Source organism: Molossus molossus, unplaced genomic scaffold (assembly GCF_014108415.1).
Source record: "Molossus molossus isolate mMolMol1 unplaced genomic scaffold, mMolMol1.p scaffold_m16_p_23, whole genome shotgun sequence".
Lineage (NCBI taxonomy): Eukaryota > Metazoa > Chordata > Mammalia > Chiroptera > Molossidae > Molossus > Molossus molossus.
This window is the reverse complement of record NW_023425359.1, coordinates 15128768-15186151: the sequence shown is the minus strand read 5'-3', so window position 1 is coordinate 15186151 and position 57384 is coordinate 15128768. Positions and strand designations below refer to the sequence as shown.

The 57384-nt window shown below is 48.1% G+C and overlaps 1 long non-coding RNA gene across 2 annotated transcripts; it reads left to right on the top strand.

Annotated features, from left to right (window-relative positions):
* Positions 1 to 13180: 13180 nt before the first annotated feature.
* On the top strand, positions 13181 to 57176 carry LOC118640654. 2 transcript variants are annotated; one of them, XR_004961431.1, is made up of 6 exons: positions 13181 to 13424; positions 20941 to 21156; positions 23294 to 23374; positions 45342 to 45514; positions 46327 to 46402; positions 57072 to 57176. It is a non-coding gene; the product is annotated as an uncharacterized LOC118640654 (long non-coding RNA). The 2 variants fall into 2 exon arrangements; XR_004961430.1 differs by lacking the exon at positions 57072 to 57176 and adding an exon at positions 55301 to 55401.
* The last annotated feature ends 208 nt before the right edge of the window (positions 57177 to 57384 follow it).

Below are 57384 nucleotides of genomic sequence, written 5' to 3'. Positions count from 1 at the left end.
CTTTGCTGACAGGAAGCCGGCAGCCAGTGAAGTCAAACGCGTGCATGAAACTCTCTGAATTGGAAACCACGGGGTGTTTTTTAAGCTTCTGTTTCTAAAACAAGAAGGGAAATCATGGGATGGAGAGCCACTTCCCTGTGTCCTCTGAGGCAGAGGGACCCGGTTGGTAGAGGGGGATTGTGAGCCAGGGCTCTTGTTTCTTATGAAATGAAAAAATTGTACCGGAGTTTACAAAAACAGGAAGCTGGCAATGGACGTTATTGGAATTATGTAAATTCAACAGTCAGTCAGGAATGCAGGTGGCAGTCTGCCTGTGGGAAAGACTGGAGCAAGTCAGAAGGGGAGCAGCCAGGTGGTCCAGTGCTGGTGCACAGGGAGGAAGCTGCTCGGCAGGGGTGACATGGGTGGGGGTGGAACCCTCCTGCCCTGGCACTATCCCTGCCCTGGCACTATCGGTCTAAGGCAGTGCTGGGGGGGGGGGGGGGCAGCACGGGCAGCAGGGAGGGAGCACTTTCTCTGGGTTCATAAGAACATGAGATGCTTACATGTCATCCCATGGGATTTACATTTTCTAATGGGTGTAAGGGATGGAGCCATGTGAGCTCTGGAGGCCCCTTACTGTCCACGGGCTCTAGAAGGCTCTAGCACCCCGGCAACCGCCCCGGGGCTGGGAGCCTGTGCTGTGACAGGCTCCCACCAGGGAGGGGAGCTGGGAGCATCATGATTCACATCAGTGATTCACAAAGTTTTGGGGGTGGAGACACTGTTCCATAACTTGTTGTTTTGGGTATATTCTTTCCCCCACCCTTTAGAAGTATTATTAGCTCAAAAAATGTAAGAAAATTAAAATGACCTTTTAGATGAAAAATGCATCCTGTGTTTTGAGACTCCTGTGACAACTGGGCAGCCTCCTGGGGTACTGTAGTGTTGGGTTTGGACTCTCCGAGTTCTTAAGGGCCCAGGCAAGGCCTCTGGCACAGATATGAAGAGAGGTTGCCCTAATACGTGTCTGCTTGTCTACCCCTCCCTGCTCCTAGCAATGTGGACCTCTGGGATAGTTGATAACATGTCCTTTTCCCATACTCATTATTAATCACACTTTTTGCTTCTAATCTCTCTTCCCTCCCATCTGTCATTTACCCTGCCATCAGAATTAATTCCCTAAAACAGATTCAATCACATCACCTCCCCTTTTCAACAGTTTTCGGTGCTCTACTGCTTACATAAAGTGCAACACCCTGGTATGGGGCAAGGAAAGCCTCTCATGACTTAATCTCTTGATTCTTTCTAGCTTCGGTATCTTTTATAACTTTCCACGTACCCACAGTTTCTGCTATCCACGATTTCAGGTCATTTCTTTTTTTTTTTTTTTTATCCTCACCCGAGGATATTTTTTCTTTTTTGTACAGATAGAGTGGGAGGGAGAGAGAGGAAGGGAGAGAGAGAGAAACATCGACGTGAAGGGACACATCGAGTGGCTGCCACCCGCACGACCAACCAGGGCCGGGGACAAACTGCAACCGAAGTACGTGCCCTTAGCGGGAACCGAACCCGGGTCTCTCGGGACCGCAGGCCGACGCTCTAACCGCTGAGCCAAACTGGCCAGGGCTCAGGTCATTTCTTGAACATCAAGAAACTGAAGAGCTTAGCTAAAACTAGCTTCTGTAAAACAGGGATTTATTTGTTCCTGAGTCAAGGAAAAGTTCACTATCAGCATGAGCTTCAGGCAGGGCTTGATCCAGCAGCTCAACAATTTCCCTAAGGACCGAATTTCTATCTGATGATCCCAAGATGGTCGCCAGCAACTCTTGGGCTTAGAGCTTCTTTGTTCATGTCTCCAAAGAAAGAGAGAAAATCTTGTTCCAGGATTCCTAACCCCTCTTCAGTCTGATTAGACTTGTTTATGTCATAGGCCGACCCCTGCAAGAGTCCCTGTGGCTGTGGGATGTATTGACTGGCTGCCTGATGCCAGATTCCCCCTTGCATCAAGAGTTTCACCAGAATCGAGTGGATGCCTAAATGGACATTGGGGCTGTTGGGAAGGAGGAAGGATGGCTGGGACCTAAGGAAGCAGCCAACACTTGTTCAGTCCCCCTCTAGCACCTTCACCTTTTCTTGGCTTCCCTCCTGCTGCTTCCTGGAATGTACCACCTGCTTCCACTGATCACAGTCCTACTCATGCATCAGAGCTTTGTTCAGGTGCCACCTCTACTGCTATGTCTCCTCTGGTCTCCTGGGGAGATGCCTCCTTCTTCTCTCCCCCTATTCCCCAGAGCACACCATACTTCCATCTCATGTAACTGCACTTATTAATTCTGCTTTGCATTAGTCTAGGAAAAATGTGCTGTATTTTCCTTTACTCTCACATTCACAATACTTCTGACAAAGACGTGTGTGTGTGTTTTCCCCACACAGACCAATTCTCTGATACCAGCTGGGTGTCCTACAATTTAATTCAGTTCTGCCACTGTCTACCCCGATTAGCATCAGATGCCACAAATTAGGGCTCAGTCCCACCAGACTGTTCCACTCAGATGCCAATTGCAAGTCCCAGGTTATCACTTGTATGTATGTGTGTATGTATTTGTTTGTTAATCTTCACCTGAGGATATTTTTTTTCCATTGATTTTTTTGAGAGAGAGAGAGAAACATTGATGTGAGAGAGACGTCTATTGGTTGCCTACCTCACATGCTTCCGATGAGGCTGGGGATCAAACCTGCAACCTAGGTGCGTGCCCTTGACCGGGCAGTGAACCTGTGACCCTTTGGTGCGCTGGCTGAAGCTCTAACCATTAAACACCCTGGCTAGGCCTGTCACTTGTACTTTTGACTGACTGGCTATAAATTGGGATTCCCATGACCCTCCTTGGGTTCAGTAATTCGCTAGAATGGCTCACAGAATTCACGGAAATACTTTCAGTTACTGGTTTATCATAGGACAGAACGGAGGGTGCAGATGAGCAGCCAGGTGCAGAGGCTCAGGGAGCAAGGTCCAGAGGAGTCCTGAGCGCAGGAGCCCCTGTCCCTGTGGAAGGGCACGCACCACCCCTCGGCCCACGATGTGTTCACCACCTGGACGCTCTTCGAAGCCCGTCCTTTGGGGACGCTGATGGTGGTGTCGTCCTGCAGGCACCATCCGTCGTTAAATTCCAGCCCCTCTCCCCTCTCCAGAGAACGGGGGTTGGGACCGAGAGTTCCGAGCTTCCAATCAGGGCTTAAGGTCTTTCTGGTGACTGGCTCCCATCCAGGAGCCCAAGAGCCGCCCAGCAGGACAAAAGGCACACCTACCACCCCGGAAATTCCAAGCGAGTCAGGAGCTTTGTGACAGCCGCTCCTGTCAGTCAGGAAATCACAGGGCTCCTGAGAGGTCTGTATCAGGTCTGGGGTCAAAGACCAGGCTGCAGTAGGAACTGGGGGCAAAGATCTCTCTCTATTTGTTACTCTTTCACAGTGTTACATCCATTAAAAAAAATCTGGCTCCTCCATGCAACAGAAAGACCCTTACAGTAGGGGGTTCATCCTTTGTCCACTGTAGGGGCTCAGGAACGCTGAAGAACTGGCTGGTCCTGGGCGGTACCTAGGTGGTGGGGAGAGCTGGCTGGGGCCAGGCGCTGGTCCTGGGCGGTACCTAGGTGGTGGGGAGAGCTGGCTGGGGCCAGGCGCTGGAAGAACGGTCCTCAGGCATCTTCACGGAGCCTCAGCCTCTGGGCAGCAGCACTGAGATGGATGCCGCTGTGGCCCCGCTTACAGGCGAGGCTGGGGGAGAGCGGTGCAGTCAGCACACAGGACAGACTCCAGCCCAGACTGTTTTCTCTCCCGAGTTCGTGTCCTTAAGCATTGTCATGTTTTATACCGAAATTCGTCTGCCAAGAGATCCTCTCCTGGAAGAGGAGTCCCTGCCCTGTGAGAGGTGACTGGCTGGACGGCAGGGCAGAGGGCAGAGGAGCTTGAGAAGCGGGGAGCAGGGGGCGGTGTGGAGGAGTGTCGGGAAGGGTACAGTGTGCGGAGGAAGCAGAGGGGCTTTGACAGGAACCCACTTGTGGGCAGAGTCCGGAGTGCTGCTGAGTCTGACACCCAGACGCTGAGGCTGTGGGCTCCATGGGCTCCTCGGAAACGGAGGCCGTCCAACCCTTTGACTGGTGAGATGGCAGAGGCCCGAGCACACATCTGCTAAGGCAACACGCGTGGAACGAGACTGCGGCCAGAACTTACCTGGGAGAGAGCAGCTGGAGACACCGCGGGGTCAGCAAGGAGGAAGGACCCCAAGGTCTCCCGAGAGGCCGAGCAATGCTTTGGGAGTGGAAAGCCTTTTCTGCAGGCCTGCTCCCCCATTTCTTCATGGTGTTGCCCCCTTCGCCTGCTGTCGGAGACTCCTGGTGTGGGGCAGCAAGGGCAGAGCCTTCGGGTCCCTGTAGCTGGGCTGGCCAGCCGCAGGGAGGTGAGGAGGGGGGCTGCTGTTCTTCCCCAAAGAATCGGGGGTGCGGCGACGTGAGCCCCGTGAACGGGCCAGCAGTTGCTGAGCACCCTGCTAAGCCGTCATAAACAATCCGCTGGAAAAGACTGTCCCCTTTTCACAGTCTTTACCTCTGGGTGTTTTCAGAAGCAATTTAAATACTGGCAAACATAAAGGAAAGCTTTTTATCCCTTCCCTAACCGCTGAAAGGAAGGGGTGGATTTAAAAACCATGTGGATGGCGAGGAACAGAGCCAGCGAGACAGAGAAGGTGGAGGGAAGGGTGGGATGGAGGCTGAAAGTCTGTGAGTGACGGATTGAGCTCGGGCCAGGCTGAAGGGGTGGGAACTGCGGAGGGCGAGAGGAGAGGGGGGAAGGACTGTCCTCGGAAGGCAGGTGAGGGGGGGACATGCATCTGTTCTAAGGCACGCGGCTGTCCCGAGACCGTGCAGATTTGGGACCTGGAGACTCCGGCAAGGATGAAGTCCCCACCCTTTTGGGAGGAGGGTAGGAAAGAGGACGGTCTTTATTTTGTTTCCAAAGCTAGTGCTCGATCTAGTCCATGATGTACTCAGTTTTGTACACAACTTAATTTTGTATAAATGCAGTTGCTACTCGTTCAACAGGCCCGAGACACGCCTACTGGTTCGAAAGCCAGCCCTGGCTGCACTTTCTCCCGTGCTGGTCTTTGGCCCTTCGTTTCCTTCTGTCTTTTCTTCCCATGTTTCTTTCTTCATTCCCTTTGTCTCTGCCTCCCTCCTCCCTTCCATCTTCTTTTTCCTAGAGTCTCAGGCTCTAGGACAAAGCCCATGGTCCTCACAGTGTCACTGCCCGGAACCCCAGAGGGTCCCTGGTGCTGAGGTTCACAGCCTGGGCCTCCTGGTCCCCAAAGGGGCCTAGGCTGCGGCTTCCAGAAGGCCTGTGTGGGGAGGTTGTCCAGCCGAGGGCCCCAGCCTGGCACCCCGGTGCCCACCCACTGCCTGGGGCGTGTCCACCCTCCTAATCTTCTCCTTGCACAACCCTGACTGGCACATATGAGCGCCTGGTATTTAACAAGGGGAGTTGCAGTGGGTCCTCCCACGGGGAGAAGCGAGCAGGAGACTCCCTGTTGCAAACACAGCTGCTGCCGAGGAGATAGACAGGAAAGCCGACCCAGCCCTCTGGCACAGGCCTCGGCAGGAATGCCAGCTTCTGTGAAATAACAGGCCCAGCCCAGCAGGCACAAACACGCGGCCCTGGCCGCAGCCACAGCCACCAGCTCGGGGGGCGGGGCCAGGCAGCCCCCAGAAGCCCCCGCAGTCCTGGAAAGGCACACAGGCGCTCCCTCCTTTAAGGGGAGCCTCATTTTACACCCAGGATCGCAGGAAGGAGGAAGGTCCTGTGCGGCCTGTCCTGGTGGAGGGTGGGAAGAGGGGGACTTGAGGAGTTGGGGTGGGGGTGGGGTGTCTCGAAACCTGGTTTGGTTATTAGTGGAGATGAACTTAGGTTCCTTGGTCTCTTTGAGACAGTTTCTTCATCTGAAAAAGGGGATGATACTTGGTCTGCCTACTAACTAGGTTGTTTTGAGGGCTGGATGGTTGAGTGCTGCCTCCAGAGTTAGAGCTGGGTTCAGGCCCTGCCGTTGCCACATGTCTGCAGACTTTGGCTTCTGTTTCCTCATCTAGGAGGGGCAACACTAGAGCAGGCCTCAGAGGGTCATTTGAGGCTGGAACGAGCTCAGTTCAGTGCCTGGTTTATTACATGTTGCTCAATAAATGTTCCCTCCCATCATCATCGAGCGAGAAACTTATGTGTAAGCATTTTGTAAACTGTGGGGTGTTCTTTAATAATGTGGTATGTTCTTCTTCTTTGCTTTTTCATCTTCACCCTAGGATATGTTTTTATTGATTTTAGGGAGAGAGGAGGGGGGGAGAGAAACATCAAACATCGATGTGAGAGAGAAACATTGATTGCCTCCCTCCCATATGCTTCGTGACCGGGGATTGAACCTGCAGCCTTCGGTATATAGGACAACGCTCCAACCAGCTGAGCCACCTCGCCAGGGTGAGGACATTATTCATACGCAGGCTGAAAGTCTGGTTAAAAATCAAGGACGGTTGCTGTTTCCTCACTCTGCTTCCTCCCCCCTCCCCTCTGACAGCCCAGGCCCACGTTCCCTTTAGATCTCAGTCCTCCAGGAAGGCTGCATCCGAGTCCGCCCCGTCTTCCTCCGAGCTCTCCCAAGACAGAGTTGTAACTAGTCCTTGCATGCCAGTGTTTACAGATTCAGATCGCTTGGGTTCACAGCCCACAGACGAGCTCCGTGGCCTTGGGGAAGTAACTGAACCTTGCTCAGCCTTAGCTTCCTCATCTGGGAAGTGGGCATGACTTCTTCATCAGGTTGTTCAGGGGATCAGATGAGAGCCCATTCCGGGTCAGCATGATGCGTTAGCGCATTGTGAGTTCTTTGTAGGGTTCATGGTGACTTTCACCGCTGAGTGTCGGACGTGAACATTGCGCCTCCCTGTTTGAGTGTAAGGTCCTTTGAAGGAGGCCATGTCTTCTGTTTTCTCACCATATTATGAATTGTGGTGTATACACATGGGGTACTCAATAAATGCCTTAAATATAGTTTTCCCCATTGTGGTTGACTCACCTGTAAGTTTGCAGAATGATGCCACTTTGCAGTGATGGCACATTGTTTTTCTGTACTTTTACAGGGAAGAGAGACATCTACTATGGATATGGCATAGTGCTGGGCACTTTGACATGTTATCTGATTTAACTTTCTCAACAGCATCAAATCCCCAGGGCAGGTAGAAGTATCCCCATTTTGCCAATGAGCAAACCAGCGTTCAGAGAGATTGAGTAACTTGACCTAGATGACACAGCTGCTGGGGTTGGGAATCGAACTCAGGTCTGTCTGACTCTAAGGTCATTTCATTTTATTTATATTGTTGGTTCCCTTCAGTCACACTGTCTTTGCAGAGCAGATTCCAAACTTGAATTGTGTTTGCTGGTTTTACGGGCACCATACAGATTCTTAGTGTTCAACAAAATCAGTAAACTGTCAGTTGATTATAGAAAACCTGGAGGTGCGGAGTCCTTTGGACAGGCCAAAGCTTTAACTGAAATGAGTACTTTGGTCCCTGTGACCCATTGCACTGAAAGTTTTGTCATTTCTTTTGAAATGATTGACTTAAATCTTGTTTGCCACTTTGAAAGTGCCCTCTCTGTCCTGCCCCCGGTTGGAAGGATTTTTGTGCCCAAGGTCCCTGGGCATACTTTTAAATCCTCACCCAAGGATATTTTTCCATTTATTTTCAGACAGAGTGGGAGGGAGAGATAGAGATAGAGGGAGAGAAACATCAATGTGAGAGAGACGCATCGACTGGTTGCCTCCCACACGACCCCGATCAGGGCCGCTGACTGAACCGCAACCCAGGTACGTGCCCTTGACCGGAGTCCAACCCTCAACTCTTTGGTCTGCGGGCCGATGCTCTAACCGCTGAGCCCAACCAGCCAGGACTATTTTTCTTATTTTAAAGAGATACAAAATTCATAGAATTTTGACCTCTAATGATCTTTTGGGCATGAATTTTTAGGGACTAGCCAATCTCTTGGGAACAAAATTTCTTTGTGACAGGGGCAGCTAGGTGTTAAACACAACCAAAAACCTAGCAGTGAAGCGCTATTGGTGTGAGTCACCAGGACAGAGCCATATTCTCACTTATTGCACACACATGGGCTCCCTCCACGCACAGCTGCTCCTCTTTGTCCAAGAGCAGCAGGATGTGAAACCCTTCGGGCAGAGGTCTGAAGCTAGCACATCCCCCCTCCAGGCATGGCTTCTGCTCTGTGACACCCTCCTCCTGGCCCCAGTGGCCGAGGGTCTGCGGCAGCCGTGGACACTGCTGCGGGGTGCACTGAGTGTCAGTCCACATTGCTCCTTGGGCGTTTGCACCGGGGAAGGATGAATTGCCTTGGCCCTTCTTCTAGGCCTTTCCTGAAGTTAGACCTGCTTTAGCCTTTCTAGGGTAATGCCAGAACGGAAGGGGACCCAGCAAGCCACCGTGTCTAGCAGCCACCCTTGGGGAATGTTCTTACATGAAACCCTTTTCTACATTGGAATTCTACACGTATTAAGTAATCAGACTGTGCCTAGCATTGGACTGGGGAGAAAATGATCACATTTTAATTCTCAACAAATACTTTTATTCCTAAAACAAGATATGCACCAATTCTCAAAACATATCAAGTGTCGTTCACCATCCCAGACAAAAGAACTCAAGTAGAGAATTGGGGCGATCCAGAAAAGAGGCATGTAAGAGGCCAGGTATTACCATTAAGACACAGAATTTGGGTCCAGACAGATTGGGTGATCCTGGGCAGGTTAAGTATAGTGCTTCACTTTTCTCATTTGTAAATAAGGATAATAATAGTATATGTCTTCTGGGTTTGTTATGAGCATTAAAGTCAATGAATTAATAATTCAAAAGTGATTAAAATAGTGGCTGGAGTATAATAAATTCTATGTAAGTGTTTGTCAAATATACATATGTGTTTGATCTTTCTCTCCTTTTTCTCTCTATGATGTTAGATACTACAGCCTGAGTTGTCAACTAGGGCCCATAATTAAATCAAAAGGCTTTGAGTAGAACACATTTTAAACACCCAAATTTCCTCTCCTTCCCCGTCCCTGTTTTGTTATCAAGGGTGTCCATAAGACAGGAGTACCTGGCATCTGGTTTCCCAGCTGGATTTTTACTGAACTGCAGAAATCTCATAGGCTTATTAGTACAAGAGACCAGTTTATGTTTATACCTTACGAGTTGAGACTTCTCATTAAACTGATTATATTCAGTCACATTTAGGGACAGTTGCCATGCACGGTCCCTGCTCAGGGATGCTGTTTTCATTTTATATACAGTAAGTCCTTAACGTTATGCATAGGTTCTGCAGCTTTAAGTGAAATGATGTATAACGAAACCAATTTCACTCTTGGGTAATTGATATAAACACGAGTTAAGTTCCTATGACATCTTATCAACGTTATAATCAAATGACGTTGAACAAAACGACGTTATTTGAGGACCTGCTATACATGTTGGATGCCTGTGCGAGAGTTAGGCATTCCTGGACAACTCTTCATTGTTTTATAGGCTTTTCTCTCTGCAAGCAAAGCCCATTTGCCTGAGTATCAGGAGAGAGCCATCTGCCACACCCGAGTAACAAACAAGAGGCATTTCCATTTAGGTCCCAATTTTCCATTATATGTAAGGACTGTGAGAATCCAGGCCTGAAATGTGTTTGGCAATGGAGAGTTTTATAAACTAGAAGCTAGATTATTTGAGATAAAACATATTCTTCTCCCATTCCCCCAAACACAAGCTTTTCCTTCCTTTCCAGTTCTCCAGATATGTTCCTTTTTGGGCGATGGTCATTAAAGCCAGATGTGGGCCTGTTCAAACTTACAACATGGCACAGGCTCAGACTTGGGAAAGTTGTAAATGCTTTTGGCATTTGAAGGAGCAGGCTTTCCCAGCAAAAGCAAATATTTGAACAAACCAGTTGGCTCTTACACGGTATTTGTGTCTGTCTCAATTGGAACTCCTGAGATGTGATTTTCAATGGAATGGGTAGTGACTTACCTTGCACGCTGTAGAATGGGGCCATGGACAATTAGTGACATTCTCTGTAGGACATCTTTATGATAAAATATTGCTATAGCTTTCTGATTGCTCTCACTTCCAATTCCTTCCTGCTCTAACCCATTAAACACATCTTTGCTAGTTTAGTTTTTGTAGGCATATCTCTGATCAGATTACTCTCCTCTCATACAACTTCAGTGACTCCCCACTACTTACAGTATCAAATACACAAATAACTGTATACTCTTAATGTAACTTCCTTTAAAAAAGGGCCTAAGTCTACCATCCCGCTTCTCCTCCTAATTGTATATATGTATTCCCCTGTACACGAGCCAGTGAGACCTTATGGACCTTATTTATTAATCACTTACTATATGTGAGGTACAGTATTAGACCCTGGAAGTTTGAAGATAAAGATTTTTACCGTGGTCCATGGGATGATGCTCAATCCATGGAGCCACACTGGCTGGGCCATGTCAATAGCTTTTTAAAAATATATCTAAAATTGATCCTAGGGGCTAATAACGCAAATGGCCTAAGTCATCTATATGAGTCCATGGTAAAAGTCAAGTAATATTTGTATTGAAAAGATCTGATCCCAGAGGAAGGATTTTTGATAAATTAAGGGAAATGTCAGAAAGATTTAGAAATGAAATTTGAACTAGAACACTGGAATATGGCAGAGAGGATCATAGTGTGATAAAGTGAATTATTGAGTTGAGTTTACCCTGGATGGTTGGAAAAAATCTCTTTTTAAAGTACTTAAGCCCTGGCCGGTTTGGCTCAGCGATTAGAGCATCGGCCTGCGGACCATTGAGTCTCGGGTTCAGTTCCTGCTAAGGGCACGTAACTCGGTTGCAGTTCATCCCCGCCGCGGTTGGGGTTGTGCGGGTGGCAGCCAATCAATGTTTCTCTCTCCCTCTTCCTCCTTCTTTCCCTCCTGCTCTATCTGAAGATAAATGCAAAAATATCCTCAGGTGAGGATAAAAAAGAAAAAATAAAGTACTTAAGCAACCTGGCCGGTGTGGCTCAGTGGTTGAGTGTGGACCCATGTACCAAGAGGTCGCCAGATCAATTCCCGGTCAGGGCATATGCCCAGGTTGTGGGCCCGATCCCCAATGGGGGGCATGCAGGAAGCAGCCAGTCGATGTTCTCTCTCTCCCTCTCCCTTCCTCTCTCTCTATCATCAATAAAGAAAAAAAAAAAATAAAGTACTTAAGCAGAAGAAATGATCAAGTTATTTGTAAGTTAAGAGTAGAAACAGGGCCTTGGGTGGTTTGGCTCAGCGGTAGAACGTCGGCCCGTGAACCAATGAGTTGTGGGTTCGATTCTGGCCAAGGGCACGTACCTTGGTTGCATTTCATCCCCGGCCCTGGTCAGGGTCGTGCGGAAGGCAACCAGTCTATGTGTCCCTCTCATGGCGATGTTTCTCTGTCTCTCCCTTTCTCTCCCTCCCACTCTGTCTGAAGATAAATAGAAAAATATCCTCAGATGAGGATTAAAAAAAAAAAAGAGTAGAGCCCTGGCCGGTTTGGCTCAGCGGTTAGAGCGTCGGCCTACGGTCCTGAGAGACCCGGGTTCGGTTCCCGCTAAGGGCACGTACCTCGGTTGCAGTGTCCCTGGCCCTGGTCGGTCGTGCAGGTGGCAGCCACTCGATGTGTTCCTTTCACATCGATGTTTCTCTCTCTCTCTCTGTTCCTCTCTCTCCCTCCCACTCTACCTGAACAAAAAATGGAAAAATGTCCTCGGGTGAGGATAAAAAAAAAATAATAATAATAATAATAAAAAAAGAGTAGAAACAGGTTCTTTGTATCAGTTGGAGGGGTGAACTTAAATAATTTGAAAAATAAACCAGTAGAGATAACACTTAAATAAATAGGGTTAAATTGTGATTTGAAATGGGTAATTCGTTCAGCCAAGATTAGGAGTTTAGAATTAATTTTTGTATATAAATAGTACCAATAAGTTTTCTCACCTATAGAATTGCCTACTTAGATCTGTGCACCCTTCCTCGAATAAAAGCAAGTAGCAGGCAGTATTAGGGAGGCATTACCTACTTTCTAGTACTAATGTTCATTTAACATCTTCCTCTCCATAACCAATGAAATATTTTAAGTATTATACAGTAATGTGCATTGAGTTGATAGTATATTTAAAAAAAATTTTTTTTAAATTGATTTTAGAGAGAGAGGAAGAGAGAGGGAGAGAGCGATAGAAACATTGAGGAGAGAGAACATCTATTGGCTGCCTCTTGCACACCCCTCACTGGGAATTTGGCCCAAAACATGGGCATGTGTTCTGCCAGGAATCGAACCCGGGACCTCTTGGTGCATGGGTCGACACTCAACCACTTAGCCACACAGGCCAGGCTATAGTATATTTTTACTCTTGTTATTCTTAAGTCTCTTCATGTGACTATGTTTAATTTCTCCTCAGATTTTAGAATCTGAGAAGCATTTTTCTGTCTTTTCCCACAGTAAACTGGCACATAGATCAGATATAAGCTCTTCTAGACTTAAAAACAAAAGCTTGGGCCCTGGTTGGCTTTACTCAGTGGTTAGAGCATTGGCCGGCAGACCAGATTGTCCCGGGTTCGATTCCCGCTAGGGGCACGTACCTCGGTTGCAGTTTGTCCCCAGCCTCAGTTGGGGTCATGTGGTGGCAACCACTCGATGTGTCTCTCTCACATCAATGTTTCTCTCTCTCTTCCCCCCTCTCTCCCTCCCGCTCTATCTGAAGATAAATGCAAAAATGTCCTCGGGTGAGGATAAAAAATAAAATAAGATGTTAAAAAAAAATGCTTGGAAAACCCTTGAAATACAGGTTTGCTTTGCAATCAGTAAGAATATTCCAGACTACAAATTCCTTAGTCTAGTTAGGTTTTTAAGACCATCGTCCATTAGCTGGTCCATACTCCAATTTATCTCCTTCATCTCCTAATCAAGAGCAAGATCATCTCTTCTCTAGTTTGCACCTATAACATTCCCGCTCAAGTGAGTAACACTGATGTCATGAGATCCCTAGCAGATAGATTTAGCCAATTTAGATGGATTTTGCCTGTCACTGTGATGCCATACTTCCTGTATTTCCTAGGAGAACAAAGAGATCCTGTAAAGTGGAGCTGCAGTTATCTGCAAGTCACGGTGGCAAGTACTCAGAAGAAGATTGCTATCAAGGTGATCAGTTTGTACTAAACAGAGAACAGTCATTGCTGTGGAGCCATAAAGAATGTACTAATCTGTAGGATTTAGTTTGAGCATAGTTACATCCTTGCATTCATCAGAGTTCATCCAACACGATTGATACTTGGAATAACGGGGAGATGACAGATGCAAAGGCAAGGTAAGCATACTTCCAAAGCCAAGATATTTTAGAGTTTTAAATCCAAGACAACACTCTGAGCTCTTCTTTTTCATATTTTGTTGTTAATCTTCACCTGAGGATATTTTCCCATGAATTTTTAGATAAGTAGAAGGGAGGGATGGGGTCGGGGGGCGGGGGAGGGAGAGAGAGAGAGAGAGACCCAATGAAAGAGACACATGGATTGGTTGCCTTCCCCAGGACCCCAACCTGGAGGTGATGGGGTGGGGATTGGGACTGGGATGGGGTGGGGATCGAACCTGCATCCCAGGTATGTTTCCTTGACCCACAGTCAAACTCACGACCCTCAGGACCAAAGCTCTAACTGCTGAGTCAGACTGGCCAGGGCTCCTTTTTGTTTTTAATGGAGAGGATATTTCTCCAGGCAAGAAAGATAACAGATCCACTAATCAGTGAATGAGTTAGATTTTAAAAATAGCTTTTTATTGAGATATAATTCATATACCATACTTTACCCATTTAAAGTATACAATTCAAGATTTTTATCATAGCCACAGGGTTGTGCAATCATCATTACAATCTACCTTTAGAACATTTTCAAAAGAAACCTTGTACCCATTAGCTATTACTCCCTAACCCCAATCTCCCTGAGTCCTACTCAACCGCTAATCTAGTTTCTATATACATTTACCTATTCTGGATATTTCATGTAAATGGGATCAGACAATATTTGTCCTTCTGTGACTGGCTTGTTTAGCACAAATTTTCATGGTTTATGCATGTTGTGGCATGTTTCAGTGCTTCATTAATTTTTATTGCTGCACAGTGGTCCATTCTGTGGAGAGAGTTTAGATTTTGCCTAGAGTCTTCGCCTCTGCATTTTGCCCTCTGACCATCTACATGTTCCCTAAGAGTTTGCAGCTTTGATGCCAATAGAACTCATTCGGCCCCGTAGATTCCAAGGTTTTCCCCATTCAGTGGGCACTGAGGACTTTAAAAGGCCATGGGCTGATGGGGTTCTCCCACACAAAAGCCATTCATCAAAACTGGCTGTGCGTAGCCCAGCTCCAGACATCAGGGATTCTCAAAATCAGATTGCTGTGGGATTTCTGGTTCTATACTGAGTAACTGCACAGGATTGGTCTAGTTACCTCACATGGTCAAAGGCTACTGGAGTAACCAGGACCGGCTGACAGTGGTTTCCTTCTTTAACTAGGCTTTAAGGCGTCCTGTGATTTGAGGAATTATGTATGAAATGTTAATTACTTAAATTGGAAAAATGAGGAGAAATATTAATAATACCATTTACTGAATGCTTGAGGTGTTCCAGGCACTTGATATAGATTCTTTTAAAAAAAATTATTAAATTTATTGGGGTAACATTAGTTAATACAATTATATAGGTTTCAAGTGTACAATTCTATGATACATCATCTGTATAGTGCCCTGTGTGTTCACCACCCAAAGTCAAGTCCCCTCTTGTCACCATATATTAGTCACTCTGCCCCCTCCTTTACCTTCGCTCTCCCCCCAGCATCCACCATACTGTTGTCTTGTCTATGAAGTTTTGTTTGTCTTGTTTTTATTGTTTGTTGCTTTCACTTTTATATCCCACTCATGAGTGAAATCATATGGTTCTTGACTTCTTCTGTGCTGGCATGTTTATAACCCCGTAACTGACGATTGGTAAATTACTGTGCTGCTCCATAATTGATGATTGGGAAAGTCACTGTATGCCCCCTGGCTGAACCTCTTTAGTCAAAATAACCTCAGTAAATTGGAACACTCCCTGAACCAAGAAATTGTTGGAAGCCGGCTGTGTGTCTGACAGAGTCCACAGAGCCTGGAGGTCTTGAGTCAGAGACTCGACCTCCCCCACAATCTCAAGGAATTAGGCTTGTGTTGTGTTTGTGCAGCTCAGGGCTAAGTGTGACCCAATGTACCTTGAAATACCTGAAATACCTGGGTGTGCCTGTTATCCGAAAGGCAAACTAATTCTGTACAGCATTGTTGTAGCCCTGGGCATTATGTCAAGAAGATCCTCTTGCTGTGAGGTGTAAAAGGCACATAATAAAGCATATGGGCTGGTTCCGAAGACTCTGTCACGGGGTGTTCGGGATCAGACGCCGGCCGGCTAATAAAGGATCTTATTTGGACTTGAATTCTCTAGAGGTCTTTCTTTGACTCTGTCGCCCCACAACATTTGGAGGCCCCAGGGCTGGGCTCCGAGAATTGGGGATCAGTCACCGGCTGGCTTTGCTCTCTATTTGGCTCTAATTTGGCTCTGGTGGCCTCTCAGTCCTCTCCCGCCACAACACTTCCATCTGTCTTATTTCACTTAGCACGAGAGAAAAAAAAAAAAGATTTTTATCGTAAAGTAACTTCCGACAGTAGAACAAGGCATTTGAGCAAAAACTAGAGGTAAAATGTATCAGATACTCAAAGAGCAGGGAGACCATACTGTCTACTCCTGGGCAAACCTGGTGTAAATAATTTGATCACTGCTGGTTTCTGGGCTGTGAGTGTTCCCCGCACCTCCCCTGCCAGCCCTGGCTCCGTGTGTCCCCTGAGAGCCAGCGCTCCACGACATACAGCCCCTCTCTCTGACTCACGCTCCCGGCCACTGCCAGGCTCTTGTCATCTCCCCTCAAACTCCTGTCACCATCTCTCTGTCCCCCCACAGCTGCCAGAGAGGTCTTCCTACAAACCCCTGTGACCGTGTTATTCCCCAGGGGAGAGCTCCATGACTCCCTCTTGGCCACAAGATGGACCCAAAGCTCAGGCTCTTGGCACGACTGTGCCGCCCACACGCAGGAGCCTCCGAGTGCTGGAGTCATTGCAGTGCCTCAGCCTGGCCTCCAGGCCCGAGGAGCATCCTGAGGCCTCGTTGCATCCTCAGAGCTTCGGTGCCTGTGTCTTCTGGTGGCAAACCCAGAGAAGCCCAGGCCACCTCACCTGGGAAAGGGGACCTGTGGAGGTGGCGCTGTCTCCTCCTGGATGCTTTTCTGCACTTGGCCGCAGGAAGCACGGAGAAGCCAATGCAGCCACTAGCCTCCGGGCCTCAGGCCTTGCTTTTCCAAGTGCACTTCTCACGGCCCCCGCAGTTCGGAACTCTGTAGGCTTTGCTGCTTGCCCACCTTTCTCCTTCGGCCTCGTTTAAACTTGACAGCTGAACTCTGGACCCCTTCCTCGTGGCCGACTCGGATGTCTACGGATGTTCCATGAGGCATCGCCCCTCGAGGGACTAGCTTTGGAAAGGGCGAAGAGGTGAGGGAGGCTGGAGGGCTCAGTGGGAGCCGAGTGGCCACATGGGCCATGCAGAGGAGGCTTCACCCTCCGCTGGTGCGGAGGCGGGGGGTTTTCAGTGGGGGCCAGGCAGGGTCCGATCTGGTTTTAGAAGGTCACCATCAGCAGCCGGGAGCCAGAGGACAGTCAGAGGCTAGGACTCGAGGTGCGAGATGACAAGGCTTCCCTGTCCCCCAGGGCTCGTCTGCTGAGAGAAGGGGAAAGGGGAGAAGGAAAAGGAGAGCTGTTTCATCCCACCATAGGCCCAGCGCTTAAAAATGCCTGGTTGGATGTGTACAGTGAAAGCCAGAGGATGTGGTTTGGGTTGTCCCTGAAAAAGCTCGCTATTTATGTGTGGAAGGATATTTTCAGATGAGGCTTAACTTGCGGAAGGGGAGGCTGACCTCTCTGTCGGGGCTGCTCCTTAAAGGCATGGTGCATTATAATAGTTCAGGGACGGAATGGGGTGGCTGATGCTGCGGGGTTAGTCTTTATCCAGTTGTGGTTGGGCCACAGGGCTGCTTGTCAAGTCTCTAAATCCCTAGTCCCTGTTCAGTCTGTAACTCATGGTGTGATGTTAGACCAGACACTTAGTTTTCCCCAGACTCTGCTTAATCTGTAAAATACTCCTCCGTCTTTTAGAAGGTGACAGGAGGTGCAATTAATTTGTGTTGGTGAAGTGCTCAGAGGTCCCCAGACAAAAGCCGCTGGGTAAATAGCTGGATTTTCTTCATGCGGATTGAGCCTGTGGTTTTGCAGTGGCGCTCATGTGTGGTTGCTGAGAGGGTAGAGTGGTTTCATGATTTCAGATGCAGACTCTTGGAAGATTCTTATTTTCTTCCAGGTTCTTTCCTTCTTCTTTCAAAATATTCTTAGGAAAATTTTTTTAAAATTATGGAGCTGTACCGATATAAATAACCATGTACCCACCAATTGGAATAAACAAATATTGAAATTTTTTGCAATGAACAATTTTTATTAGTGTGTAAACTATTTTTATCTAACAACACACCTTGAGTTATATGTGGGTTTTAAAACTTGTTTGTTTTTAAAATAAAAAGAATAAAACATTTGTATATCCCCCACCCCATCCATTTGCATTCCTCTAGCCCCAGAGGTGACACGGTCGTGGACAAGCACCCTCCCTGTCCGTGTGTGCCCGCGTGGGTGGCGATAGTTTCTCCCCATATGTACCAGGACCAAGCCATAGGAGGATGTGAGTGCACAGAACATGGGGTTTGGAGTCCGGAGGACCTGGGTTTGAGACCCGCCTCGACCGCTTCTGGCCTGTGTCCTGGCTTCTTTGAGCCTCAGTTTCCCCACATGTAACCTGGCAACGATTTGCTTATAATGTCATTGTTCACACTGGAGACAATGACAAGGTGGCTGGCTCAATAAATGGTAACTAATATTATTTAACTGTTTGCGTTTTTAATCTCTCTTCTCTTTGCCCTTTGAGGGCAGGGGTCCTGCCCTTAGCCCGTATTAGTACCCGTTGTATGATTTGCAGTGCGTCCTCACTCAGTGTGGAAACTTATTGTTTCTTCAAGAAATGATTGTCCTGCCCTGGCCAGTTTGGCTCAGCAGTTGGAACATCGGCCTGTGGACCAGAGAGTCCCGGTTCGGTTCCCGCGAAGGGCACATACCAAAAAAAAAAAAAAAAAAGAAAGAAATGATTGTCCTGTGATGCCTGCATTCCCACCCTGCTCCCAGCCTCAGCTCAGATCCACGCAAGGGCTGGCACAGAAATAATTATGTTCCCAGTACACCAGGTAACTCTGGGGCAGGTCTAGCTGAGAACACTGCCCAGGTCCTGTGTCACCTCTGCAGGGCGCACAGTAACTCTGGGGTGGTGGGCGGGGATGCTGAGCCACCTCACTGCACTTGATTTTCTTAGCAATCATGGATTTTATGGTGTTGATATTTCAGGTGCATTTTTGAAACATTGTGTCCTCTCCACTGTTAAATGCTCATTTTTAGGGACCCTTCCTGCCCACCATAGTGGGAACATAGGAAACACAGGAGACAGGGAACACAGAACACAGGGGACACGAGATATAGGACACAGAAAACACAGGACACGGGGAACATAGGAAACACAACACAGGGAACACAGGACAGAGGACACTGGGATCACAGAACACAGACACAGGCAGGAAAGGGACAGCAGGGGGCACCAAATCCGCATAGTTCTGCCTGCAGATGGAGCCTGGGTGAGGGACAGGCCCTCAAACTCACTCTGTTATTAGTCTGTTTGCTCATCACTCTCTTTCCTGGGGTTTGCTCATTTCTTTCCATAGTAGTTAGATTCCACAGCGGCAGAGCAGAGCACTGTTCTTTGTGGAAACGACAAACGAACCGGTGCCCCCCCTGCTCCCCGCATCCTATACTCTTCTGAAAAAAGAAACAAAAAACTGCCCAGGGAGTGTAGGAATTCCCAGGAGGGGCCTGTGGGGGTCTCGGGCTCAGAGGTCAGGGGCTGGCCTCCAAGTAGCAGAAGCTGTCACCGCAGAGAGCCACCCTACCTGTCACCCTTTGATTTGCATTCTTTCGTCTTAAATCAGGAATCAGAGACCAGGTGCTATGGACTGGATGCTTGTGTCCCCCAAATGTATATGCTGAGCCATAACCCGAAATGTGATGGTATTTGGAGGTGGGGGCCTTTGGGAGGTGATTGGTTCAGGAGGGGGAGCCCTCACCAGACCCTGAGTCTGCTGGAACCTTGATCTTGGACCCTCCAGCCTCCAGACTGGGAGAGAGAAGGGTTTGTTGTTTAAGCCCGGTCTGTGGTGTTTTTGTTCAGAAGCCTGAATGGACTAAGACACGAGGCAAAACCGGAACTGAAACATACTTGTCTAAGTCCTATTTGCTGTAAGGGCTTTATGATATTTTAGTTTAGATCTGTTTGAAATAAGAGTAATCATAGTTTCAGGGCAACCCACTTAGGTCCCCTCCCCTCTACCGGGAGTCTGTCTATTTTACAAATAAATTTTGCTTTCGTTAAAAAAAAAAAAAAAGAATAATCATAGTTTCAGACCTGGGCACTACATAAAGGTCATCTAACTTACATCATTTACTTCCCACCTCTCCAATTTTGACATACGAATCTACACTCCAGCTAAATTATTTGCTTAATATTTTAACATCCACTCATATAGAACTCAAATTGATTTTAAAAGAAAACTATCATCAACAGAAAATTAGTCTTCTTCAAGTACATATTAAGATAAAGAATTGGCATTGAAATAAAAGCACTTAGCACACCTCCTTTATTTTGCGTGTGGCACTGATACGGATCGCCCTGAATCTCTGAGTCGTGGAGTTGAGTTTAGTGGGGTCTGTTTCCTCTCTGGCACGTGGCCACAGCCAGGAAGAAGCAGTCTGGTCCAACGGGTAGGTCTTACGCTTTGGGTCTTTGACAGAGTTAGAAAGATACAATGCCCAGCCTCCCTTTTTTGATTTTTTCCTCTTGTTGCTGAGCAAAGAAGTTCTTGGGAAGTGCAGGGAGTTCTCCATGGGGATCTTGGCCAGCTTTGGGTTGCATTGTTTCGGGCTGTGGCTTTCACTGTTAGCAGTGAAAAGTGTTGAGCGTGCACCCCCCACAGAAGCGCTCATTCATTTGTAATTTTACACACTCATTACAGTACCGCTATATTCTGCTTGTTATAAAGTATGCGCAACCACTCAGAAAAGACATGGTAAAGATAATGGATATACACGCTATTTTAAAATGTCTTGTTAATTGCGACAGTTGCATTACTGTTGTCAGCTAATATCTCAGGCACCATTTACGCAACCGTTAATGTAAAGCGACACTTCAAATAGTCTCCTTGGTGATTTAAAAACTTTTTGGCTGACTCGGGAGATCTGATTATACTGTCATTGTTTCCCCTTGTAATGTGGCTGACTGAGAACTTGTCGGGTCTGTCCTTCTCTTGTTGTTCACTGTCTTGCATTGTTACTTCAAGCCTTGTCTTTTTTTTTTTTTAATTTAAGCCTCTTGCTCATTTTTGGGATGGTTAGTTTAGTTAAAAACTAGATCTAACCTTGGCCAGTGTTGCTCAGTGGTTAGAGTTCCAGCCCTCTGACCAAGGGGTCATGGATTCAATTCCTGGTCAAGGGCACATACGTGGGTTGCAGGTTCAATCCCTGGCCCAGGTCAGGGTCATGTGGGAGGCAGCCAACTGATGTGTCTTTCTTACATGGATGTTTCTCTTTCTCTTCCTCCCTCCCTCCTTTCCACTCTATCTAGGAATCACTGGAGAAATGTCACTGGGTGAGGACTAACAACAACAACAAAACTAGATCCACTCTACAGTTCCACTGACAACTCGTCTACAGTGGGTGACATGGTGCTGAGAGAGAGCCCAGAAGTGAAGTTGCCACTGTCACCCAGTGTCCCCTCTTCCCCAAGGATCCCTCAAGACCCTCGATGACTTGTGAGCACTGATGAGTGGACCAAGTGAAGGTATGGAAGTCATTGCTTAGAGCAGCGGTTCTCAACCTGTGGGTCGCGATCCCTTTGGGGGTCGACTGACCCTTTTATAGGGGTCACCTAAGATCATTGGAAAACACATATTTCCGATGGTCTTAGGAACTGAGACATGGCTCCTCTATCGTCTCCAGGCGGTCCGTCCACTTGCAGACACGCCCACACACAACATGAGGAACTGTACTGAAGGGTCGCGTTAGGAAGATTGAGAACCACTGGCTTAGAGGGAATATTCCTAAAGCCTAATTATTTGGCATTTAATCATATGAAATTAATACATAGAAAATTTAATATTTCCTTCCTTCACCCTCTGGATCATCTTTTGCAACTGACAAACTCTAGGGGGTCACAAATGTAGAGACATTATCTATGTATGTTGGCTTGGCACATGAAGCCCTCCCCAGTTCAGCCTCAGTTTGCCTTTCTGACTTCATATTCAGCTAGGAAGCCTATCGCTTGGCCACATGTGAGAACTCCGAGGGCAGCCGCGACATCCTCTCCATCCTCGTATTTTCAGAGGCTCAATGCCACAGACGGCAGATTCTTAGATCTCAAAGCCAAGCTCAAAGAGTCATGGGCTTTCTGCCTTTTGCGCTGGGCCTGTGCGGACCCTCTGCACACCCCAGACAGTGGGCCTGGTCCTCCCTCTCTCTACAGGCTTCTCTAGGCCCCTGGTCCCACACGGGTCTGCGTGGCAGGAGCTGATGGGCTCTTTGGTGCCTGCCATGGACAGAACAGCGCTGAGCAGATGGGGCAGACTAGACTCTGTGGCACATTGTCTTCCCCTCTGCCCTCCTGGCATCATCCCTCATAGATGATCTGTTCCCAGTCAGCTCCACGATGACACCCTCTCTCTTTCTGAGGCCTTCTTGGGCCTCCTCTGGGCTTTTTAGGAGACTAGGTATAAAGCCAGGTGGCCCGGCCCTCTGCCCCAGCCCCACTTCCGTTTCAGAGACAGGGAAATGAGGAGGTGTTTTTAGAATGGGGGTTGGACCCTGGGGACAGGGCGCCTGTGTTTTGTGATGGGCGGGTACGCGTGCTCCGGCTGTGGGCACGTCTATTGTGTTTCTCTGTCTCGTGTTTTGCCCTGTCCTCTCAGCTCTCTAGACCTGATGGAGGATGGGGCGGGGGTGATCCCTGTGGATGGGCAGACCTGAGTTGCTGTGGAGAGAAGGGGTGGTGCTGAGCAGACCTCTGAGGGAGGCCTGTTCTCCCGGTGTAGACATGACAGGCTGGAGCTGATTTCGTGGAGCTGTCCACGCTCCAGGGCGCATGCGCGTGTGCTCTGCACAGCGGTCCAGGGCGCACGCGCGTGCTCTGCACTTCATATTCCCGTCTGCTGGACTGGGCTGGTCTGTGCTGGCCTGTGTCCCCCCGCTGGGGTGTACTCGTTCCCATGAGTTGCACCTCTGCTTCTAGGGCTTTTGTCTCTGAGGGGAAATGTGTTCTCGTGTTTCTGTGTCTGAGCAAATCTCTGCTGCGGAGAAATACTGGCATGCCGTTCCTGACAACCCAGTGAAGAGATCACCATGCAGGGCATGGGGATGGGAGGTGTGTCTAAAAGGGGCTGGGGACACAGACTAGGCCTTCGTCATAAACCTGGCGCACCTGCACCGTTCTCCAGGACGTGTCTGGTCAGCGCCCGAATGGTCCCCTGCTGCGGTCTGTAGACTGGAGGGGTGTTCACTCGTACTGTTTGGAGGCCAGAGGTTTATGCGCCATAGGAGTGAACTCACAAGCCATCAGGGAGGCCGGAGCAGCAGAGCTTCCCTCACTGAAGGTGCCCTGGGCTGCAGCTCCCTGGATCTCACACCTTCGTGCTCCAACGGTGCACCACTGCTCTCCAAGCACGTTCGGATGCCACTTCGGTAAACAGCTATTGAGTGTGAAATGCTGAGGGTGCAAGACAGACGGGGACCTCCCTCAGAGCCCGTCGTTTTCATCCAGGTGCTGCAATCACTTGGTGACACAGGCACAGGGAGGACTGACCTCATTTTCCCATGAGGAAACAGGTTCGGAGACATGGAACCCTGTACAGGCCCAGACAGGTGGAAGAAGGAGGCTGGAAGTCAGCCTGCACACCCCACACTCAGTCCTTTCATTCTCTCTGCAGACGAATGGTGTTTAGGGACGGGGTCCCTCAAGACCGAGCTGTGGCCCATCTGGGTTGACTCAAGCCACCGCGAGGACCCTGGTAAGTTACTTTACATCTGTCAGCCTCAGCTTCATCATCTGTAAAAGGTAATGATGATACTTACCCCTTGGCTTATTTTGAAGATGAAAGGAGATAAAGTCTGTAACACTTTAGCTTGGCATTTGAATATAGTAAGCACCTGATACATGGCAGTTATTGCCATGATTAGTATTATATGACCCAGCTGACTCTGGATTTGGAGATACCAGGGACGAGCGTGTAATTTACTAAAATTAATTACTCGCTTTGTTGACGGTGGTTTATGTGAGCAAAACAAAGCAGCCTTGTTAGTGTTATTCTTGTTACTGAGTCGGGCCACGACACCTACAGCTATACTACTGCTAATCACTGTGATTGCTGTGGTCTAGCTTTCCCCAGGATGCACCTGTGCCACCGAGGGTGGCCGACTACTGCGGTGTATTTATCACAGAGTCAGGGCTGGCGAAGTTTATCTGATGTTTGTATTCAGAGTTTTTGATTTTGAATTTATATCACTGATGGGGCATCTTTAATCTCTGATAAGAAATGAACCTCTCTTTACCTCTGACCTGCAAAAAGGACACTGTGAGGCAGGCGACAAACCCCAGAAAGGTCAGGTCTACAATAACCAAACACTGAGGACGCCTAGTGTGACGATTTATGCTGGGGAAGCAGGCAGTATTATACCGAGGATTCTCGCTAAGAAGGAACGTCATCAAATTACACCCTAGTGACCAATACTCTTCACTGTACGTGGTCCTCGGTCTGAGTCTGGTACGGAAAGATCAGGGTGAAAAGTGCTGGAGCTGCACTTCGGAGAGAGGCAGGGAAGGTTAGGAGGCCCACAGCATCTTCACACGGGGCTGACCAAGTGGGCACCTGAGGCCCTGACTGGGAAAGCTGGCCTAGGGGGCGGGCAGGGCCTGGCTCTTCCTGCAGCCACACAGTTCACCCCATGTAATTGTCCAGCTCGTCTTTGGGCCTCCAGCCGTGGCCCTCACTGCAGGGACAGGGATGCCAAACAGCATAGCCCATGCTCGGATCCTGGCTGGCAAATTCTGTTTTTGTAAAGGTACGTGATATGAAATAAAAAAAGGAATACTCTGGGTTACATGCAAAATCTTTCTCCTTCCCTCCCTCCCACGCTACTTCCCTTTCTTCCTTCCTTTCAACTTCGTATAATACTTTAATGGCCTTCATCCCTTCCACACTTTTCCTTCTTTCAACCACTACATGTTTTGTTTGTGGTTGGATATGCTTTCTCTCGCTGGGGTGGAAAATGGGGGATTGGGGTATGTATGGGTAGGTCAGGGTTTCTGTTTTGTTCCCTGATTTTGTGCTGTCTTTGATTTAGGACTTAGGTCAGTGTTATGTCTGAAGTACATTGACTCTGGGACGCATTAGATTTCTGCCACATAAATCACCCATTGCTGTGTCTGGGTCCTGCTAATGCAAGTGCCCGTCTTGGGGATGTGAAGCTTTTGCTTCTGCTGTGCTGGTTCATTGCAGTGAACATGAACTATAATTTTGTTGGTTTGTTCATTTACTTTAATTCTGTGTTGGTGACACACTAGCCTGAGAATGTCAGTAGGAGGCACCACTTGCTTATCACTCTGGCTAGAAGGACAGTGACTGTCAAGCCTGGTTATACTTTCGAATCACCTGGGGAGTTTTCAGAAAACACTGTGCCTGGGAACTTACCTTCAGAGGTTCTTATGTAATTGACCTGGAATGGACTCAGGCTTTGGCCCATTCCCAAGTGGTTCTGATGCCTATGAGAGTTAAGAACCACTTCAAACCACATCGTTTTCAGATTATTCTACAAGACTCAGCTCAGGTCATTTCCCCTGAGAAGCCTTTGCTGACGCTCTCCCCGCAAGCTGGGCTCAGAGCCTCGCCGCTACGCTCCCGGAGGCCCAGTCTCTGTGTGTCTTGTTCCTAGTAGTGTTCACACCCCCATATTATAATGTATTTATTAGTGTAGCATCTATAAAAGCTTCCCAAAGTCAGGTACCCTATATTTTTATTAAAAAAAATTTTTTTCTTTATTGATTTTATAGAGAGAGGAAGTGAGAGGGAGAGAGAGATAGAAACATCGATGAGCCACCTCCTGCATGCCCCCCAGTGGGGATCAGGCCCACAACCTGGGCATGTGCCCTGACTAGGAATTGAACCGGCGACCTCTTGGTGCATGGGTCAACGCTCAACCACTGAGTCACACTGGCCGGGCCGCCCTATATTTTAAAATCTTTGTATCTCTGCACTTAGTACATTTCTGGGCACCTATGTACCAAGTAAATGTTTGTTGAGTGAGTGAATGAATCCGACTACACACAGGGACCAAACTGGTCCAAACAAAATTGCCCGAGCCCCTGTATGAAGCTCTGACAGATTACACAGACGCTTCAGTTACGTGAACTAGTCAATTTGCCCTCCCCACTTAAACATTTTTTAAAAAGATAAAATTTAGTTTGAATCATGAAGATTCTTATTAGGTATCACTACCTAGCAGTGGGGTGTTACAAGTGCTAGACTGTAAAATGTCCCATCTGAGGTAGGATGGAAGGCAGTGAGGATCTTTCTGCCCCTGGCTGAGGAGCTCCCAGTCTTTGCTCTGCTCTAACAGAGCGGCAGGGTAAGTTGTGGCCTGTTCTTTCGGGGGCTCAGGGCAGGTGCCATGTGAAACTGGACGTTAAAGTGCTTGGTAGGACCTTTCGGGCTGTGGAATGCGCTGGCTACTTCTTGAAGTTCTCAGTGAGTTTCTGTGAGAAAGAGACAAGCTCCTCCCAAAGCTGATCTCTCTGGAAATAGAAAAAGAAGAAAATGTCTTTTAAAAAGGTCCTTTCTGTCTTCGATGGCTGAGAGCCAGGTATCACGATGCCTTGCAGCGTTGGATGGGGGGAGTTTTCTGTGCTGTGATGAAGTTTGTTCCAACAAAATCAAGGAGACCTGGAACAGAGCAAAAGATAAGACTAAAACCAGGACGGAGCCAGAGCCTGGTGGCCATTCCCCTCAGGGTCATCAGAGACATCGCCGCAGAGGGAAAATGCAAGGATGGGAATAGGCCTCGGTGCACATACGGTGGACCAAGTGCTTGTGTCTGGAACTCCCATAAATAAATAAATAAGAAAAGATAGCCAATCCAATAGAAAAGTGGGCAGAATTGATCCACAGGCGGATCAATAAACATGGGAAAATGTTCAACCTCGTTTGTCATCAGAGAAATGCAGTGAAAACAGCCAGGAGATCCCGCTCTAGAGCCACCAGAATAGCGGAAATAAAAAGAGACTGACCACCCCAGTGCTGATGAAGACGTGCAGCCGTCACAACCTCATCTTCCGGTGACAGTGTAAACAGGTGCTTTGGCCAACACCGTGGTATTGTCTATGAAAGTCGAATGTGTGCATAGCCTAACTACCAAGCAATTCCACTCCTAGATATATGTGTACGTATGTGCACCAAAACACACTTACGAAAAGTATTCTTAGCAACATTGTCATAGCCCCAAACTGGAAAAGCTGCAATGCCTCTCAACAGCGAGTGAGTCAATGCATTGTGTAGTGGCAACGAACACAAAGACCAATGAACACGAACAGACAATTGCTGCTGTCGGCAACACGAATGAGTCTCATTGATACAATTCTGAGTGAAAAGAGCTTGACATGAAAGAATACATACCTAAGGGTTCCATTCATGTAAACTTCAGATTCAGGCAAAACGAATGTATCATGTTAGAACTCAGGCCAGTGGAGACCTTGGGGGGAGGGAAGTGGGGTAGTGATTGGGAGGGGCACGGTGGGCTCTAAGGGTCCCGGTGGTGGTCTGGTTCTTGACCTGGTGATGGTTCCGCTGCTGCGCTCACTCTCTGATAATTCACTGGGCTGGAGATGTATGATTTCTATACTTTATATGCCAATAACATTAAAAAAATTTTTTAAATCCTCATCCGAGGATATTTTTCTATTTATAGTCAGATTGGGTGGGAAGGAGGGAGAGAGAGAGAAAGATCGATGTGAGAGGGACACATCGACTGGCTGCCACCCGCACCACCACAACCAGGGCTGGGGACCAACCGCAACCGAGGCACGTGCCCTTGACTGGAATCAACCTGTGACTCTTCAGTCTGCGGGCCGACCCTCTAACCGCTGAGCCAAACCGGCCAGGGCATCAATAACAGTTTTCAAAAGTCTTCTAATCATAGACTGTGGAAGGAGAGGTGGTGTGAGCGCACGAATCACTGACTGAGTAAAATATTAATTATCCCCCGGGCTGCAGGGCAGGCGGCACATCCGCTGAGCTTCCCATTCCAGGCTACTTCTGAATTTCCCGGGTGCAGAAGATACCGCAGAGGCCATTAGGCTGAGAAGGAGGGTAGGGTCCTCAGGCTGCTGCTAAGAAACACCTCCCTGGCTGGAGTCTAGATTAAGGAAGATATCCATTGCTTTGGCTAATGTCCCATGAAACGACTGGATGCAAATTGACTGAAAGAGCAATAAGCACTGAGTTTCCGAGGGAGTTATTCTGCCAGGAAAATTTCAGCATGGCTAACAAGGGCCGGGGATCGCTCAGCCCTAAGGAAAGTCCTGTTCCCCATCCCACGCCATCTGGAAGTGGGTCACTAAAGGATCTTCCCAGGGTCCCTCCTCAGATGTGGCAGTGGAGGACAGTAGGCAGAGGGGATCCTCTTAGCAGAACCAGGGTGTCAGAGGCTGGGGAAGGACCCCAGTCACTGCTAGTGCGCCAGTCCCTGCTGTTCTTGTCCAACAGAACTTGGAATAGGCAAAGGACTGCCGACGTCATGTGCTGGTCCCCTTTCCATTTCCAAACGGGAATTTCTATTGAGGTATCCTATTTGCACTCTTGTGTACAAGAACGCGGTGGTGTATGTTGGGAGTGCTTACATCTACAAGATAGTCCGATGGGTGCCTCATCTAGACCTTAGAGAGAGGGATCTACATGACCCAGAGACCCTGTCTTGGAGCTAGATACAAAAACAGGACATACTCTTGGTTATCTGTGACCAGGGAGGGAGTGATTTATTTTTTGCATGTATGTGGCTTAGGTACATTATGTTAGGTAGAGATATTATTGAAATTGTACAAACGGAAGGAAGGGTGTGTAGATAACGGGAGGGTAAGGGGTGGATCATACTGGACATTTGTTATTTTTGCCTTCAAGTATCAATTTCCTCTTCTTATGACACTAGCCCACTGATTTCTTTTGGAGAAGCAGACTTTTCCCAACTCTGAGACCTTGTGGCTTATCCATTTCCCTTGGCCTCAGAGACAGGCAAGTGACTGAGGGCCCAAGCTGTGAGTTCTAATTTCTGAACTGTTTTTTTTAAAATAAAAAATGTTTTTCCTGATTTTAGAGGGAGAGAAAGGGAGAGGAGAGAGAGAGAGAGAGAGAGAGAGAGAGAGAGAGAGAGAGAGTAAAACATCCATGGCCTCCTGCCATGCCTCCTAACCCAGGCATGTGCCCTGACCAGAAATTGCACAGGTGACCTTTTGGTGCATGGGACGATGCTCAACCAACTGAATCACATCAGCCAGGGCTAATTTCTGAACTTTCGAGAGTCTTCTGGGAGAGAGACGCTCCCTTTCCACTGGTGGTGTTAAGGTGATAGAGCATAAGCCTGGAGCCACTGGGGGCTGTCTTAGCATTGCATGGACGTGTCTGCCTACGTGTAGCTAATAAAGATGAAAACGGCAGGAGGTGGAGAGAGACCAAGCTTTATGTATTCAGCCAAGCATGATAACAATTACACTCCTATACCTTTTAGTTGCAGGAGCCAAAACAATCTCATATTTGGCTTGAGACCACGTGAGCTGGGTTTCTGAGACTTGCAGCTCAGAAGCCTGTAGGCACGATCAGCTGTGGGAAGCGCATCAACACTTCCATATGCTTTGGGTGTTTTTGGTGCCCTGCAGCTTTCCTTCGCTAAATGAGAGGACAGTAGCTTTTACTGAAATGCCTGACTTTCAGGAATTAACACAGTAGAGGGGACACCGAGTTGAATACATGTTTTGTTTCTTTGGTTTAGTGTCCAAGGCCTTAGAGGACTTGTCCCACAGCATGTTACTAACACATTACCTGGTACGAAGTGTCTTTCCCCCTAAGCGAAGGACTCCGAACCTCCAGCTTAGTTGGTCCACTGATACATGCATGTCACGGTGACGGTGCCATGTTCTCTACACACACACGTGCCAGCAGCATGCTCCACTCGCGGAAGAGGGCTGAAGGCTTTCTTCCGTCACCGTTAGACCTAGGAATACATGGGATATAGCAACACCAGTGGTGTTTGGAGGCTAGGATCTGTGAGCCTCAGGTCCAGGCTGAGGAATAAGGGGTGACACAGTGAGATTAAAGAAGGATGGTTCTTGGGAGTACGAGTGGAAGAAGCCAAAGGCTGAGTAGAAAAGGTATCAGAATAAGAGTCAGAAACCCAGACAGGAGTCAGGAACTGGCAAGACAGAGGAGATAGGCGTGTCATATCCCGGCCGATGGAGTTTGTGCTGCTCAAGGTGATTTTGCAGGGTCTGCCTGAGTCCCAAACTGCCTGTAAGGTATCACCAGATGCCTGGAGAGCACTGCAGGGTTCCCCCTCATTTTCCACTTCAGCTGCTGGGCTGTGCGTGACATCACATGGTTTGGGGCTGCTGGGCTGTGCGTGACATCACATCGCGTGGTTTGGGGCTGCTGGGCTGTGCGTGACATCACATGGTTTGGGGCTGATGGGCTGTGCGTGACATCACATGGTTTGGGGCTGATGGGCTGTGTGTGACATCGCGTGGTTTGGGGCTGCTGGGCTGTGCGTGACATTACATGGTGCTCTAGGTCAGAGACCAGGGTGGGCGAAGAGCAGATTCGCTTAGCCAGTTACCTCTGCTGTTTTTTCTACTGTGAATGTTTGTGTCTCATTTTCCCACCTGATCTGAAGTCAGAACCCCTCCTCAGCATCTGGCGCAGCGCAGACCAGAAGCAGGTGCTCAGAGGAGCTTGGTAAGCTTGAGCGTCACTCGGTGTGTATGAACACCGAGTGTGGGGTGGGTTCCTGGGAGGAGTGAAGACGATCCCAGCACAGACCTGCCCACTGGGGCTCAAGCTGAGGGGAGGTGCACGAGGGGGCTGGGGCCTGCTGTCAGTCTGGGGCTGACTGACACAGTGAACAGTGGCTTTCACGTACCGCCCATCTGTTCAAGGAATCCTGGGAGCCACTAAGAGAATTTTTTTATCTTGACAAAAGAGAGAAAGAACTGTTTCTTACTGCAGGAGACTTGACCTTCATTCCACAAAAGCACCGGTGAGATGGCTTTAGATGAAATTGTGAACTTGGCCCTATGGTCGTCACTAAGGCAACAAGCCCTAAAATAGGGACTGATGCTGATAAACACTGAGTAAGATAAGGATTGATGCTGGTAAAACAGGTGTTGATAGCAGGTTCTGTTTGGTGAACATTTTGTTACCAGTAACTCCGCTGTATTGATAGCACATGATGTACTAAAAGCCTGTGATGGATGCCCTATGGAATTCCATACAATGTGATTTCGAATAATTCATAGGAAATTGACCTTGATATAATATTAGGTGATAAAAAGAGGTTACAGTAGAAGGAGTTTGTAAAAAGAAAAATCTATCTATCTATGCACATGTATATATTTATCTATATCTGTATATATCTTCACACACCCACACATGCACACACACAAATAACAGGGAAACGCCCTATGTTAACAGTGGTTACCTTTAGGTTGTGGATTATAAGTGCTTTGCATTTTCTTCTTTTGTGTTTCAAATGTTCTGCAATGATTATATATTATTCTTCTACATGATTATATATTTTGTGATCAGAATATGAAGACAAACATTGTTTTTACAGAAGAATGAACTGAAACTTACAAATGGCAATAATGTACCTGATACTGTCACATAGGGGTGGTATCACAAATAGCCCACCTGGTTCACGGTCCTCCAGGAAGCTGAAGGTGGAACTGCGAGTTAAGTGTGGAGAATTTTGAGGCTCTTGGCTGTCTTTTCAAGAGCCCTTGCCCATGGATCTGAGGAAGGCAGACTGCTGATGTCACTTAGTCCGCGGTAGTTGGAGGGAGGGCCCTGGGAAATGCAGGGGGTCTTCTAGGGAAGCTTCTCTGGGCAGCGCTCGCTGCTGCCACCTGAAATGGGAGCGCTGGCTGAGTCTCATTCGTCACATGGACTCATGAATATTGATCACCAGCTTGTTTTAGTTCAGAACAACTGTTCAGCTTTGTTCTTCCTTCGCTTGTGTTGCACTGGGATCCAGTCATTTATTGGCACAAACTGAGTCTTTCCACTTCGATACATCAATCTGTGTCAGCCTGCTGGTGTAGTTATTTATCAGCATCTTTGCAAGAAGGTATGTATGCAAAAGATAGTGTTGCAGAAGCAAAGACTTTAGATGTGTGCGGTAGATGGATGCATAATTACATTGTTTCATCTTATCAGACCAGAGATGTTGATAGGAAGCAAGACTGCTCTCAGGTGGTCAGTATTAGCAAGAAGGCAGCATTGTCTCAGAGATGGGTCACTCCGAATGATCAGAAGGACCTAGAGCCCGTCCAGATTCACACAGAACCTCAGTGAACTTACGCGGACCCTACTGGATGGAGACTTGGTGGGACAGGACAGAGGGAAATGTGGGGCGGAAGAGGTAGGGAGGCAGAAAAGGGAGGTGATTTTCCAGTGCCCATCTGAAGAGTTCTCTGTGTGGATGTGGTGAAAATGAAGAACCCCTTAGCTGTAGTTATACCTAACCTGACAGAAGTAAAACCTCTTTCTGATAATGGACTCTTCCTGCATGTTCTACCAGGTGTGATGGACACAGTGAGGGCTTAGAGATACAATCCTAAATTTCCGCATGCTGATGGAGGCATAGGAAACAGACTATTTTGGCCAGAGTTTCCCTGAAGATGTTCAGAGGGGAGCCAGCGTGGCTCTACTGAGCACTGGCTGTGTGCTGGCTTTGCTGATGGCCTGCCCTCGGTTTGAGAAAAGGTTGGACGTCACTGACTTGTAGAGATGGAGAGTAGAAAAGAGGACATTCCAAGTAGAGGAAACTGTTTTTGCAAAGTCACAGAGTTGGGCTAGAGATTGGAGCATGGAGAGGGCACGGGGGACCAGTGTGGCTACACTTAGGGGTTTACCTGCTGTATTCATTTCCTGTGGCTGCTGTAACAGTGACCACAGACTGGGTAGCTTACAGTGAGAGAGTGTTAGTGTCTCCCACTCTGGAGGCAGCAGTCTGAAATCAAGGTGTTGACGGGGCCACGCTCTTTCCGAAGGCTCCGCAAGGGAACCTGTCCTGTGCCTTTCTTGTAACATTCGGTGTTGCCAGCGTCGTGACATTCCTGACTGTGTAGTTGCATTGCTCCAATCTACCTGGTGGCCGTCACACGTGTTGTCCCTGTTGTGTCTGTCTCGGTGTCTCTTCTCTTAAAAGGACACCAGTCAGCCCAGCTGGTGTGGCTCAGTGGTTGAGCATCGACCCATGCACCAAGAGGTTGCCAGTTCGAATCCCGGTCAGGGCACATGCCCAGGTTGTGGGCCCGATCCCCAGTGGAGGGCATGCAGGAGGTAGCCAGTCGATGTTCTCTCTCATTGAGGTTTCTCTCTCTCTAAAATCAATAAAGAAAAAAAAAAAAAAAGGACACCAGTCATATTGGATAAGGGCCCACCCTAATCAGCATGACCTCATCTTAACTCCAGTGCATTTGCCAAGATCCTGTTTCCTAATCACATTCACAGGTACCAGATACCTTACAGGGCCTGGTGCAGTTAGAACTTCAACATATCTTTTTGGACACAGTTCAACCCATAACATCTGCTAAGCAAATAATAGATGATTAGTTATTATTTGTTGAATCAATAAATAAAATGAATGACATGTATTGGGTATAAAGTGTGTACAAGGTTTGGTGAGATTGCTGAGGGTCTTAAATGCCAGGTGGAAGACTGTGCAATGTTTTACCTTGGGTGGTAAAGCTGGTTAATTGAAATGCTTAGTTGATTTGATAGGGCCAAGGACTGGAGAGTTATAGTTTATGTTCTTTTTATCCTCACCCGAGGATATTTTTCCATTTTTTGTACAGATAGAGTGGGAGGGAGAGAGAGGAAGGGAGAGAGAGAGAGAAACATCGACGTGAAGGGACACATCGAATGGTTGCCACCCGCACAACCAACCAGGGCCGGGGACAAACTGCAACCGAAGTACGTGCCCTTAGCGGGAACCGAACCCGGGTCTCTCCAGACCGCAGGCTGACGCTCTAACCGCTGAGCCAAACTGGCCAGGGCGAGAGTTATAGTTTATAGTCTGAGATTTACGAATTTATCCTGGCCGAGGACATTTTTCCATTTTTTGTCCAGATAAAGTGGGAGGGAGAGAGAGAGGAGGAGACAGAGAGAGAAACATCGAGTGGCTGCCACCCGCGCGACCCAACCAGGGCCGGGGACAAACTGTAACCAATGTACGCGCCCTTAGCGGGAACTGAACCTGGGTCTCTCTGGACCGCAGACCGACGCTCTAACCGCTGAGCCAAACCGGCCAGGGCTGAGATTTACGAATTTTAGATCTTTAATCTATCTAAAGGTGTCACCAGCTTTTTGTCCCTTGATTCTATTTAAAAAACAAAAACAAAAACCCAAACTGTTAAAATTAGCATTTGCCAGCATGGAAACCCAAGTAGCAAATCTGTGGTCTCAAAACAGAGATTTTTTTCCCTCAGGTTAACGTCTCTGAAAGTAGCAGTAATGGACTCAGGAAAGCAAACATGGAAAAAGCCAATGGCAAGACCTTCGTGAGGGTGCTGTCGTTTCCCGCAACGAGAGTCTAAGTGGAGCTGCCATGATTATACATCAGCACCACAGACAGCGCCTCCCACAGCACTTCCCGTCTCTCACAAATAGGACCCATTATTCCATTCCACTCCCCACGTTTCGCAGCTTCATTAGAGGGGCTGACATTTGGGCACACCAGTAGGGCTGAATCTGTGATGAACAAGTCAGGAGGCTGGCTGCTTCGGGAGCTGCCACGTCACCCCTCGGTGGCGGGCAGCCGTGCTGTGCCGGGAGGTCTCATCAGCAGGCAGCGTGCTTTGCGCCTTGAGCCTCTTTAGAAACACGAGGCATTCATAAATACCTAGCAGCCTACGCTTCTGAAGCCATCTGTGATGAGTCGAATTGTGCTCCCCAAAAAGATATGTGCAATCCTAAACTCCAGGACCTCAGAATGAGACTGTTTCTGGAAATAGGGTCTTTGCAGATGTAATGAAGCCAAGATGAAACCATTAAGTTGGGCCGTAATCCAGTATGACTGGTGTCCTTATATAAGAACAGGGCAGTTTGGCCTGGCTGGGGTGGCTCAGTGGATTGAGCGTTGGCCCATGGAGGGACTGAGAGGTCCCAGATGGATTCTCGGTCAGGGCACATGCCTGGGTTGAAGGCTCGGTCCCCAGTGGGGGGCATGCAGGAGGCAGCCAATGTTTCTCTCACATTGATGTTTCTATCTTTCTCCCCCTTCCCCTCTAAAAAATTAATAAAAAACCTTTTAAAAAGAGAGGGCAGTTTGGACATAGGCACAAAGAGAACACCGTGTGAAGGCAGAGACACACAGGGGGAAGGCCATGTTCTGAAAAGGGACCTTGCTTGGCAGGTCACCACAAACCTGCCAGGTGTTGAGGAGGGTTGAGTAAAGGGACACTCACAGGCGTGGACCAGAGGAAGGGAACTAACGGGGATGGTGAGGGTGACTATAGCCAAATGGGGCTAGTAACGGAGGGTGCCGTTACCACCTGTAGGCCTGAGGGCGGCAGGGTGAGGACAGTCACCAGAGCCAGGGAGAGCAGTCGCTGTGGCTGTAGGAGGTGGCTACCTAACAGGACCTGTGGCCTTCTGTAGAAGCACAGGACCACTGTCACCTGGAGCACAGCAGGGAGGGAGCCGGGGGTACTGTTCTCCTGCCCTTTGTTTTTTTTAGCTCCACCGAACCAGCGGTTGCAGGGCAGGAGAGTCTGGGGATGCACTCTGTACAGGCTGTTCTCCTTCGGGTACAAAGGTGAAGAGAAGTGGAGAGTAAGGTTCGAGAAGGGGGTGGGCTTGGGGAATGTGTACTGATAATGCCAGGCGGGGCAGGGAACCAGCCCTCAGCAGCCTGTTACCCCTCCGCAACTTCGATTTGCCTCTCCAAGGGTGTGCCTGGCACGAAAAGGTCCCCTTTCAAGCCGATTTACGTTGTGGCGGCACCTTCGTTTTAAATTGTGGGGAATAGCTGTATCTTAATGCGACGCCCTGATATAGATTCTTTCAGTGCCGGAGGGTGATGGGGCAGAGATGGAGGGAGAGAAACTTTAAAAATGGGACGGACAGTGTGGTCTTTTTAGATCAGAGGCAAGGATTGCAAAAAGGAAAATACTGACTAGGGAAGAGGTCAGTCTCATGTGCTAAGGAAAAGGAGGTGAGGTGGAGTCCAGTTCATGGAGAGAGCGAGTTACAGAGAGACTTGGGAAGATGACCTGGACCCAATCCCAAGAGAGAGCAGTGCAAGGAATTTCTGAGAGTGAGAATCAGGGAGAGCATAATAGTATCTTCTTACAGGGTTAGTTGAGAAGAAAAGGAGTCAAACATGGAAGAGTGCTCTGTGGCAACAAAGCACTAGGCAGTGTACGTACAAAGTGTATGATGACCATTACAGTCATGGCCGTCTAGCTTGGGGTGCAGGGAGACGCCTGAACAATGCCAGCCGACCTGACGGATCGTGTATGGCTCGTCATCGTCAGTTCCACCCATCGTAAACAAAAGGGACTTTGTTTCCTCAACCAGAGGTAGAGCACCCACGTTATGAAAGTAGGGTAGATCTAAGAACAGAAGTCGGACACATTAACAGAGGAAAAAGTCTGCAGCTTCAGCTTTGCCCCACTCGCGGATTTTTCCCTGCTTAATCCACCCCACGAGAGTCTCAGGGATGTGGTAGTTTTCGGTATCGTAACTGACTGGCCAAGAGGAGATGCTTCTGAGTCTCTGATGAACAAGAGCATGGAGAGCCGGGGACCGTGATCCCTTTCCTAAGGAGAGACCCGTCTCATTTGTTTGGTGTGGCCGTAGCGACAAGGAGCAGTCTCAGAGAGCTTTCGGTTGGGGGAGTGTTCAAATCCCGTCCCCCAGGCTTGCTTTCTTTAGGTCACAAGAGGACATCCCTCTGGCTCTTCTTTCTCTGACTCTCTCTGGTTCCTTCTCTACTCACTCTTCATATGTAGTTTTCCTCCAAGTTTTATCTTCCTGTCTTTCCTCTTCTTGCTCAGCGTCCCTTTCTGGGGTCCTTACCCACACCCACTGCTGAATTTCTCGCGGCGAACACAGACTTCCAGGGTTCTCCTGGATGTCTTCAGGTGCGTGTCTCAGCAGTAACTGCAACTGACCACATTTAATTCAACACCTACTTTTCACCATATTGCTTCTTGTGCCCTCTTAGTTGTCGCGGCTCTTGGGATTTCTACCCTTGTTCCTTGAGCTGGAAACCCGTCACCTTCCATTGTTTGCTCTCCGTTCTCTAGGCTCCAGATTCTCTTGGCACACAAATAATCAGTTGCCAACTCCACGCCCCCTCTTCCTTTGGACTTCCTTCCAAATCCAATGCCTTGGTTCTGCCCCGACTTAAGTACGTACTAGTATTCCTCTGGACCAGTTAAATAGCTTTGACATAACATATTTCTAGCCCGTTGTCTTCATCGTCACATGAGTTCTCTTCCTATAACGCAGGTCAGGTAGTTTTATTCCCTTAAAATCTTCAGTGTCTTCTTCTTGCCCAAAGTATTTGGTTCAGTTCCTGGCTGTGGCTTTAAGACCCTCCCCATGTAGCCCCAACCTGTCTTTCTGGCTTTGTCGCCCACTGTGCCGTCTTTGCACCCATACTTGCGACGCTGCCCCCCTCAGCCTTCCCTGGACTTGCCCTGCGGAGCTCCGTGAATTCTTGCTCTGTCTGGAACCTTCCTCGCGTCCACTCACAGCCACTCCGAGCTTCCCGGAGCCGCCTGGCTGGCGTCAGTCACCCGCCTCACCTTTCCGTACTACTTTGCTGGCTCCTCTACTATAGCACGTTTTGTCACTTTAAAAACAATCTTTGAGCCGATTGCTTTTCCTCCAGATCGTGAGCTTCTCAAGGGCAGCCACTGGATCTCAGTCACTTCTGGATCCGTGTCCCCACCACACAGGGCTTTGCACACGGTGGGTTCTCGATAAATGTCAGTGATGCGCACTAGTCAAATCACACGATGCGGATAATTGAGCGGCTGGCCTTGAAGGATAGCTTCAGCATTTCTGGTCTTTCTGCACCATAGTCAGAAGCCGGAGAGAAGATAATCTAGTTCCTGAAGAAGTAGTGGCTGAGAAGTCTGAGCCAGGAGTGCAGCCGCCGTGGTCCTGGTTTGTAGCCTTGACTTGAAATTTCATTCGGAAACTTGAAATGCAACCAAAATAGTTTCTTCTGTGTCACCCAATAATACAGCTTTCTAAAAACCCTTCCTTTTCACTCCAACGTCTCTCTCGAAAATCAACTCCGCTACAAATTGGGGCTAATTCAACTGCCACCCATGCGGATGTGGTTGTGAGGATGGCTTGAAATGGGACATTTTTAGACTCTCCAGTATGTCAACAAGTTAAGCACTTCATTCATTTAAAAAATGTAAATAAATGCAGCCGCATCTGGAGATATGAACAACAGAAGTGAGGCTGTGCTGCTAAGCCCAGGGAGAAGATGCTCTAAATTGAGAGAGACACCCAGCTTGGAGGATAATTTAAGGAGCATTAATACATATATTTAGAAAACTCATGCACCACACATAACTCATAACTCCAGCTCATCTTTTTGTCACTCTGTGAGCTAGCAGAATTCATAATGGCAGTTGAAGAACAATAAATAAAGAACTGGCTGCTTACCCAGACCAATTAATAGCGAGAAGAGGGAGTCACATTCATTACACATGCATGTTGAAATTCTGCAGGACTGTACTTAAATAATTATATAACTTCATTAGACTCTTGTATTGAATTAAGCAGTGTTCGACCTTCAAAAACTAGATTTCCAGAAATCAGCTTGAAAGTCTGTTTGTTTAAAGATGCAGTGCATTTTCTCATAAAAATGCCATTATAAACGCAACGAGGTACCCAGGCTGCCCACTACAGCCATTTAAACTCATCACATCGATGCCATAGCCTATCTTTGCCAGAAAAATTTGTAAAAGAAAACAAACATTTCCACTGCAATATTAGCATTTATGTAAGTAATTTAATCTCACATCCCTGAAATTGATCAAGAAAGGTTTTCATTTTTCACTGAACGATAATGCCTGTGGAAAACAGATTTAATCACAGGAAGATGAGAATATAGATTGGTACCGGAGTGGAGTGTGAAGGGGAACTTGGGCTCTTTCCCAAGCTTTGCAGTTTGATGCTGTTGGCGCTTTATGACATTAAATCTCACTTCCAAATGTAGAACCTTTCTTTTTTCCTCCTGTGGATGTATCACTGGCGTTACTTTAAACCTATCATTTATAATTAGGGTTCTTTTCCTTTGACTCTCAAATGGAAGAAAAAGGGGACCAACGGGAGGGACATTTTCCTGGGGAAATTGAGCCAAAGGCACATGAAAGGAAAGGGGAAAGGGTGTGTGCACATGAGAAAGAAATTTCCCTGCGTCTGGGTAAAATAGAGCCGAGTCAGCAGAAATGCCGGACCCGTGAAAGAAGGAAGAGCTGCTCCCGAGACGCGCGTTTCCCTGCACCGGCCGGGCTGTCCCTCGGAAGGGCCGGTGCTGCCACAGAAACAAGCAGATAGCAAGCACAGTGTGCACTGGCTGTTCTCTGTTATGGGATACGCGTACATGGGTTGGTTGGAGCTTTGAGATGTACTGTTTTCCTCTCACTAGTAACTTTGAATTTTGTAAGTATTCATAGGCTTTAGTTCTTTTTCACTTTCCATAGAGTAAACTGCTACATCCTTTAAAAACAATTGTATCTACCTCTCCTTCTCCATCACCGTCCCCTGCAGTCCCACTTGTTACCACTGTTTAGATTTATCAGACCTTTCTACAGCCAAGACAACGTCAGTGGCTTCCTCTTGTCTTCCCAGGTTGAAACTTTCCTGCCAAGTGGTCAGAGCCCCATAGATGCGGCCTCACCCTTGCTCGCCACGCCCATACCTGGTTCATTTCAGCGCCTGGCACTCGCTGTTCCTCTGCTTGCAATGCTTTTCCTGCAGACGTTCCCAGGGACTTCTCTGAGGGTAGAAGTGCTGTTGGTCTTGTTCACCTCTCTACCCAAATCCTAGAACAGTCATTCGATTGGCCGGTGGTTGTAGATGCATAAGTCACAGGAGAAACCCGCTGAGTCTGTGCATTACTGTTCTGCAACCGACAGGATCACATGTGACATCTGACTTTTTAGCTAGGTTGGCTCTGTGGCTATCAGGGACAAGAGGTTCTCTTTTGCTGTGATGGAAGCTTTGTGGTTCTCTAACCTCGACATCTGCTGAGATATCAAAGCCCCGAGTTTGTCTTTTCCGTGAACTCACCAGTGTGTTCAGAAGCAGCCAGCCTAAACAGCCTTTATCTGCTTCATTCCATCCCCGCGGTCATTCACACCCTCCCTTGATCCCTCAGCCTTGCCTCTGTAAGTGCCTCATCCCAAGCAGCCAGCAGTGATCACTGAAGCCTCCATCGGCCACAGCCGGCCCTGGGCCACCGGTACCCTATTTCCCACTTTGTTGCAGTGAAGTCAGCTCAGATAACCAACCCAGATTTCTGTTTTTGAGTCAGCTTCCTGGGGCTATTTTAGGAACTGAGCCGTAGTTTAGTCAGGAAACAAAAACTACTCTAGGGTTTTTAAGCAGAGGGACTTGAACACAGGAAATTGGTGACAAAGGTCTTGGAACAGTGGAAGAGCAAAAAGGAGGCTGAGTTACTCCATGCTTGGTCACTTAGAGCCCCTCCCCCACTAGGGCTGGGTGCACAGGGAGCATGGTGTCACCAGAGCCCACGACTGCTGTGCTGCTGAGGCTGCTGCCGGAACCAGCTGCCAGGGCGGGGCCCCCGGAGGCCGCACTCACGCCTGCCATGGCTGCCACCACCATCACTGCTTTCATCATCGCTGTCACTGCCCCAGTTGCTGTTGCTGCTGCTGCCACCACTAGAATCAGAAAAAAAGATGGGTTCTCTCTTCTTCCTACTTTCCAGCCTCTTCCCAGTGGTGAAGGGGCAAATTTGACCCAGGACACTGCAGGACTCTGGCTGGAGCACATGTCCTTAGCAACAAAGCCCATGACCATCATCAGCCAGGAACAGACATTCTACCACCTCATTGGACTGTTGAGTGGTAATTGACAGCCGTAAGGTACACGAGTCCCCAGTGGGCCAACCTGTGTTCCCACCTGCCAGACTGTCTCCACGCTGCAGGCGGAATGAACAAAAGGGTATCGATTTCCAGAATGGCAAGATTTCCTAACGACTGGAGGTATCCAAGCTCCTCTGGCAACTTGACAAAAGACTGGGGAAGAACACAGAGGCTCTGTGATCCCGAACGGGCCTGAAAACAATGCCTGAGGTGTCCAACGCTAAGAAATGCCCCCTTTCCCTTCATTTTCCCGGGCTTCGCCTGGTGATTGTACCATAAATATCTTGAGGGAAGCAGTGCTGGGAGTGACCTAGATCCTAAAACTCACTCGATCCCAGGGCCCAGCGGGTCAGGGGGACTCGGAAGGAGGGTCTCTTCTGGCTCCTCTGGCTGAACAATGAATCCGACTGTTCATTAGAATTTAGATGTGTTTCATTGTCATCTTTTTTTTTTTTTTATCCTTACCTGAGAACATTTTTCCATTTTTGTTTAGATAGAGTGGGAGGGAGAGAGAAGAAAAGAAAGAGAGAAACATCTACGTGAAAGGGACACATCGAGTGGCTGCCTCCCGCACAACCCAACCAGGGCCGGGGACAAACTGCAACCGAGGTACGTGCCCTCAGCAGGAACCCAACCCGGGTCTCTCTAGACCGCAGGCCAACGCTCCAACTGCTGAGCCAAACCAGCCAGGGCTCATTGTCATCTTATATTTGGGTAATGATTGTCCATTTCAACTGTGATGTCACTGATTTATCATTGATCACTGAGAATTCATAAGTCCCCACAAAATTGCCTTTTCTATCCTTGTTGATTGTAGAGTGCTCTTATTAAAGGAAATGACAGTGGTTTCCACTACTTCTCAGTAGTGTCCCTGAGGAGTCTGAATTGTCAGTTTTGTCAAGTCTGCTACTTCAAGGTCAGGGCCTTGAGTGGGGCAGAGTGAAATCCTGAGACAGGCATCTTGAATCTCTATTCCTTGGTTAGGAAATGACAGTGGTTTCCAGCTATTTCTCAGGCTGACCAAGTAGGATTTAGCAGAACTCCATGTGTCCGTCCATCCATCCATCCATCCATCCAAATAGCCAGATACCCTGTGTTCCATCCATTCACCAGACCTGTACCGAACACTATATGGCTCACCTTCCATCAGACTGGCAGTGAAGCCCCGTCGCGGCTGGAGGGGAGCATGACAGCCTGGCACGCTGCAGTGATGCGGTTCTCAAGAATGTCACTAGGTAGACCGGAACATGCCCATGGAAATGAGTGCATTGGCCAGGGTACTGTGTCAGGCATTTGCCAGTTGAGGGGAACTTGTAATTTAAAAAAGGAAGACGGAGTTGAAGGGCTGAAGACAGGAGCAGTCAAGGCACCGAAGAAAGACAACGACGGCCAAATGCATTAACCACCACTTCCAGGCTAAGTGTGAGCGCTGCAGCCAGACGGTAGAGTAATCTGAGGGTCAGGCTCGGATCTTAATTATAAGAGTAGTCGTGTCCCTGAGGAGTCTGAATTCTCAGTATTGTCAAGTCTGCTACTTCAAGGTCAGGGCCTTGAGCGGGGCAGAGTGAAATCCTGAGACAGGCATCTTGAATCTCTAGATCCCTCTCAACCGCTGGGCTCACAGAAGTCACCCGTCCCTCGCTGTTAAAGGCCAGCACTCCCTTTTACTTCAAGATGATGCCACCAGGCCAATCAATAGGGTTGAGTCATAACATAACTTGGCTGGAGAAATACGGGGGCTGCTACGGGAGGGCTGCTAAAGGAGCTGCAAGAATACTTACTGGCAGGAGCTGGGAGAGTCGATGGGCAAGGATTCTGAGGGCTCTAGATCAAGAGATGGAAGCTTATCAATGTGGGACTATGCTCTCGTGATATAGGATCTAACATCTTGGCAAAGACCCTGGGAAATGGTGCTTGTACACTGCTAGAACAGTTCTTGGGAGCTTGGAAAAAGCAATGGTTCATGCTCACTGAAGGAGAAATGTCAGAAATGCTGTTGCAGACAGTGAAAGAAGGGACCAAGAGGCTCGGAGACATGGACGTGCTCACATGGAAATACTCCCTAAAGATGGAAAACTCACCAACAGCTGTATTTGGTGAGCAGGTCTGAGGACACTCTTGACCAGAGTAATAAGGTAGGAAGAGAGAAGCACCAACGCTATTGACAAACTCAGTGGTGACTCTCCTCTGCAGGCCAGGGCTGATATTAGGAGATGCTGTCACAGAACTGAGTTCTTTTATAGAAATGGAGATGACGGACTCCCAGAATAGAGGTCAGGAGGTGGCACTCGTTTGTCAGCGCAGGATGGAGCATAGTTATTATTGTAATGAGAGGCAAGGTTAGAGTGATCGCCACGGGGACCAGACACTTCAGATGGTTAACAGATAGACGGGTTAACCACCTGAAGTGTCTAGGGGCCAGATAGATGGGTGCCATGGGTGCTGCTTCGTACACACAATCAAAGCAATCAAGGACAGATGGCCAGGAGGCTGAGGGCCACTGTCACAGCTTAAAAAGTCATAATCTTTCACCTAATTCCCAGATATGAGCCAGTTTCCAGATCCAAAACAAGCTGAAGAAGAGGCCGGGTTTCCATGGTCCCGGCCATAGGAGGATTCTCTAGCACTAGGGCCAGGGCATGTGGTAGTGATTCTCCCAGTCCTTCCCCAGAGTAACCTCCTGTCATTGACTTGACTGTTTACTGGGGAAAAGGAAATGTTCTAAGATTTAAATGAAAGCTCAATACACGGTCGAAGTTGAAATGGATTCTTTGGGACCCAGAGCGTTATCAGGGCTCTCTGTAAGATTGGGGGGCAGGGCAAATAGAAACCAGGTAGTCAATGTCGTCCTGGCCTGGGCCTGGCTCATAGCATCAGCTGCAGATGAGGCACCAAGCGACCAGTTAGGTGGCATGACTTGGCCAGATGATGTCCACCAGCCTCTTATCACTTCAGTGCCAGCAGGCAGAAAGAGGGCACATCTTTGTGGAGAACGGAAAAACAATAATCTAAAAGCTGGTCTACCTTTTATCCTCGCTGTGGGCTGGAATTCTAAACATGCGATGAAATGCGTGCTGCCTCCCAGCAAACGCCCCCCACTCCTCCCGCTTCATGTGCCCCTGGGGGCGAAGGGTCCGGGAAGAGGGAGTGCAGCCCCCTCTGCAAGCAGCCCGAGGGGTGAGATGCGGGGAGGGTACTGTGAAAGGAGGCTTGGAAAGAACAACTTCTCCTACTTCGCATTTCCACTTAGACCCAGTGCCGCAGCTTCTGAAAGATGGCAGTATCGTTTTCAGCTTTTAAAGTCAGTTCATTATACTGCTGTGAGCTAGTAATATAATTAATAAATGTTAACATTTGCATGTCGTTTTAATTAAGAAATAAATGTCTTTGAGTGAAAAAGTGCCTGCCAGCTTACCCGTTAATTATCAGAGTTCCGAAAGCACCCTTTGCAAGGTGGCACCGAAAACACCGTGGTAAAATGAACCATCCGTCATCTCTTGCCAACATGAGTCACGGTGCCATCTTTCCTCGCAATTCAAACTGCCGGTCAGGTGACGAGAAGGGAGCCCTTACCTGGTGGAGGCAGAAGCAAGAGGCACAGGCAGCCTGATTCTATGCAGTCGGGGTGCCAGGCAAACAGTTTTGCTGCAAAGGATGTTTCTATTTATAATCCCTTCTGTTTTTTTAAAAAAGAGATGAAAATGCTTTATCGTATTGTAAAATCAACTTATTTGTGATTGGTATTCTCTTTCCTACATTTTACTAGGGTTATCGAATATTCCCCATCAGATAATTAGATGTAAGCACTTAGCAGGGGCTAGGTCTATCTATATGGTTCATTCTCCCCCACCCCTTAAATATGTTTTTACTGATTTCAGAGATAGAGGAAGGGAGAGGGAGAGAAACATCTATCGGCTGCCTCCTGCAAGCCCCCTACTAGAGATGTGCCCTGACCAGGAATTGGACTGGTGACCCCTTGGTGCATGGGTGCATGGGACGACACTCAGCCAACTGAGCCCACTGGCCAGGGCTTTTTTTTTTTTTAATTTTAAATTAAAAAGCTATTTTTTAAAAAGTTGTGAAATATAATACAATTAAGAAAAATGCATAAGAATAGTAAGGTTTTTAAATTATTATAAAGCAAATTCTTGGGTCAAAAATAGACTGTTGCCGGCAGGCCAGAGCCGGGCATACCCTTCCTAACGATAGCCTTGCTCGCTCCCTAAAGGCAGTCACACCACTGTTCTGACTGTCCAGGTTCTCGTGTCTTTGCTTTTTTTTTTCTTTTTAACCACATGAATCCCTCAACACCAAATTTTAGTTTCACCTGTCTTTGAACTTCATATAATCATAGAGTATATTTCACTCAGCATTGTATTTGTGAAATTCATTCGTATTGTTGCATGGAGTTTTAATGCATTAATTTTCACTATGGTATGCCATAGGATGACTATACCATAGTTTGGTTTCCCATGTGACTCTTGGTGGGCATTTGCTTCATACCACGAATGCTGCTGTGAACAGTCTTGTATGTGCCTTTTGGCGTACGTAGTATGTCTTACGTAATGCCCCTCTAGGTACTTCCATACTTGGGAGTGGAATTCCTGGCTCACAGGGTGAGCCTGGTGGTTGACATTGAGAACCATTTTGCAAAATGATTGAAGCATTTGCACACCTTTCAGTAACACGCGGGACTTTGCTACACGTTCTTTCCAGTGCTCGGTGTTTCAGTTGAATTTTAACCATTCAGGTGAGTGTTTAGTAACATCTCATTGTGGTTTTAATGTGCTTTCCCTCATGATTTAATGACATAGAGCACCTTTTCATAAGTTTATTGGCTATTTGGAGGTCCACTTTCATGGAATCTCTATTCAAGCTTTTTTTTTTCCCTACTGGGTTCTCTGTTTTATTTTTAATAGACTTTTAGTAGTTTTTTTTATATAGTCTGGTTATGAGCCCTTTTACTTACTATATGTATTAAAACTATGTCTTCTCACTCTGGTTTGTCTTTTTATTCTTTTCTACTTGTCAAAACAAAAGTTCTTGATTTTGATAAATGAAAGTTCTTAATTTTAATTATTCCAGTGATTCCCTCTCTTATCTGAAGTTTTGCAGGCTTCCTTTCTTGATCATAAATGCATTCTCCTGTATCATTTTGTAAAAGCTGCTTCTTTGTTTTAAATTCTTTGTCTTTCATGTTTAGTTCTACCATCCACTTGGAATTGATTTTTGTGAATGGTGTAAGAAGAGGTCAATTTTTAGTCTTTCTCTCTGTTTACACCATTACCCTGATATTTATGCGGAGGCCATGCTTCCCCAGGCCTGTCCCGTGTCAGTGGCCGAGCATAGCGAGGGTAACGAGGCTGGACCATTTCAGCCCTGCGGGACCCATCCAGTGCGGATCTCTGCTTGGAGGCTACCCAGCCGTCAACAGACTTCCTCAGCACTGCTCTGTGGTCCGAGGCTCTTCCAGCCCATCTCCTCCCCCTCTCGGAGTTGCCACCCCTGCTTTGTGCTCTCACGCTCTCCCTGCCTCCTCCCTGCCCCCCCCCCCCCCCCCAGCCAACATCTCGCGTGTCAGATCCTGTCTCGGCATCTGCTTCTTGGAGGACCTGAACTGAGAGCGGATGGATCCTAGGTAAGTGCGAGAGTCATACCTCATGTCAGGGTGACACAGGCTAAGCTCAGGGAAGAAAAGAATGGATGAGAAGAACAGAGCAAAGGACTTTCTGAAGAAGAATGGATGGAAACTTGTGTCTGGCAATGTGAAGGGCATGGGGGGGGTGGGTTGAAGATGGCCCTAAGACGAGACTAAACCGTTGTGCCATGGAGGTGGGGCTCATCTGAGGGAACTGTGGTTCTGTGCTAAATATTTTGTTTGTGAAAAAAAAAACGAAGAGTTCTATTGGGTTACATTTGTATTGGGCTTGAAGAGTTTACTGAGTGCATTGCACATCATCTCATTTATTCTTTAGCAGGGCCTTTGGATGGGAGAGAAAGGGGAAACCATTAAGGGAGGTCCTATGTCTCTCTCCTTTCCTGTGATTTCAACTGCCAACCCTCCTACTCCAGACTGTCATCCTCCATTTCTGTTTCCAAGGGCAGAAGACTCAACTGAAGAGATTGGTTAGGTTAGGCCATTTCTAGTCGAGGTAAAAGATCAAGGTAGAGTTAGCACATGGGAAGCCCGTGTGCAGTGGCCATGTGATGGATGGATACGGGGGGTTGGGTGAATGATAGCATTGATTTTTCTGGGTGACAGCATAGTTCATAATATTTAGGAATGGTGACTTCACAGAGGGGGGTGAAATGTTGATTTTTAGGGGTTATAGATAACTTGTATCACTGTCAAAAGAGAAAGATGATAAAAAGTGAAGAGGTGTATGTCAATGAGAGGGCTGACAGAAGGACATTGATACATTGAGACATCTTAGATAGGGATACGTACGTGTGTGTATGTGTGTATGTTCTAGCCACAGGCAGGGTCATTACAAAAGAATTTGGTGGAGGGAAAAGGAGTAAAGAGGCGTGGAATCAGAAAAACTCCAAAGAACGTCCAAGACCTTAGGATTGGCAGCCATTAATCTAGGCTCAGTAAGCTGGTCCGTGTTAAGCATCTCTCGTGGCTGCTGGGCACCCCATGACAGCACAGATGTTGTGTCTGGAAAGGGAGCTAGACTTTGAGGTTTCTTTCCATTCTAGGATTGGACAGACAGGTATTTATTTAAAAGAGCCAGATGGTTCAAGGGAGTTGCTAACTTTATGCTGTTGGGTACCAGGTTTCAAACTAAATTTGGGCTCTGGCTTTCAGCTTTCATGTTGGCCCTGGATTGAGAATAGCCTCTTGCTTACCAGCCATCTGGTCCCCCCAAGTCTCTGCTACCGAGTGACGTCTTCCCACAGAAAGGATGGAGTCTCAAAATCTATAGGATGATGCATATTTTTCCAACAAGGATCCCTAAAATCTATAGGATGAATGCTTGGGATGCTAGAGAGGAATAGGTTCCCTCATCGAAAGGGTCTGTGGGATGTGAGTCAGATTTATGTTTGGTTTCATCAAGTGGGTTCCCTTGAGCAGTCACGTGGTGAGGTGTGCCCTATATGGGGGAGTCTGTGCCTGTGCTTCTAGATCTTTGCTTTCTTGAAATTCCTTCTTCTCTACATGCAGACACTGGTATTGATTATTCACAATGTAGCATCAATACATGTTCACAAATACCTGCTGGGCAAGGCACTGGAGGCATAAAGTGGTAGAAGAAATAGTCACTACTGGTTTGGGCATCGCTCTGGTTTTCTAAGGTGACAGTGAAGAGCGAGTTAGCTTTAATCATAACACTTATTATTTTTGGGCAAACAATCCAGTATTATTTCTATCAGGACCATCTCTGGATAGAAGGCTGTAACCAGGGCTTGTAGGGACTTTAAGACAAATCACAGTAAAACTTTATCTGCTTCTCACGCTCAGCCCCTGTCCCTGACAACCCAGAATTTGTGTCCTCATGAGATCAGGCCAAAATGAACATCAAGGGCTAACTGAAAGAGGGTGGGCAGTCACAAAATATCACCCATGTGACCAGGGGTGCTGAATAGAATCGAAAGGAGATTTTACTACTTAGTTTGCTGTGGGAAGTCTGGAGTTAAGAGGGATATGGATGTGTGAGCTTCAGGTCCTTCCTTCTATGCACCAGATGCAGAACCACCTCGCTGCACACCTCGCTGCACACCTCACTGCACACCTCACTGCACCCCTCATTGCACACCTCACTGCACACCTCACTGCACCCCTCATTGCACACCTCGCTGCACACCTCGCTGCACTCCTCACTGCACACCTCCCTGCACACCTCCCTGCACACGTCGCTGCACACCTCACTGAACACCTCCCTGCACACCTTGCTGCACACCTCACTGAACACCTCCCTGCACACTTGGCTGCACACCTTGCTGCACACCTCACTACATTCCTCTCTGCACACCTCACTGCACTCCTCCCTGCACACCTCCCTGCATACCTCACTGCACACTTGGCTGCACACCTTGCTGCACACCTCACTGCATTCCTCTCTGCACACCTCACTGCACACCTTGCTGCACACCTCACTACATTCCTCTCTGCACACCTCGCTGCATACCTCACTGCACACCTTGCTGCACACCTCACTACTTTCCTCTCTGCACACCTCACTGCACAACTCGCTGCACACCTCACTGCATTCCTCTCTGCACACCTTGCTGCATACCTCACTGCACACCTTGCTGCACACCTCACTACTTTCCTCTCTGCACACCTCACTGCACAACTCGCTGCACACCTCACTGCATTCCTCTCTGCACACCTTGTTGCACACCTCACTGCACTCCATCTGCTGCCTGGTCCCCCCGAATGCCTCTGTCTACCAGGGGGAATAATTATGGTTGAAAAAAACGTAAGACACTAACTGGATGGACATGGCTCAGCTGGCTCCTGACAGGTCTCTGGTTAGGAGAGCCTGCCGCAACCAAGATGCTAGACAGGGAGGGTGGATGATTTAGGACTAAAGAGAGTCCTCTTAAGTCTCACGTTACAAGTGCCCCGAAGGCTATGTGTGAGCAGATTTGTAACTGAGAAGTCCAGTTGATCTGATTCATCAGAGGTTTTTTCAATAACAGCAAGCAGTTATAAAACTGGTAACCTATCTCCCTGGCTGGTTTGGCTCAGCGATTGGCCCATCGACCTGTGGACCCGAGAGTCCTGGGTTCGGTTCCCGCTAGGGGCATGTACCAAAATAAAAAACTGGTAACCTTTCCCCAAAATGATTTTGCAATGCTTGGAGGCTCCTCTTAATATATAATAGGGGAGTTTCAGGAATAGTAGACCTGAGTGAGTGTGTGCGTGCGTGCGTGTGTGCACACACATGTGCACAAGGGAACTCAGTGCAAAAGTTTTTCTTGAAGAAAATTTAAAGAAATCTAATAATTGTGATTTCAGTTTTTGTTTGTTTTTTTATTAATCCTCACCCAAGGATATTTTTCCATTGATTTTTAGAGAGAGTGAAAGGGAGGGAGGGAGAGAGAGAGAGAGAGACTTTGATGTGAGAGGGACACATTGATTGGTTGCCTGCCACACATACCCTGACTGGGCCAGGGATTAAACCTGACCAGGAATTGAATTCACAACACTTTGGTGTGCGGGCTGATGCTCTAACCCTGTACCACACCAGCCAGGGTTTGGTTTCAGCTTTTACTGTCCAACTGCATACCCAGAGTCACTGTCATGTCACAGCCATACCTCTTAGCCTGTGTGATATCTGCAACCAAGTTGGGAAATTTGGGCACGGTGTGTGATCAGGAGGCTCTGCTCTTAAGGATGAGGCTGAGCACATCCTGGCCTTGTTCAGTGGCCTTCAGCCATGGAGAGCATAGCCCAGCACTGTCCTTCTTGTGTTCTTTGTTCTAGGCCTTTCGATCTAGTGTCCTCCTGTACACTGTGTGTACTCCCTGAGCCCCCACACCTGCTGTTCTCCAGCCTGGCCTTTCTGCCCTGTGCCTCCCCCACCCCACGATGCCAGGCTAACTCCGCCTCCTCTTTGGAGTCTGAGGAGTAGGTATCCCCCTTGGAAGGCTTTTGTGAGCCCCCGGCCTGGTGCTGTGTGCAGCCCCTGCTTATTTCGTCACATCATTTGTCACCGTTGGCTTCTTTCTTTCCCTTACTGAGCTGTCTTCTCCATGAGGCAGGGACTGTGTTTACTTTCCCCAGCACAGAGCCTGGCACACAGTAGGTGCTCAATCACTGACTGAATGAATGAACCCTCTCTCTTGTCATTTGCTTCCCTGACACTGCTGAGGTCTGGTCAGCTCACCTTTTTTTTTTTATCCTCACCCAAGCACATTTTTACACTTTTTGTTCAAACAGAGCGGGAGGAGAGAGAGGAAGAGAGAGAGAGAAACATCGATGTGAAAGGGACACATCGAGGGGTTGCCACCCGCACGACCAACCAGGGCCGGGGACAAACTGCAACCGAGGTACATGCCCTTACCGGGAACCGAACCCGGGTCTCTCTGGACCGCAGGCCGACGCTCTAACCGCTGAGCCAAACCGGCCAGGGCCAGCTCACCTTCTTTTCTCCTTTCCCTCATTCACTGCGTCCCTTTTCCAACCACCAGTGACAACACAGCTCTCGCCTGACCTGGTTTTTTCTCCTCTTCATTTTAATTAACTCAGAAATCTCTATTGTTTGCCTCTGTATCATGCCTGGTTGCCACTTCTGTGATGTGGCATGAAATAATACAACCTTTCCCCCCAAACTGCATCATGGCTATGGAAGGAGAGACTCGGAGCTGTAGGCGGAGACCGACATCAGCCTTGAATGTCGAAATGTCAGCGTTGCCTGAAACTCTCCGGTCTGGGGCCCTTTTGTGTGACAGATATTTTCAAGTTGATTTAGGGATTTATGACATTTGGGCCAGAAGATAATCCAAGGCGGGCACTTAGCAAGCCATTATCTTTACTCCTTTTCTGTCTGTTACAGACCAAGTAATGGCGCGAAGCCCCGAGGTGGGGCGGCGTGTGCGGGCTCGCAGGTGCCCGCGGTGCCCCGACTCCCGTTCTGACACACCGGGCTGTGGCTTCCCTCAGGACGGCTGCACAAAAGGCACTTTCTAGTTAAAGGAAATCAACGTGGGGGAAAGGGTGAAACCCCGCCAGATGTTCATTGTGAATAACGTGGGCATGGATGGCAGGGGTGGGGGGTGGGAAGGCTGGGAACCAGGAGCGGGTCCCTGTTAGTTTTTCCCTTTGGACAGACCTGGAATCCGACCCTGTGGCAGTTGCAGCTGAGCAAGTGTCGGAGTCGTGAGAAAGCCCCTGTTTAATGTTGCTCACATTTGTTCTGAAATATTTATAGTGAAACAAGAATGAGAAGAACGGCACCTAGCGTATGCCCTCCACTGAGCGGAGCATTTCACCTGGTCACCGTCCCTTTTAACTGTTCTGATTAAAGAGCTTCAAAGGCTATTCATAAAACATATGCGACGTGTCCAGAATTGTGATAGAGTGAACACCTGTGTTCAGCTTTACCTTTGCAAGCCCGTCCTCCTCCTTCCTCGGGGTAGCCAGTCTCCTACATTTTGAGTTTATCATTTGCTTTCTTTTAAAAAATACATATATTTAATTTTTTCTTTATTGACTTTAGAGAGAGAGGAAGGGAGAGGGAGAGAGAGAGAGAAACATCGATGTGAGGGAACATTGATTGGCCGCCTCCTGCGTGCCCCCCACTTGGGATCGGGCCCACAACCAGGGCATGTGCCCTGACCGGGAATCAAACCGGAAACCTGGTCATGCGTGGGTCGACATCCAACCATTGAGCCACACCGGCCGGGCATCATTTGCTTTTTTTTAAGAAATACTTTTGTTTGTATGTTGTGTTTTTCATTATATCCCAAAACAATGTATTGAGTAGTTTTGCATATTTTTGGACTTTATAGACGTGGAATCATACTGCATGCATTTTCTGCAACTTGCATTTTTCACTCAAATGTTTGCTTGTGACATTTGCCCACGCTGTTGTGTGTCACTGTGATTGATTCTTTTTCTCTGTTCTATTGTGCCAGATTGTAGGAATGCACCACAGTGTATCTGTTTTACTGTGGATGGACATTTGGCTTGGTTCCATTTCTGTAATGATTCTCGTGTGTGTTTCTGGCATGCGAGTTCAGGATGTCCAGGGTAGACTCCTAGCTATGGAGCTGCTGGGTCACGGGGCTTGTGTACCTCACTCTTACTAGGTAATTCCAAATGGTTTCCCAAGTGCTTGCGCCGGTTTACACCCCCACCAGCAGTATGTAGTGTTCTGCTTTCTCTATATCATGGCAAACACTTGATTTGTCAAACCCTGTAACTTTCGCCAGTCTGGTAGGTGTGGAATAGTATTTCTTTGTGGTCTTAATTTTGCTTTTCTCCTGATTACAAGTGAAGTTGAGCATATTTTCATTCGGCTGTGGCTGACTGTATTTCTTCTTCTGTGATGAGCCAGTCAAGTCTTCTCTATTGGGATCTATGTCTTTAAAAAATTTTTTATTTTTTGTAGGGAGTCTTTGTAGATTTTAGCCACTACCTGGGCTCTAGTCAGGGAGGCTCCTCTGGTCTCCTAAGGGGTAGAAGTCTGACCAGCAGCCTCGCGGACCTGAGTTGGAAGTAGGCAGGAGGTGGGTGGTGGCAGTGCCTCAAAATCCAGCCTGTGACCATCAGCTCATCCCCTCATGTCTTTAACACGCTATCCCTAGCTCGGCTGTCGCGAGTGGCCTGCTTTTTTGCGCCTTCTGGAGGCCACGCCTCTGCTCTTTAGCCAAGGCAACGCTAAGGGAATGACGGGGTGGGGTCTCCCTTACATGACTTTCATCAGGTCCCTGTGTTCAGCCCCTACTCCGTCTCCATTCCCCAAGGTGCCTGGAGCCGGTTCAGGATTCAGTCACTATCATTCATCTGCTTTCCAGGGTCCATCAGTGTGCTATTATTGTCTTGACCCTGTTCGCCTTGATCCAGGGCTTTAGCATTACCACGAGTCTCTTTTCCATTTTTGTGGCTCTTGAGGGAGCAGAGGCTGATTGTGTTTAGTCTGCCATCTTTAACCAGAGCCCTAACATTTCTTGAAATAAAAAAGGCATCTTCATAGGGCAAAGATTGGAAATCATTGCTCCCGTTTTCTTACTCCCTCCTATCCCTTGTATAAAAACCTTGTACTTTGTATCTGAATTTCACAGGTCTTTACTATCTGCTCGTTAATCTGAGTATTTACTCTGACTAATTAACTGGTGTAAATAATAACCAGACACATAATAAAGTACTCATTGCTCATGAGACTGTGCTAAGCCCAAAGCATGTTGCTTACCTCCTAATGTGAGGATGTGAGAAGTAAATTGTACCACTCTTTAGAAAACAGTGCTATGGTTTGCATCATAGGGTAAAAAAGAATTGTTTTTCTTTTTTAAAAAATGTTTAGTTGATTTTTTTAAAGAGAGAGGAAGGGAGAGATAGATAGAAACATCCTTATGAGAGAGAAATATTGATCGACTGCCTCTTGCACGCCCCCTACTGGGGATTGAGTCCAAAATCGGGGCATGTGCCCTGACTGGGAATCGAACCGGGACTTCTCGGTCCATGGGGCAAAGCTCAGTCCACTGAGCCACACTGGTCTTTTTTATGAGCCCATGACTCTGTTATTGACTGGTTGCCTTTTTCAAGGTACCAGGCATCATTTTTCTTTTCTTGGAAGAGGATTTCTTCAGGCCATCATTCAGCTCATGTGCTTTGCTAAGGATCTTTGGGGATAACATCTGAGTCACTCATAAACCTAGAATTTGAGAGACAGACTGTTCACATCCAAATTGCAGTGGGATAAGGACTCTGGGAAGCCTGGAGAGGAGGCGCCCTGTGACATCTCTGGAATCGGGGGGACACACCAACAGGAGCTTTAAACACTTATCCGTGCAGGCGATGGGGTGGGGTGCACACAACACGAGGGAGACTGGCATCTGTAACTGGGCAGAGGGGACCTGGGGGATTCAGCAGACAGGTTCTTCTCTGGGTGGTCTGCGCATTTTCATTCCTAAGGTTAATGTTCGGGATGGCTTTTCTGCTGTAACAGCTAAGGGCCTGGGGTGTCCTTTCTCCTCCCTCTTTGTGCTCCTCCAGCTGTTCCTGGGCTTAGTCATTTCTTTTAACTGCTCTTTACAGTGACAGATGGCCATAGGTGGCCAGGCCTTGAAGTGTGTTGGTGTATTCACATAAATACAAATATTTGCCTCTAAAATATAGGTGGAGGCAGATGTGGCCAGACTTTCTTTTGTAGGGTTTGGTTGCAACAAGCATGTTACGTAAAAATAGAAAAGAACAAAACATGATACTTTTTACATCCTAATGTTGCTACCAATTAGTTTTTAAATCTAAAATAGTGGTGATGGATATTGAAATATCTGGAGTGCCAATACCCGGATAATTCACTGCCAAATTTCCTTTTTACATCTATAAGTCATGACATGGAAGAAACTTGACTCGCCCAGGGGAGAATGTGTTTGGAAGGTATATTTAGAGAAGCCTGTTGAGGTCAGCATAGGGGACCCCAGATGACATGCTCAGGATCAGCAGGTGTTCCAGAGGGCTTCTAAGGAGAGGGGGTCCTCGTTTTACTCAATACCGAGATGGTCAGGTCTCTAAACTTGGAGGTTAGGAAGCTGCCCTGTGCCTATGCTGTTCTTAACAGTGCAGCGGAGAAGAATGCGACTTTATTCTTTCATTTATCTATTCATCATTTCAGACACCTTTATTGAGTCCCTTCTCTCTGTGTTATCTGTCAGTTCAACTGCTGAATCATTGGGTAATAGTCAACACCGCACTGCTCCTGGGGCATTGGTGGTCTCCATGAACAGACCGTGGAGAATTCAAAACTCATATACATACATTTTTAAAAACGCTGAACTTTAAAGAAATTGCTCTGGGACACTCGAGTCTGTGCTGTTAGACGTTCCCCTCACCACTAGATTCTGTGCGTGCGCTCCCCAGACACACACAATATGCTGGGAGAACTCAGAGGACAGAGAGAAGCTCTCTGGCAGTGGACAGAGTCAGCGACCACAGCAGGCTTTCTGGAGACGGGACTGGAGGTGAGTCTCAGAAGATTGGGAGTATGTTAGGGAGGGGTTGATGCCAGGTGTTGGGTTGAGTGGGGACATGCCAGGTGAGGGGATGGCACAGTCCCAGCCCAAGGGTGGAAAGCCAGCCAGTGGACCAGCGTGGCTGAGCTGCAGAAGAGGGAGGGATCAGATCTGACTCGCACATGGGGATCAGTGGGCAAGAGCCAACTATCAGCTATCCTGTCCATTACTGGGAATTTCCGACGATTCTGGGTATAGTCAAATAAATGCTTTAGGGAGGTTCACTGGGGGAGGGTATGCAACGGTGGAGGTGAGTGTAGAGACCAGGTAGTTTGGTTTAGTGATTCCCACTCAGAGATGCACTTCAGAGTCACCCCTGGAGCATTTTCAATTGCCCGGGCTGGGACCCCGCCACTGGGGGCTCTGATTCAGGAGGTCTGGTGTGGAGCCCAGGAAATCCATGTTCAGGAAAAGCTCTTCATTGTATCGCATTCCCTGGTGAGACACCCGAGATGGGAGGGGACCGCAACAGTCTGCTCTTCAGGGAGGGAGACTTGGGTTTAGGGCGGTGGCGATGGAAATGGGAAAGAAGGGCTCCTTGTGGACCGACTGTCAGAGTGAGGAGCAGCCCTGGCCGGTTTGGCTCAGCGGTTAGAGCGTCGGCCTGCGGTCCAGAGAGACCCGGGTTCGGTTCCCGCTAAGGGCACGTACCTCGGTTGCAGTTTGTCCCCGGCCCTGGTTGGGTCGTGTGGGTGGCAGCCACTCGATGTGTCCCTTTCACGTCGATGTTTCTCTCTCTCTCTCTCTCTCTCTCTCTCTCTCTCTCTGTCTCTCTCTCCCTCCCTCCCTCCCTCCCACTCTATCTGAACAAAAAATGGAAAAATGTCCTCGGGTGAGGATAAAAAAATAAATAAAAATCAATAAAACAAACAAAAAATAAAACAATAATGATGGTAATGTCAGCAATACCAGTGTACAAAAATATCCTTTTTTTTTAACGTGTCCACTAAGATCTTACAGAATTAAGTAGTTGGTGGAATTACCTCCCAGGAAAGGGACAAAGAGGGGTTGCTGCCGTCACAAGCAAGTCGGGGAGCCCAGCATGTGCTGCTCCAGCAGGTGCACAGGCCGGCGTCACACGTACGGGAGCAGCAGGCTGTGCTCTGACACCGTTCACGTCTTCCTCACTCTTTTTTTTTTTATCCTCACCCGAGAACATTTTTCCATTTTTCTGTTCAGATAGAGTGGGAAGGAGAGAGAGAAAGAGAAACATCGACGTGAAAGGGATACATCGAGTGGCTGCCACCCGCACGACCAGGGCCGGGGACAAACTGCAACCAAGGTACATGCCCTTAGCGGGAACTGAACCCGGGTCTCTCTGGACCGCAGGCCGACGCTCTAACTGCTGAGCCAAACTGGCCAGGGCAAGCTGGTCCTTTTTGTCACGGAACAAAGACTGGTGAAAATACTCACACTGCCATCATCGGGATCGTGGAACTCGGATCCGATGAACAGACGTACTTATCATTTGATTTTTTTTGTTTACATGATTCAGCATTTTGATTTGCAGTGACCATTTTTGAAAAAATGAAGCATTTCTGGGTAGTGACGGGTGTTTCTCCGGAATGTTCCTGGTCTGTGGCCTGGTTGACTGACTGTGGTGTTTTCCTCGGCCGCAGTGTAAGGTAAGAACACGGGATCCCAGAAATGTCCACGTGGGTTGGCCCGGCGTGAAGTCTCAGAGGACAGGACCGAGGGCGTGTTTAGGAATGGGAAAGACACAGCCACATCTGCGGACATCAGTCTCCCAAGGTGAGGGAAGAAGCCCAGCCATGCTGCCGCCCCTAACCTGGTACAGACCAATAAAATGTTCATTCGTATGAACGTCACCGAAGCACTGTTTTCAGCCTGAATCACCTCTGTTTCCTTCCCATTAAAACCCCAGCTCTCGCCCTGGCCGGTTTGGCTCAGCGGTTAGAGCATCAGCCCGCT